Below are 72,089 nucleotides of genomic sequence, written 5' to 3' on the forward strand. Positions count from 1 at the left end.
AAAGTCATGCAGCTACTTGGAGCCAGAGCTGCAACAAGAACCCAGGTCTTTTGTCGTCTGCTCTAGAGCTCCCCATACTTACTGCAGAATGATGTTGATGGCAATATCATGCTGGCACATAAGAACGCGCCCAGGGAATACTGTTCTCTTTTTTAATTCTCACTCGAGGATATATATTTTTTCCTATTGCCTTCCAGAGAGTGGGAGGGAGAGAGAATATCGATGTGAGAGAGACACATAGACCGGCTGCCTCTCGCACGAGCCCCACGGGGCTGGGGATCAAGCCTGCAGCGGAGGTACACGCCCTTGATCAGAACTGAACCCGAGACCCTCTGGGCCATGGGCCGGGGCTCTAACCACTGAGCAACCGGCTGGGCAGGAAAGGCTGTTCTGAAGCTGCACGTCTCACTCGGGTTTTCAGTCCTGCACGTCAGGGTTTTCATGTTTCAGGACCACATATTTTCAAGAGGACTGAGTGTACCAAAACCATGTTTTTAGTCCGACCATTTTTACCGCAGGCTGCTTTGTGCAGAGTGGATAAGGTCCTAAAGGGTAAAGGGCAGAACATGTGAGTCACACCACTGTGAAGTGAGTCACTCTGTGGAAGGTTTTACCCTAGAAGGAAAAGAAAGAAAAACTGAGAACAACGAAGTTCAATGTTGGCCACTTCAGGCAGCCGATTTCCAGCTCCCACCTCCCACGAAGGCTGTGGAGAGAGGGTCGCCCGGCCCCCGCCTACCGAATGAGACGGCCTGCTGAGGACAGGAAGGGTCTCCTGTCAAACGCCTGCTGCATGGCTCTGATTTACCCAGTAAACACAGAGCTTCCTCTCTCTGAGCAAGAGTTTTGTAGGGAGTAAGCTGTTGGCCAGAAAGATGATGGTAGAGAGTTATTTCTCCCCCATGATCGATATTTTTTCCTTCATTATGTGCAAACAACTCATTGATGTCCAGTGCCATTGAAATTGAGGCAAAAAAAGGCTATTGCTATCTGCTAATTCTTTAATAAAGGTGCACAGGGTTGTGTGACTTTTGGTTCTTGGCAAGATAACAGAAGATGCTGCACTGGTTACCATAACTTGTGGTCATTCCTTGGTGAACTACTGAACCAGAAAATTGGACAAAATTCAAGAGTTCTGCTCCACTTCAGTTTGAAAAATCTAATAGTCTTTTGATGGTCATAAAGTTCCAGTGGGCTATCCTTCCCCTTTTTTGGCTGCTCTGCCATCAAGACACAACAAAAATCAGCTTCACAAACTCAAAGTTGAATATACCACTGGCATCTGAGCTTCAGCTAGAGCATTTTTGCCCCCTTATAGAAAGCAATTTTTTAAAAATATATTTTTATTGATTTCAGAGAGAGGAAGGGAGGGGGAGAGAAAGAGAGAGAGAGAAACATCAATGATGAGTCACTGACTGGCTGCCTCCTGCACGTCCCCAACTGGGGATCAAGCCTGCAACCCAGGCATGTGCCCTGACAGGGAATTGAACCCTGACCTCTGGGTTCATAGGTCGTTGCTCAACCACTGAGCCAGGCCAGCGGGACGAAAGTAATTTTTTAAACTCCTCATTATTAACATATTTTCTTTCTCAACAGTACATTATTTTATTCCCCAAACTTGAGGGAAAATAATTCTATGTAGAACATTTTTATTATCAACTTTAGCTCTGGCCCTGTATCAAGATAGACTTTATGTAAAATAATTAAAATCTGAATAAAATGTGATTTTTTGGCAAATGTTTCTCTCAAGACCACTAAAAATTTGCCAATGTGTGCAGGGGTAATTAAATGCATTCCCAGTCAGAGAAAACCTTGCATTAGTGATTTAACTCAGTCGCTATCCAAAACCATGTCCTGATCAATGCAAATCAGAGGCTTGGCTAATTGGTGCCGAGGGGACACTGACCCATCTCTGTTCCCCAGTGAAATTTCCTGCGGCAGTTCAAGCGTGGACCCTGATTGGCCCCAGGCTCCTCCACATCGATATTAACCAATTACATCAATCACCTTGTTAACTGAGCACCTGCCAGGGTGTTAATGTGGGAGAGTTTGGGGGCAGAATCATAAATCTGTGTACTGGCGAATTCAACTTCCCTTCTGGGCCTTAGTTTCCTCTTCTGTAAAATGGAAGAGTTTCTTGAACTAGATAATATTTAATGAATTCTCCACTCCCACTGACAGCTTAATCTGTAATTCCACACTGTGGACTTTGCGTATGCTTTCATCTTTATACTATTCCAAAAAGTGATGTGTGCTTATTTACGAATTACAGAAAAATGAAAAAAATTAATTGCCCATAATATACACATTCAGATTCTATTAACATTCACGGCAATGTCTTTTCAAACATCTTATTCTGTACTTATACATAATTATGTGTAAATAAGTACTCACACACATTTTTAATAGAGGGGTGGTACTATACACAGATTTTTTTTAAGTATGTTTTTATTTCTTTTAGAGAGAGAAGAAGGGAGAGGGAGAGATAAAGAACATCAGTTGGCTGCCTCCTGCACGCCCCCTACTGGGGATCGAGCCCACAACCTGTGCATGTGCCTTGAGGGGGAATCAAACCTGTGGCCTCTTCTTGGTGCCTGTGTGGACGCTCAACCGCTGAGCCACACCAGCCGGGCATATACCCAGATTTTTTAACTTATCCACTTTTTTATGTAATAAAGCACACACGTTTCTTCATGTCGGAAAGACTTCCACTGCGCGGATGTGCCAGAATATATTTTTCCAGTTCTCTATTGGTGGACATTTAGGTTGTTCCCAACTTTTTCCTGTCGTAAAGCACACTGGAGTGAACAGTCATGTGAATACATCTTTATCTACTTAAGCAAATGTTTCTGTGGGATAAAGACCCATGAGTAGGCTTAACAGATCGGAGAATGTGCACATTTTTAGGCGGTATTCTGCATTTCTATTCTGTTTGCTGTGGATAAAATGTCAGAGGCATGAAAAGTCCATTTTTTTCTCAAGGGGTTTCTAATGTGACTTAGGAACTAAGGGAAATAGACTCAAATCATGTTCATAGTGAAGATTTTAAAATAAGAATGTGCTTTGATTTTTCACCCCAAATCTGGGGTTTACCAGCGATGTCCGTTTATGTAATTCCAGAAAGTGCCAGGTACACTTCAGGCGTTCAGCTCGGCATTGTTGCTGTTCTCACCCCTTTCGTGGGCACAGAGACAGGGAATAGCTCCTGAATCCCACAGGTTCCCACTTTCTTCCCTTGAAGCGCAGATGAGAAGCATTTAACACGAGAGAGGCATTCGGGAGAGCTGGCTCCGGGCCTGACACCCCCTCCTCAGCTGGCAGCGAGGGGGCTGAGGGCTCCGCAGTGGCCCAGTCGGTGAGGGGCCGGTCCCAGCACGCGGCCTTGTCCTCAGGAGATGCGCTTCCCTGCAGCGCCGACGCTGATGGCTGCTCTGTTCTAGCGCCATGGCCCGTGTGGACGGAAGGGCTGCCCTGGACAACTGCAACTTGCATTTGAGCAGGAACCAGACAGTTCCTTCTACTTCTCTGGAGAGCAAAATTAAATATGCATTTTCATTTTATCTTCGTATTAGCGGCCCGACGGAAATTACACCTGGCAGACCCATTAGCATAAGCTAACCTCATTTAGCGGGAGGATTTGCATTTTGTGGAAATAAGAGGCTAACTGATTCATTATCTAAACTCAGGCCGCAGTTGGGGTGGATTCACTGGGAGAGTTCTCACTTCCCTAGTTTCAGATTCTGTCTGCAGCTCTCCATGCCCAGCCCGACTCACCCTGACCTGGCACTCAGTGTGGCAGTGACACACACTGGGTGTTTTAGCCACTGCGCACATCCCTTATTAGTTTCTCCTTTGAAATATTATCGAACTGTTCCTTGCGCATGAAAGGATGAGCAGTGGGAAAGATACTAATGGCAGAGACTCCACCATGGAATAAACAAAGATCTCCCTACCCCCGTGGAGAAAGTGCTTATAGGACAGAAGGGAAAAAAAGCGTGGGTACCCTTGCTCCCAAGCTGACCGACAGAACAGCGAATTATTGTTGTGTGGACAGACTGACTACGGCTGCCTCCACCTCCCGAGCCCCCTCTCAGGCTCCAGTGACTATCATCACACCCCGGAACCTGTTGACTTCGATTACGTCTTAGCATTCCTCGGTGAACAGAACATTTCCATTTAAAATAAGAATAGATTTCTATGTGTCCAGAGAGGCAGACATATGTCAACCTCCAGGAGCTCTTTTATAGGAGTAAGGAAGCGTGACAAAGGCGGGTGGGGTCCATCCCCGTGGCACAGATGCACACCTTTTGCTGAACAGTTGCTGCGCTCTGTGAACGCTCTGGGCCCCGTCAGAGGTTCAGCTTCTCTGAGCCTGCGGCAGCCCCTGGGGGGGACCGTCAATCACTGTCCGTGGGTCAGGGTCCCGCGTGGCTGGAGGGAATGTCTGACTGATGCCCACACGGTGGCCTGGATGACTCGAGGGCCGAAAGGCTCGGTGAAAACGAGGTACAGAAGAATTGTTTGTAATAACCTTGGCCATTGCCCTTCCTGAGGTTACCATGAAGTCTAACTTTATTTTACACTGTTGTAAGCCAGTCAAATATGTTATTACAAAGGAGGTTCTGTATTCTAGAAAAACCATAATGAGGGGATGCTGGCCTAAATCCCTGATACATAGTATGTTTGGGGCTTATGTACTTTTCTTTCCTCTTTCGTAGATTCATACAAAAGTGATTTTATTTGGCCAAAAGATCCATTAATGGTATAGAAAGTACAGAAGTTGATTTTGATGAGATTTCAACAGGCTTCCTCAACTATTTAAGAAATTCTTTTCTAAACAGTCCCAGAATCACAGTGGAACAAGTAGGTCTCTTAGGAGCATTAATGAAAATGTTTACCAACCTAGAAGACTGTTGGAGCTGCTGAATTTTTCTTCAATTGTAATGATTAGAGTGATAATTCTCCTAGGTGGTGGTCTAAACTTCATTTATATATGAATGTACAAATAACAATGAATCTTCGTCTATGAATACTGATGTATTTACTCCCCTGATTCAAAGCATTTGCCTCACTAGTATCGCTCAAGACTATCAAGGTCACAAGAAACAAGGACAGACTGAAACTGGCCTGGACCAAGGGAGCTGGAGACGCCTGACACCAAGTGCAGTGTGGGCCTGGACTGGATCCTAGAACAGGAACAGGGCATTAGTGGAAAACTGGTGAAATCCAAGTAAAGTTTGGACTTTAGTTAGTAGTAATACACCAACGTCCACTTCTCAGTGTTGACAAATTTTCCGAAGTACAGTAATATAAAAGAGTAGCAATAAGGGAATCAGGTGAGGTATATATATGGGCGTTCTCTGTATTACCTTTGCAATTTTTCTGCAAATCTAAAAGTATTCCAAAGTAATAGTTAAAAACAAAAAACAAAAAAACAAAACACCTTACATTCAGTCCCAGTCATTGTTAGAGCTTCCTGTATTCTCAAGGCATTGAGTCTGTCTTTTTTGTGTGTGTCCGCAATAGTTATTAGTCATGTTATCATTGTCTACCCCCACAAAGTCACTTAAAACCAGCAACTGTGTTGTCATATTTAGGGGGCACAGGCAAGAATGGGGGTCCCAGAGCTGAGGTCCAGTCTTCTTAAGCCTGTCTGAGGATGTATGAACTGAGAGCGGGTGTTAGGGCTTTGAGTCTCTGTCAGAAACTATCATGAGTTGACTCCTGACTGCCACCCACTTCCCAGCCTAGGGAAAGAAACACAGCTCCCTCTCTCCCCACCCCTGGTGACCCCTAACGTCCTCTTTTTCATGAGCTCAAGCTTTCGGAAGAGACAGAAAAGGGAGTCTCCTTCCTGAAATTTCTTCCTCGGCCCTGCAAACCTCCTCAGCACAAGTACAAAGGCTCTGGCTACTTGGCTGGAATGGGTACCGGGAAAACTGTAGCAAAAATAGATTTTTAAGGAAACTACAATCCATTTCCGCGAACATCACCGGTGAGCCCAGTGTGCGTGCCCTCTTGCTGCCTTCCCCAGACCAAACGAGGTCTCTGTCCCTTTCCAAAACCCTCTTTTCCCCCCTAATTTTTCACTCTTCCTCTGCCTTGGCCTCCTCTCATCAGCCTTCCCCTGCTCTGCTCCCACTCCTGCTGGGAGAGCCCTCAGCCTGGCACCGAGGCCCCCTGTGCTGAGTGACTGGTCCCATGGGAAGGGGCAAGGCAAGAGCAGCTGGGCGAGCTTGTCGCCGCTGATGACCAGAAAGACGCCAGCAAAGCCGGACTCAAGGCAGAGGGAGCCCCAAGGCCAGAGAGGAGCCGCAGGTACCAGTTTCTCTTGTTGCCAGATGACGCCTGGGGCTGAGGGCCAGGTGTGGGGAACCCCGACTATGTGCACTTTCTTAAGATAAGTACGTTCCTGGGGTCACAATAATAAAGCAGTTTTTAATTACATATGTGGCGAGTATTATATTTGCTCTTTTTCATGGCAAGAGATGTAATAGGGCCGGTCACTCAGGGCACAGGGGGCCTCGGTGCCAGGCTGAGGGCTCGCCCAGCAGGAGTGGGAGCAGAGCAGGGGAAGGCTGATGAGAGGAGGCCAAGGCAGAGGAAGAGCGAAAAATTAGGGGGGAGGGGGTTTGAAAAGGGACAGAGACCTCGTTTGGTCTGGGGAAGGCAGCAAGGGGGCACGCACACTGGACTCAGCGGTGATGTTCGCGGAAATGAATTGTAGTTTCCTTAACTCAGAAATTCTTTACGTTTGTCAAGGTTAAATGAAGAGTAAATCAATGTCCACAACTTTCAGGCTGTAAAAATGAGGCTCTCGTGTTAAGTTAAAAGTTTTTGGCTGAGGGCAAGTCTGGGGACAGCACTGCAAATAACCCCATCAGAAGCTCGTTATAGTCACTTCTCAAGAGACATGTGTCACAGACTGTGACTTTGAAAAGAATTTTTGTTTCCCTCACTCATGACCTGACATTGGTGGGTTCTGGGCAAGAGTAAATGGAAGCCTGCATACAATAGCTCTAAATGCTTAAAAGTTATAAATCGGTCTAACAAGCTATTAAATAAAGTATAACCTAGCCTCTTACCTTGACAGACAAATGTTCATTATACAAAATCAAAACTAAAACTTTTTTATACATTTGATAGTTTGCAGAAGACCAAAGACAATTGAATTTAATTATTATTGAGTACTGTTCTGGGTGATCTGTTATTAAGATAGCTATGTTTGCATAAAATAAAGATATAATTTTTAAATGACTTATTGCACAAATTATCTTCCTGGCCTTCATTTAAGCAAAATTACTAATTACTTGTTATAATCATAATTTTCACTTATTTTATATTCTGGTGACAGTAATAATCTAAAGGATTAAAAATGAAATGTTATAGTATTTTATCCACTTGCATTTTAATATGTTTCATCAGAAATACAAATTAATTTAAATGTAAAAAATTCAACCCAAAATTATTTTCAAAGGCATTAAAAAAATATTTTTCTAAACTGTGAAGAGGTATTTGCTACAGTGGAGGGACCTAGAGAGTATTATGCTGAGTGAAATAAGCCAGGCAGAGAAAGACGAACATCACGTGATCTCACTCATATGTGTAATCTAAGGAACAAAATAAACTGACGAACAAGATAGGACCACAGACATGGAAGCATGGAACAGACGGACAGATCTCAGAGGGAAGGTGGGAAGAGGGCAGGAAGAGATTGACCGAAGAACTTACAAGCACATATGCACAGCCCATGGACTCAGACAATAGACAGGTGAAGGCCTGGGGTGTGAGGGAGGTGGGGGGACAAGAGGGAAAATGGGGGACATCTGTAATACTCTCAACTATAAAATAAATTTTATAAAAAATTTAAAAAATTAATGATAATTATAAATTATAACTCAAAATTATTTTTTAAAACTAAAGTTTTATAATGTTTTATTTCAATTAAAGTATCCTGTCTCTAGTTAAAAAGTAATACTATTTGCAGTGCTAGGCTTCAATTTCCACCTGGTGGCCTATATAAAGTATGAGTGACACAGTTCATACATGATAGATTGAGTAGAAAGCAACATACATAGACATTTAGGAATAATACTGATAATTCAATATTGCGAAATATTCCTCACCTGCCACATACAATTTCTGTGACCACCATGCTAATTTGCATATATTCCCCAGAACCATAAATTGGAAAGCCAAGAGTATCCAGAAAATAGACATTCAACACTAATGGAAAATGATATTTCTTTGTTTTGTTTTGTTTTGTTTTGTTTTTAAACTTCAGTTCTCTCTTTTATTTATTTTTTTATTAAGGTATACTTGACATTTGACATATTAGTTTCAGGTATACAACATAATGATTTAATATTTATATGTATTGCAAAATGATCACCACAACAGGTCTAGTTAACATCCATCACCACACATGGTTACAAAATATATTTTTCTTGTGATGAGCGTTGGGGTTTTGGCCAGTGACATGGGGCTGTGAGAGATTTCACAACTGAGAGGATAGATGCAAAGAAGGAGTTTAGTTTACTTTCCCCACGAAGAGGACAGGGCCGACGCATTGCTATTCAATACGAGGGCAAGAAACAAATGGCCAGCCTGGAGTTTCAAGCAGGTGCTCTTGCTAGACAACAAGGAAGAGAGGGGTTGGATTGTGTGTTGAAGCTGAGCAGATACAGGGCCTGTCTTGAAAAGTTACACTTTGCTTTCCAGCAGACAGTGCAGATGTCCTAGGGAGGTCTCTTATCAGTGTTTTTCCCAGACCTGTAAAACATGCTCAGAGCAAAAGTCATGACGAGTTCAGAAGAGGCCTGTTTGGGCGGGGGGTGGGGGGGGGGGCTTTCTACTAACTAGAGACTCCTTGGTGAGAATTATTCCTGAGTTGTGTAAATAGCACGGGGGGGGGGGGGGGGGGAATGCAAGTATGCAGCCTTGAAAGTAGCTCATCTCCTCTCTCAGTTTGAACAGAGAGGCAGTTTGAGCTAAAGGAGCCAGCAACCTTGGGGTTTAATTACCAGGTGCTTCTCATAAATTGTGTATGGCCACCGCAGAGAAAAAGAGAGGCCTTTCCCTGTCCTTACAATGAGGACTTGTAAGATCTACTCTTAGCAACTTTCAAACCCACACTACAGTATTATTTACTGTAGTCACCATGCTATACATCATATATCCATGACTTATTTGTTTTATAACAGAAAGTTTGTACCTTTTGACTATCTTTTAATCGATTTTGCCAACCCAACAACTCCTGCCTCTGGAAACCATCAACCTTTCTCTGTAGCTGTGAGTTTGGTTTTTTGATTGTTTTTGTTTTAGATTCCACATGTAAGATCGGACAGTACTTGTCTTCCTCAGTCTGACTTATCTCACTTAGCATAATGCCCTCAAGGTCCACCCATGTTGTCACAAATGGCAAGATTTTCTTCCTTTTATGGCCAAATAATATTCCATTGTGTATTTATATCATTTTTTTTCCCCATGCATCCAATGATGGACACTTAGGTTGGTTCAGATCTTGGCTTTTGTGAATAATGCTGCAATAAACATAGGGGTGCATGTATCTTTTCCACTTAGAGTTTTCATTTCCTTCAGATAAATACCTAGAACTGGAATTGCTAGGTTATATGGTAGGTCTGTTTTTAATTTTTTGAGGAGCCTTCACACTGTTTTCCACAGTGGCTGCACCAATTTTCATTCCCACCAACAGTGTGCAAGGGTTCCCTTTTTTCCACATTTTCACCAACACTTGCTATTTCTTTCTCTTTTTTAAAAATATATCGTTATTGATTTCAGAGAGAGGAAAGGAGAGGGAGAGAGAGAGAGATAGAAACATCAATGATGAGAGTCATTGATCGAGCCCACAGCCCGGGCATGTGCCCTGACCAGGAATAGAACCCCAATCGCCTGGGTCCTAGGTCGACACTCAACCACTGAGCCACGCCCGGCCGGGCAACACTTGTTATTTCTTGTCTTTTTTATAATAACCTTTCTAACAGATGTGAGGTGATATCTCAACGTGGTTTTGAGCTTCATTTTCCTGATTAGTACTATTGAGCACTTTTTCATGTTCCTGTTAAATGATCTTTTTGTAAGAACCTGATTGCATTCTCACAATCTGAGACGATTTGTGGGAGTTAATTTGTCTTATCTTTTACCTAAATTCTTCCTCCTCTAAAACCCTCTCTACCTCCTTTAGTAACAGCCCACAGATATATGCAATGTTTAGAAGCTATCACTTTTGTTTTTAATTCACAGGAGGTGTGAAGAAGCCTTTTCCGAGACCTGAGCAGGGTCAGCACCAGAGTGAATGGTTGAGTGGTCATGCTGCCCTGGTTCAGAGGGCTCCCCCGAGTGACAGGAGACCGTATGCTCTTTAATATATTTATTTTTGTTAGTATTTTAATAGGAAAGGTTTATAACATGAAAGTCCAAGTCCAGAGGCCTTACTAGTTTATCTTGTTGATCTTAGTCACCAATCATGATTACTCAAATCCCAAACATGTATCATTCATTTATTAAAAACAAATCTCATTGTTATGACAGGAGGGATTGTATCAGCGTCACAGCAGCCCAATAGACAAAATTAACTTGGGGCCTATAGACAGTCTTATGGGGCTAAGAAGAGCAGAACAAACGTCATCACGTGTACTTCTCCTCCTCCTTGCCCACTGAGTTAGAAAGTGAGGTGGTTCGTTATAATAGGTGCTGGCACTCATCCTAAGTTATCTATAGATACTATTTCCTCTCTTTGCTGGGAACTTTGGTCAAATCCTACTTCAGTGTATAGTGCTGGGGATAGAATGTTCTAGAATAAAGATACTGGCTTCTCAGCAGCAAAACTGCCCATATTGACAGCTGTGCCAAATGGCACAGCTTTTCTCTTTTCCCACAAAGTCCCTACATCAGCCAAGCCACCTTGAGGGCCACCTCATCAGCTGGCATCACAAGCAGTGTTTCACTGGTGAGATCTGAATTGGGATATCACTGAGTGGAGTGGCAGACAGTCCAAAGGAGAGAAATGGGATCCCAGCATCCCTCCCCTTCTTTCTTGTAGGATATTCTATGCTCTGTCCAGAAGCAAGTCTGGGCCCTGGTATCTGTGTTCCAAAATCCAAGACTTCCCCAAGGCCAGCTCCAGAAAAGTAGCTGTCACAGCTTCATAACTCCAACGGCTGGGATCTCTGCCTTATTTGCCTCAAGGTACTCAGTATTGGGACACTTCAGCTTCTGCTGAAGTGACATCCAGACATCATGGTCCAAGGGGCCTCTAGGACTACTGAGCTGCACTCAGAGAAACCTCCTCTTTAACGATGATACCTCAGGCATCTCCTCTAAGAGTGCCATGCCAACAAAAACCATGGCCTGTTTAACTTAGGCTCACAAATCTTCAAGAACCACGTCTTGTTGTGACTTCAGAAAGGCAACTCTACAAGTGAGCCTTACTGTGCAACTGTCACTTATTTTGAGGCCTAAGTTCTCCAGAAGGCTCAGCAGCCAGCCCTAAATGCCTAGCTAGACCAGAAGTTGCACGATCTGCAGGCCCATGGCCAAGCTTCTGGAGAAACACAGAAACATGAACTCCATATGCATCCCCTACCTTTTCCTACTCACCCCCAGGAAAAGAGAGGTCTGAAGAGTCTTGGCCAACATGGAGAACCCAAAGCTGAGACCTTGAAGCATTGCGCCTCAGTGGCCATCTCCTCCTCTGAGTGAATGAGATCCTTTCAGACCAGGTGGAACCAAGAGAACCACTGCTTCTTGAGAGTCACTAGGGAGAAAAAACAAAGAGACTGGAGTTTGTGAAGAAGGAAGAGAGGCAGCTTTGGGCAAAGTGGGAAGCTCCAGCTTGCTTAGGAGCATTCTAGCGCAGCATTTAAGAGTGTTCTGCCATTTAGTAACCATATGGACTTGTACAGGATATTTAGATTCTCTGTCCTGGAAGTAAGAGTCATAACAAATAATAGGATCTACTTCGTAGGGTTATTATCAGGATTAAATGAATTAGTACCTGTAAAGCTCTTAGATCAGAGCTTGGTCTTTACCAAATCTTCAATTAGTGTTATTTATCATCATCATCTTTATTGTCCATCATAATCATCAGGAGCTCTTAGAGCTAGGCCATGGCAGTGCCTGGCCCCAGGCCTAGTTCTCCATGGAGTATGATCACCACTGAGCTGGTTCCTGGTCCTTGGAGGACTGATAGGCAGCTTCTCTGTAGAAGACACACCCCATTCTTTGGATCCTCAGCTGTTGTAAAGACACAGCTGGCTGGTGGAGTCCCTCACTTTTCAATTAGCCGTTCCTGAAAGGCATTAGGCAGAGGTGGGGTAGAAATGGACTCCTGAAATGTTATTGAAATCTGAGCTCAGTCTCAGCCCAGGGCTGTTCAAGGACAAGGAGACCCAAAAGGGGACGAACTGGGCTTCCTGATGGAGGCCTGCTCCCCAGAACCCCATCCCAGACTTTGGCCAAGGTTTCCAGCCCAGGGGTATGTGTAAACAATCTCTGCAGCCGAGACTCCACTGCCTGCTTCAACAGGGTCCACCTCACCTGATGCCGACACGGGGACTGAGGTTCTTCAGAGGAGCAGCCAAAGGTGAACCAAGTTGCCCCATGTCTTTTGCGACAACATTTAAGTCTTTCTGTCAAGAAGAAGGAAAAAGGTACAGGATGAAAGTGTGGACCTGCACAAAGAAATGAAGAGCACGAAAAAGGTAAATATGTGGGTAAACATAACAGATATTTTCTCAGTTTAAAGAGTTTTTAAAAGGAATTTGACTACTTAAAGCAGAAATAATAACATGGGAATTATAGACTAAACAGAAGTAAAATACATCATAACAGCACAAAAGACAGGAGGGAGGAACGGATGTTTTCTGATGCGTACAATTATTTGAAGGTTTTGATTAATTAAGTATATATTGTTAATTCTAGAGCCAAGAGGGAGAGACAATAAGCTAATCGTGGGGATAAAATAAAGTAATAAACAGCAGTCAGTTCAAAAGAAGACAAGAAAACCTGGCCGGGCGTGGCTCAGTGGTTGAGAGTCAACCTGGGATCCAGGCAATCACGGTTCCATTCTCGGTCAGGGCACATGCCCGTTTGTGAGCTTGATCAATGACTCTCTCATCATTGATGTTTCTATCTCTCTCTCTCCCTCTCTTTTCCTCTCTCGGAAATCAATAAAGATATATTGAAAGGAAAAAACAAACAAAAGAAGCCAAGAAAATAAAAGAAAACACCAAAGAACAGATGAAATAGAAGATACACTGTAAAGCAGAAAGATGCGGGTGGGAGAATGGTGAGGGAGGCGCAATGCGGAAAGGAGTTGCCCACCACTGCCGGCGTGAAGCTGGAGGAAGGCAGCCACACACCAAGGACTCTAGGTGCTGAGAGCAAACTCCCAGCTGGTAGACAGCAAGGAAATAATGGCCTTGGTTCTACAGCCACAGGAAGCTGATTTCTGCCAACAACCCAAATAACAAGAAAGTGATTCTCCCCGAGAGTCTTCAGAAAGAATTGTATCCTGGCTAACACCTTGATTCAGCCTAATGAGACCTGTGTCAGATTCCTGACCCACAGAAATAGGAAAGAAATCCATTTTTGCTGATGATATCTCATTAGGTCATGTAACATGAGGCAGACACCAATCTCCTCCTTCTCTGTAGCCTCTACTGTGTCTTCTAAGACACCAAGTGTGCAAAACAAGCTCCACCACCAGGCCCTTGTCATCCTCCTGGGAGACGATGACCCACTCTCTGGTCTGTAGCAGCAGCATCCCTCTGGGATAATCCTGCCGCCATCCTGAAGATTCTCCTCTAAAGCACGCTAGACTCTGAGAGTCTGGCCACAGCTCTGTGCTGCATGTGGCTCAAGTGTAGAAGTCAGTACTGAGTCACTGAGTACTGCTGGCTGATCATTCAGCCTCTACATTTTAATTGGTGCTTGTGAATTTAGGGATTCTGGAATGTCTCAACATCTTTCCTTTGCAAATGTCAAGGGTCTACCATACATGTAGAACCCAGGTTTCCAGGAAAAGTTTCATGTGTCAGCTAGAAACAGATGTATCTTAACCGAACGCAGTGTGAGGGTCCTGTTTGCGATTTCCTCAAGTGAGTTGTAGAACCACCCTTTGAGACACCTCTCAAATGCCACCTCTTTTGTGATGTCCTCCCTGACTTCTCTCAAGTAGTGCTTGCTATGAATTTGTCTTTGCTTCCACAGCATTGTACGCATAACCCATTATAACAGCATTTTACTGTTGGTCTCCTTTACAAGGAATACTTACTTAAAACAGAGACTCTTCTCTTTGTCTTTGTATCCCTAATACTTACCTATTACAGTTTCTGACATGTCGTTATCTTTCAGTAATTTTTTCCCATAGCAATGAGCCAGGGAAGGCTCGTTTGTATGGTCTATACCTCAGCATCCATGGGTGGGGTGGCACCAGCCCCTCCCCTGGCATAGTCAGGAGATTGAGGTTGAAGTTTACCTGATGTGGTGGGTAGGTGGCATTTTCCACCACTTCTCCCCTCTGTCAGGATCCACGACCCGAATCACTCAGCTACAGCTGCTTCATGTAGCTTTGCAGGAGGAAAGGCCGTAGTCAGTAAGTACTGGACAAGCTAGAGCTTGATCTTTCAGTAGACTTAATCCTTGCATGGTCCCAACGCATTAGCATCTAATGGGCATAAGTAAAATTGATGCATCAAATTCAACCAGATTGAATTATGTCTTACAGACAAAGTCACTAACGCCTCTCTCTCTAAAGTAAAAGTGCTCATTAAGCCCAGGAGGGCAGGAGCTCCGTCTAACACTCAGTCCTTCCTGGTGCTTGTACAGCTGCTTTTTTTGAGTGAGTGAAAGACTGAAACTTCAATCATGGAAATTCAACCTCATTCCTGTTTGACTTTGACACTGAAGAGGGTTCAATGTGTTTATTCTTTCCTGAGAGCATGATCCCAACATAACTATAATGAGAGCAGGCATTTAAAAGGTTCATTGTTTGTGTCTCATACCTCTCTATTTACCCCGCTCTGACATAATATCCTGACACCTACTTTCTGCCACATGCTAAGTTCCTTTAGAAAACATGGTCTTAGACTTGGTGAAAATTTAGGAAAGGACAGGAGTAAGAAGGCCCTGCTTCATCAAACATTCCACCACCAAACACTGAGGGCTTGTTTAGGGACAGAAGCCCACCACGGTCCCCTTTCAGATGACACACTGAAGCAACTGCACCTACATAAAGCCGCATGTTAGAGTCACCTGCAGAGCTTGTTTAAAAACAAGAGAGAGATTTAGTTCTCACACCCTAAACCTTCTGACTGGATTGGCAGCAGGGGGGCCTGGTATGACTGTAAGCTGAGGGCATGGTGGGAGCTGCTGACAGCAACCTGCTCAAAGCCAGTGTGTGAACTGAGTTTTATTGCTGTTTGTTTGCACATTAAGATAAATACAGAAATCAAGACTGTTCAGAGATGCTTATTTCAAGTCCACAGAATAATTTATGTTTCTTGAATCTAATAATAATAAATACATCAAAGTTTTAAAAAATAGCAAAATAGTAGATTTCTCATATTGATAATCACATTAAATGCAAATGATCTAAACACTCTAATTAAAATTCAGAGATTGCTAAATTGGACAACATATGAGACTCAATTACAAGAAAACCACTGTAAATATAAAGACATAAACCAGTTAAAATTAAGAATGGGAAAAAGACACACGATGCAAACATTCATCAAAAAGCAGTAAGAAAGCCCTGGTGAGTGGCTCAGGTGGCTGGAGCATTGTTCAGTACACCAGAAGGCTTTGGGTTCGATTCCTGGTCAGGGCACATACCCAGGTTGGGGGGTTCAATCCCCAGTAGGGGTGTGTGCATATGGGAGCCAGCCCATTGATGTTTCTCTCTTAAATGGATGTTTCTCTCTCTCCCTTCCACTGTCTCTAAAATCTGTAAGACATGTCTTCAGGTGAGGATTTTAAAAATGTAGTAAGAAAGAGCATGGGCTGAGATTGGGGGTGAGTCTTAGCTCTGTGCCTCTCAGTGGTGAACTAGGCAGGTCACTCAACTTCTTTGAACTCTGTTTTTGTCCATTTGTTTAAAATGAGGGTAAAATATGTATCTCATAAGGTTGTAGTAAAATTTAAATGAGTCAATATAGAGTATATGATGTAGTTCCTAGAATATATTAAATGCCTAATAAGCATTAACAGTTGTTAAATTATTAACTGTTTCCAGGTTTATTGTAGAAACTCTAGATGAGAACCTCTGAGATAAGTGGCCAAACTGTCATGATCTCCAAGAAACTTCCGATTCAGTCTGGGCCGCGGGCCTGCAGCCAACATGCAGAGGACATGTGAATTCTGGTGGCTGAGAAACAAAATTAGGTCTGCAGCGTAGGCTGCTCAGGCAACCAGAATGGCTGTGGAGCTCATGGAAAAGATCCGCTGGCCTTCTCTTTAAGTGGGGCTGGGACCGTCTGTGGCCCCTGAGCTGACTTCCCTCCACCGCCAAGGGGAAGGGATGCGCCCGCTTCACAGAGAGACGGCTGGGTGAGCGGCTGAAGGATGGCAGGAAGGCCACCTGTGAGCCGCAGGCCGCCGGCGTCGGTGGGAGCGAGGGGCACCCGCACGGCTCTGCCGCTCTGCTGTGCCATTACGCGGAGATAATGGAACACAGATGCTCAGGATAAATAATTCAGGGAAAACAAGAGGCATAAAACCCGGCACCCTGAACGGCAGCCAAGATATCTGCGGAAGCAGCTCCGATGCCCCTCGCTCAGACAGGCCTGCGCCCGAACTTTATATCCAGATGTGAATCTTTCATGGGAGGAAGCGCACGGCAGCTCCGGGCCCGCAAGCTGTGCGGGGCTCGGCTGCGCCTGCGGCCTCGAGCTGCCGTCTCCAGGTACTCGGCCCGTTCCTTTTCTCTTTGCTACAAACTGCCACCTCCCCGGTGTCCTCTCCGCAGCCTTCGCCCAGCGAATCCTTAATTACAGATGCTGTGATGTCTTCTTAGAAGCTGCCTGCTGAATCCTCTTATTGAAGAAGCGTCCTCGGGGGTCAGCCACGTTGCTGGGGCGCCTGGGGCTTGGCACTGCCCTGAGTCCATGGTCTGTTTAATGCTCACCAACATCCTGGGAAGGAGAGTCTATTATTTTCCCTGTTTTGGAGCAGGAGGAGAATGAGTTCAGAGGGGTGAGGTAACTTGGCCAAGGCCACGTGCACAGCGAGCGGTAGAGTGAGAATTGAAAGCTGGGCAGCCTGACCGCAGAGCCTGTCCTGCCCACTGTCCCACTAGTGCAGGGGCCGTGCAGTAGTGAGGGACACTATTCCCACGCAGGATGAGCACCCAGTGGTGCTTGCACAGCTGTGAGCTAGAAAACTTGCAGCAGAGTGACTGACAGCTCGGGCTTCAGGGCCAGGACCTCTGCTTCCTATCGCACTTCCTCCAGGTCCTGCTGGGCTTCCGTAGGCAAGTCTCTTAACCTCTCTGAGCCTCATTCCCCATCAGAATAACAGGGTCATAAAACTATCTATCTCAACAGGTCCTATTGGCATTAAATAGAATCATCCATGTGAAGGACATAGACCAGTGCCTGGAACATACTAAGTACCCGCCCACAAATAGTTTAGCGATAGAGACCAGCTGACCGCTGCTTAGGCTTCGGACATAGTCTCTCACCGAGAACAGCAGCAGCCAGAACTCCACAGTCTTTCCCTCGACATGGGGAATCAGCTCCCTAGTCACTCTGGAGAAGGCTAAGTTAGTAGAGCATGTGGACACATTAAAGAGAGGATCTGTTCGGAACAAAATTAGTAATTGTGATATTTAAAGAAAATTACTTCTGTTATTTTAAGGGGAGGGAGGTAGAGGTTATCAAGTGATGCAGTCACATCTCCACGGGATGGCAGATGAAATCTTGTGACAACAGAGCATCTGAAACAAACGTCACCGCCACACTTCTTGGAAAAACCAGGCTCCCAGGAGTAAAGGTTCACTGAGGCAGTGGTCCAGCGGGTTGCCCGTTGAGACCCGTGGAAAGCGTATCAGAACTGAGACACCTTTTAGCTTTGGAGGATGAGGGGCTGTGGAGGATGCCCCTGGCCTCTTCTGTATCCTTGGGCTGGACTGACCAAGAGCCCTGAGCTGGGTATGTCAGTGGGATGTGTACAGGGACAATGAGAGCACTTAGCACTACACATGTGCATAAGCCAAGCCGCAACGTATGGTGGAGTCAAATCCAGATGCTCTCTTTCTATCGTCAAAATTATAAAGTGTATAGAAAGGGCATAAAACCAATGAACATTCATAACCAAGACCACTGGTTGGGGAGGAAATAATACCATCTTAGTATTTTCACACAATAGTGAACATCTCTGCTGCTGTAGAGACCAACCATCTCAGAACACTTGTTTTTATTAATCACTGATAATCCCACAAACAGATCAGTCTTCCCTGACAAAAGCCCCCAACTGACAGATTTTATAAATGATGACACATGATGTAATTTATAACAGGTTTTAATCACCCAACTTCTATCTTTTCATGACAACATGCTTTTTTAGGAGAGGAGTCTGCTTGGAACACACTCAGGAGAGCTCCTTCGTTACACATCAGGGGACTGTTTTACACGCCAGTCTGTCCAACAGAGTCAAGTCAGTACTTCTACAATTAACCTCTTTTAAACAAAGTCCAAACTTGGTATAATCTATACCCTTCTGAAGCCAGGACAGCAACATTAGGTGCCTTTTGTATGTACCCATTTGCAGCAAACGGCCATCTTCCCTCTAACTCAGTACTTTACACCTTCACTCTGTTTTTATATCTGCGTGTTTACTTACCCTTTTCACTATTTTGTGGGCGTTTATTCTACATGCTTGTGTCTCCATGGTAATAGCACCAGCAGAGTGTAATTTTCAAATTAAGGGCAGTGTAACTGCTTATTGAATGAATAAGTGCCCTTCTCCACCTGTGCGCGTATATATACACACAGCCCTCCAGGAGTGTAAACAGGTAAAGAGACGTGGCAAGTAAATTCTTCAACGTCCTTATTTTATGGAAAGTTATATGAATACTCATCTACCTTAATTACAAAGCAACTATATAAATTTTCTAAACACGAGAAAAACAGTAGATAGCACTTGGCACTTAGATAGGCCCTGTGGTAAGCACCCTACTTACTTTAACTTTGTCCTTAAAACAGCGCTGTGAGGTGAGTGACAGAACCAGCTATTTTACAGAGGAAACGCCCAGTGGGGCTGGTGACCCTCCCGAGCTCCCCAGCTGCTGACACGGGAGAGGAACGGTGCAGCCCCACGCCCACCTCCCCGAAGGCCGTTTGTTACTCACTTTGCTAACCCGTCTGTCTGGCAGATGACCTCAGCGACTCATTCTCGGGGACGGGCCCGGAGAGGTGACAGGCCTGCCCGCCGTTTACTGAAGTTTTGGTCATGCGCCCAGGATGAGAACTGTGCCTTCCAATTCGCAGCCCAGTGCTTTTTCCTGGCTCGTGAAAGTTGTGTGTGTGTGTGATCGTGTTTTTCTCTCCCCAAAGTTCACAAATCTTCTGGCAATGGCAAGGGCTTCAAATACCATCTCCAATTTTTTTTTACTTACAAGAAAATCAGCACCAGGTATGGGGCTGGCCCTGCATTGATAGGCTGTGGGAGACAGCAGTGCCCCCGGGGCATGTTTTGAAGGCGCAGGGAGTTCCCAGGGGGCGCCACTGATGGGCACTGGTGGCCAGTCTTTCCTAAAGTCCCCAGGTCCTGGGGATGCCCAGAGCACGCGGAGGAGCCCAGGCCTGCACGAGTTTCTGCCCGGGCCAGAGGCGGTTCACCTGGAAGCCAACGTGTGTCACTGTGAGGATATTGAGCGTTGCTGACCCATAATGAGAACAGAATATACTGGTCACTTTCCCATAGGCTCCTTAATGAAGGAAGGGAAGGAGGTGAGGAAAGAAAGAAAATGTTTTTCCCTAACAGCATTTAAATTTGTCACTTGTTTTGTCTGTCTGTATGTCTGTTGCACTGGTCGCAATGCCTGTCTCCACTGCCAGGACACAAACTCCGAAGGACAGGACCGTGCCCGACGGGCCCCTCCTGCATCCCCAGGATTCAGTTCTCCCGTCAGTCAGGGCAATGAGCAGTTTTACGGTAAAAGACGAGCTCTGAGGGGACCACAAGAAAAACGCAACATCACAGATTTACTGAAGCCACAAAATGTCCTACTGTCTGCACAGCTTCAGACGGCAACTCCCGCTGACTTCAGGAGTGTGGGTCAGGTGGGTATTTGAAGGTGTGCTGTGCACACAGAGATGAAAACCACTCGGTGTAATTTAAACAGCGAATTCCTTCCTCGTTCGGGGGAAGAGAGGATGAATGAATGAATGAATGATCGGGCAGCAGACTGGAGGCCACTACTCAGAACGGCGTGTCCTTTACAAGAGATTAGAAACGGCTGAGTTTGGCCATCCCACGCACTGAGGGGCAGCTCCGTTTCTGCCGCTGCTCAGCTACTTACACCAAAGCCTAAGTGGCAGTCACGTTGGAATAGAAATGCGTCTTGGGCGGCCTGGACGACTAGCGTCCACTGAGAAGTGGATGGAGGCCTGTATTAATCTCACCTAGGCGCCGGCACAGAGGCCTGCTGCCAGCTGCGGGCGTTCGGGGCGAGCACTGGGAAAATTAGCCTCGTTCAAATTCTCAGGTAAACTCTCAGCCGCTAAAGCCGATTGAATTCCTGCCCATGCAGCCAACGGAGATTCGAGAGTCGGGGTGAGAGCGCCGCCGAATCAGACACTGATGGCGATCACTGGCTGAGCGAGTTCTGCTGGGAATGAAAATAGTGATTAACGGTCTCTTTCTTCTCTTTTCTCTTTTTCCCTCCCTCCCGCCTCCCCTCCCTTGGTACCATCATTAAGTGCATGGTTCTGAGAACAGTATAAGATCTCTACTCTGAAAAGCAATAGCAATAAAAAAAATATTTTAAAGGAAGACACAACAGCGGCCTCCCTCCCCAAAGGGCTTTCTGCGCCCCCCTTTCTGGGTGAAGCCGTGTTTCCTCGGGTGTGATAAAAGGGAACGTGATGGTTTCTCATGACCTTTCACTCAGGGCACTATTTTCCACTAGAAAACTGAGAAATAACGTCTTGAAAGCATGGAATTTTTTTTTCCCAATTTGTCCTCATTTTAGTGGAAAATTTACAGAAAAACTAAGAATTATGTTTTTGACCGTTTCTTCTGGTTAATGGGGATTTTTTTTTTTTTTTAGCCCAAGTCATGTTGGCAAAAGAATCCTCCACTTTGTTGCCGCAGTTCACAGGCATCAGGCTACGGCAGGGATGCGGCTTCACCGTCTCACGCCTGCCGCGCATGTTAATCAAGGAAGGAGCCGGGGAGAGGCCCTGAGGGCCCGGCAGGCTTCTGTCTCCTTCAGACGTTCGGCTTCCTCGCACCTCCGAGGGGATCTCGCTGCCTGAGCAGCTGCGGGCAGACGTCCCCGGCAACCCCGCGCAGCTCTGAGAGTTTAAATAACATTTCCGACGGAAGTCTCATACTTACAGTTAATATTTTGGATCATTTCAAGAAAAATGTAATCGTGAACTCTTTCCACTTTTTTTCTTATATGTTGCCATAACAACTAGAATCAGATCATGTTCCTAAGTAACTCGGCAGAATCACAAGAATTGCCCGACCAGCGAGTAAATCGCTTATAACCTCACCCTTCCTATAAAAAATGTTCTAGCTACTGACTTATTTCCTGTTCCATTCCATCCTTAGCTGAATTTGTTTTAAGGGTTTTGTTTTGATTGTTCTTGGTGGTAATATTTGAGCTGATAGCCGGACACATAAGTCGTCACCTCTTGGAAAGCACAGGGAGCTAGGTGGTCAGGAGGGGATGGGCACAGGAGCGCCTGTGGTCGTACATCGTTTGGAAATTCATCAGTTGGATGGAGCTCAAACCTGTGACTCTGATGTCATTAGCAGCCTGGTCGCCTTAACAAAACTGACTTTCCGTGTTCGGGTGTATAGATGAGCCCTTTTTCAGATATGTAACTTTTGGGGTCTGCATTGACGCCGTGTGTACAGGAAAGAGGTCTTTTACTGGTTAAAAGTGAAAATCCCTACATTAGAACCCTTTCCCCCCAGGCTTCTTTTCATTCATCTGAAGAGAATCAGTGCTCAGTGTGTTTATTGAAATGGCCATATCAGTTACTAGGTTTAATGCCTAAAATCCTATTTATATCTACTTAAAAAACAACTTATTCTCAGAGAGTGGCATAGCCATCAAAAGTACCTGTCCCGTTTTACCTCTAACCTACTGTCAGCCTCTCCCAAGATTATTATACAAAGAAATCGGCATCTTATTCACAATTTAAATGCTGAGGGGAGTGCGGTATCTTGATAATTTGAGTCTTAGAAAGCCCCTGAGAGACGAGACTTTCCCCTCCCCCTCTTCTCTGTTCCTGCCGGCTCCCAGGGACATGAGGTTCTTCAGACTTTCACAAGGTGGTAGGCAAGTTATTTTAACAGCAAAAATCGCAACTGCATCTCAACACAAATGTCTTTCTTTTCTTTTGGAGGACTGTAGACAATCAGGGTGGAATAAGACACTTTCTTTCTCCTCTCTGAGAGCAGAGGGCATGGCTGGGTTTTCAGAAGGATTAAGTTATCTTCCCTCTGTCTCTGTTTCTCACACACGCACACACCAGGCTCAGCACTAACTCACACACCCAGACGTGAAGGACGCGGCCTGTGTTTCGGAGCCTGTGGAGCGTAGCCAGGGTCACTTCAGACTCAGAGGAGACGGGTCCCAGCACCAGAAATTGAAGGGGGAACGGGCCCAAGTGTCCTCACCCTCCAGCAAGTTCCCACATTTGTGAACAACTGCAGACACCTCTGTGCACAGAGGCAGCAGAGATACTCACCTTTGAGTCACCATGAAGGTCGGGACCGTGAGCACTCAGGAGACCACCATGCTGGACCGAGGTCAGAGGTCTTTCTCCAAGTGTTCTAGATGACATTAGCCTCCTGGGAGTGGAAGGAACAAGGACACCCAAATAATGAGTACGGTTGAAAACCAGATTTATTAATAAAAATGTGTTTATTTGTACCCAAGTATAGAATGTAAGTTTATACCAATTACAAAAACAATTGATAGGAAAGTGTAGGAGTACCTTCACTCGAGTGTGAGCATTTGTCTTTGGGACCCCTGGAAGCAGATCGTCAGGAAAGGATTCAAGGGCAGGTGGTTTGGGGAAGTGAATCTAGAAAACCCCAGTAGTAGAGTGAGGGGTGACACAGGAGGGGGGCAGCTAATGAAATGTGTGTTATCACTCTGAGTAATGGAGACTTAATCCTGCTGGGGAACTCTGAGGGTCTCCACCTCAGAGTTATCCTGCCTGGAGAGAAGGGAGCTTGGGCATTTGTATACCAGCCAGCAACAGTCATTGTTGATGACTGCGCTCAAAGAACACGATTATCTGGATTTCTAGCCTATCCAGAGCAGAGGAGATTCTGGCCACCTAGAGAGCCCTTGGGACATTGAATTTAAGAGTGTGCTATGTGGTGCTGCCCAAGGAGACATGGGTGAGAGTTCAACAGGGCCTGCGGCAGATCATGATGCCTCTGGGCTTGTTTAGTGACAGCAAGCCCATAGGTCTCTGTGTATAATTTGCCAATAGCCTGATTTTTTCCCCAAAGTCTTTATTTTATTTTATTTTATTAATTTTTTTATTGTTCAAAATATTACAGATGTCCCTTTTCCTCCCCATTGACCCCCTCTACCCCACCCCACTCCCTCCCCAGTCCCTCTCCACACCATTGTGCATGTCCTTGGGTTGTGCATATATGCATATAAGTTCTTTGGTTAATCTCTCCCCCTCCACCCACCTGCCCCCCTCCATCCCCCTGACATTCGTCAGTCTCATCTATGCTTCCATGTCATTGAATCATTTCTGTTCATCAGTTTATTAAGTTCTTTAGATTCCACATATAAGTGAGATCATGTGATGTTTGTCTTTCTCTGCCTGGCTTATTTCACTTAGCATAATACTCTCCAAGAGTGACCTGTCCCAAAGGGGACGAGATTCTTCTTCTTTACAGCTGCATAGTATCCCATGGTGTGAATGTCCCACAGCTTTTCTATCCGCTCATCTACTGATGGGCACTTGGGCTGTTTCCAGATCTTAGCTATTATAAACTGTGCTGCTATGAGCATAGGGGAGCCTATATTCTTTCTGATTAGTGTTTCAGGATTCTTAGGATATATTCCTAGGAGTGGCATCACTGTGTCAAAAGGCAGTTCCATTTTTAATTTTTTGAGGAACCTCCATACTGTTTTCCATAGTTGCTGCCCCAGTCTGCATTCCCCCCAGCAGTGCACTAGGGTTCCCCTTTCCCCACACCCTCGCCAGCACATGTCCTTTGTTGACTTGTTGATGGAGCCATTCTGACAGGTGTGAAGTGAGACCTCATTGTGGTTTTATTGTGCATCTCTGATGATTAGCGACTCTGAGCATTTTCTCAGGTGTCTCTTGACCATCTGTCTGTCCTCTTTGGAGCAGTGTCTATTCAGGTCCTTTGCCCATTTTTTAATTGGGTTGTTTGTCTTCCTCTTGCTGAGTAGTATGAGTTCTTTGTACACTTTGGAAATTAGCCCCTTATCAGATGCATCCTTGGCAAATATGTTCTCCCAGACAGCGGGGTTCCTTTGTATTTTGAAGCTGATTTCTAGCCTGATTTTTTTTCAGAGTTGGAGTCTCTTCAAAAGGGCAGTGGAGCTCTCAAATGCACTTTAGAAACCGATGGTCTTAGAGTTGAAAGGGACCAGTACCGATCTAGGCTATGCCACTGGTTCAACCAATGAAGTAACTGGAGCCCAGAGAAGAGAAGTGATGTGCTCAGGTTTCCCCTAGTGAGTGGCGCAGCTTGTGTGAGCAGCAATGTTGTGCAAACCAACACTGTTTTGACCAAATGATATGGTCTTTTACTAACTCTTGTCTGTGGCAATTAATCAAAAGTGGAATTCAAGCAAAATCTTACACAACATAGCATCTGAGCTGATACGCTGTTACTACTGATACCATCCCCGGGTTATGGGAGCGTAGCCTCGCCCTCCTTGCCTCATTCTCCGTGTTCCTTGCAGTGTTACGACGTGGATTGTTAACAGCCCTCCCCAAGCCTTACATTTCCCTGACCCTGTGGCTTTGCTGCATCCCCCCCATGTCTCCTCTGGCTGGAATGCAGTTCCACACTGTACCCTCACCAGAGGCCCACGGTTACCCTTTCAAGTCCCATAATGTCGTTTCTTGGGAAACTCTCTGCCACGTCACATCACAGAGTTCTGGATTCTGCTCTACAACACTTTGCTCTTCTATCTCTTATAGCATTTACACTGCAGTTTATTTTTAAAAATTTTTTTTAAATATGTTTTTATTGATTTCAGAGAGAGGAAAGGAGAGGAAGAGAGAGACAGAAGCATCAATGATGAGAGTCATTGATCGGCTGCCTCCTGCAGGCTCCCTATTGGGGACAGAGCCCACGACCTGGGCATGTGCCCTGACCGGGAATCGAACCAGGATCTCCTGGATCCTAGGTTGATGCTCAGTTGCTGAGACACACTGGCCGGGCTGCACTACAGTTTAGAAGGTTGTTCGGCTGTTTTCTCACCTCCTGCCCTACCCCTGGATTCTCTGCGTTGCTTTAAGAACAGCAGCCTTGCCTCACTCAAGGATAGGCCAGGTTTAAGCTGAGGGAGTAAATGACCCTCAGTCCACAGGACTTTTTAACAGTTGATTTCTTGTGCACACTTTATGTCTATCAGGGATCACCTAGAGTCCCCCCTCCACACTGATGTCGTTTTCACTCCGGGACCAGGCTGGCAGGGCAGGTGCAGTCTGTAGCATTGTGCACTGCTTTGGGGAAGAGAAAAATTATAGCAAAGCACACACTCGCTCTTCACCCTTTGGCAAGGCGGGGATGCCTGTCACTGTTCTCATTTCATCGGCCAGAGCAATTTTCACCAGGTGCTGGCATATCTGTGAGCTGTCTTAATGACTGTTTTTTGTATTTACCTTGCTGGTACACAGTAGATGCTTAATAAATGCCTGATGAATAAGTGAGTAACAAACAAGTGAGTGGTTATATATATTTTCTGTATATAAGGTTGTTTGAGATGTATAAACTCTCTACTGAGCACGTGCACAAGGCTCCAAGCCAAAGGCTTCACAGACTCTTTGAGCCATCACAGCGATCCTGTAAGGTGGTTATTTACTGTTATTATTGTTCTGGTTCATAGCTGAGAAAACTGAGGTGCAGAGAGGTTATCACTTACCCAAAGTCACACGGCAGGGTGGTGGTGAAATCAAGTTTAAATCCAGGTCTGCCTGACTCCAAAGCCTATTTAATCATTTTTTTTATACTCCGCCCAGAACTTCCCCTCCCAATCCTTTAACAGCCTAGATAAGTCTAATTCCAAAAAATGCCCTAGAGATGCCATTTACTGCTGTCAGCCAGCAGGTAAATATGAAATCAACTTTAGTACAAGGGCTAGAAGGGGCAGCTTCATGATGGCATTGTCCCAAATCTATCTCCCAATATCTGATATTTTGCACTTTTTCTAGCTCTTTGGCACTTTGACTACCACGTGCAAAACCTGACGTGTCCACTGCACAAATCCTTAGAGATCCGCAGTTAATATCTGGGCAAATATGGGCCCTTGGCCCCCTGGCTGCTCGCTTGGAGGCTGTGGAAATCGAGCCTGCGGCAGAAGCAAGTGCCCAGCGTGTGCCCGGGCTGCCCCCCAGCGGAAGGCATGTCGGCTCTGTCCTTGGTCCTGGAACAGCAGCCGGCTGCTTCCCACCATCGGGGACCCGCCCAGGGGGGTGCCTGGTCTGAGCCATCCAGTGCCTAGAGCTGTTCCTTGTTTCTTCGCCCTGTCTTGATAAACAGTAGAATTGATTTCATGTGGTTTTTATGCCTCTGTCACTTTTCTTACACTTGTTACTTTTTTCAAGGAAGTTGGGAACACACAAGCTTTTTTCTTCATGCATCCTGGTCCTTATGTTTAGGTCTTTGACTGTAGGTTGCTGCAATGTCAAATTATTCCAAAATATAGAATAATTACACTAAACATAGCAGAGAACTACAGCGTAGTAGTTAAAAACACAGGCTTTGGAATCAGTCTGACTATGTTTAAATCCGAGCTCTACAAGCTGGGAGCTTCGGGGGGCTCATCTAACTTCTCTGGCCCTCAGTTTTCTCTTCCTTAAAATGGGACTATAGCAGTACTTAACTCAGAGTCATGGAAAACTTTAAATGAAACAAGCTTATGAAATGTTCAGCACAGATACTGGCTCCCAGCAAGCATGCAGTAGTTATTAGCTGCTACTGTCATTTTCAGGCAGCTTCTATTTTCGTTACTCTTGTTATTATAATTTTTGCCAGTCATGGAGCTCATTTTGATATAGTACCTGCCAAAATGTTGCTTACTATAATTAATAGTTTGAGGAAGAATCCATTGAAATGTTAACTATCCATTTTCCCATTCTTTACCCCGTTATTAAATGAGGTATGCAAAACACAGAATACCTGAGTCATATTATCCCAGCTATTTCTACCCAGAAATACCAACATTATTTGTGCTCTCATTTAATATAGAAGATTGGTAAAAATGATTCTTACCAGTCTGTGCCTTCTACAAAGTGAAAGGTATTCTTCACTGTTACCCATCCTTTAAAAGGGATTTGTTGCAAGAAAAGTTTCTCCCAGGGAAACTTTTTGCCTTCTTTTGTTCAAAAAAATATATATATATTATGTAACCTAGAGTGATTTTCTGTCCTAGTTGCTAGGAAATGTATAGCCAAACTCAGTTTCTAATAGTAGCAATGAGTTCATCTCAAATGCCTGATATTCCCAGCACCCCTGCCCTCTCATATGATCTGTATTCTATTTTTATCAATAATTGATTTCTTTATATTTCTGTGCACAGACAAATAAAATTTTATTTATTTATAATTTATAATTCTTACAGCTAGTCTATTTTGCACCACACATTGTCAGTTGCTATAAATATTGTAGTGTAAGGGGTACATATTCTAGACATATAAATAAAACATGATTTCAATTAACTTAATCTATTCCATGTAACAAGTATAGCTGAGAAGTTATTATTGGAGAATAAGCAGTTACTCTTTACGTTGCCATGGGTGAAACAAACCAGGGCTATAAAATTAGGTTAGCATGGGTCACTCAGTGTTGTCTCCTGTGTGGGCATGTGCAGTGCACAGCAGAGCTACCCAAAGAGAAACATATTTTTGGGGTTAAGAACTTGGGCTAAGACTCAGAATGTCTGTATCTTTTTCTAATTAACTGTGTGATTCGGACAAATTGTATGGTTTTTCTGGTCTTTTTTTTAATCTGTGAGAAAGAGTGGCGATATGATTCAATAAGGTATGAATTAAAGTGGCCTGGTATATAGTAAGCTCTCAACAAATGTTAGCTGCACCAATGCTTATCACGACACAACAGGAAGAACTGCTGTTATTTCCCAGACCACCCTGTTTAAAATCGCAAGACAAGCAAACAAGACAAAGCAGCTCTCCTCCCCTCCCACTTTTACTTTTCTCCATAGAGCTTATCACCATCATAAGTACTATATGTCTGATCATCCATGGTCCACCTCCCCTACCAGAATGCAGACAGATTTTCATCTTTTAAAGCTTTGTTCCCTCCATTGTCTCAGCGTCTAGAATGGTGCCTGGAATGCAGTAGGTGCTGAATCACTGCTGGACGGACAAACAAACAGCTCATCTCGGGTCACTATTTGCAACAGCCTTTGACGGAAGGTAAGAGTATTTAACCCAGAATCTAAAAATTGTAACAAAGAGATTAGAGGGAGCCTGCCCAACTCTACTACGGAATGAGAATGTAGGAAATTCATTAGAGAGCCCATCCGAGCATGATTTGTCACAGCTGCAAACAGCACACAGTGAGTTTTTAAGATCAGTTTCAATGTTCTCCTTTTTAAACAGTTGGTGAAAACTGTAGCCCATGTTACGAAGCGCTCTCCCCACCCCGTGCTTTCTGTTACTAGAGCTGGAGAAGTCCCCAGCTTCAGCTATTGGAGCAGGATGCCTGGGCCTGTTCAAACCCAGGGGCGATAATGCTCACCATGAGCACATCGTGTCTGATCATCTAATTCCTGCTGATCTCCTCTTGCAAGTTTCTTTCTTTCTTTTTTATTGATTTCAGAGAGAGGAAGGGAAAGGAGAGGGAGATAGAACGTCAACGATGAGAGAGGGTCATTGATCGGCTGCCTCCTGCACGCCCGCTACTGGGGATCGAGCCCGCAACCTGGGCCTGGGCCCCGACTGGGACTCAGACAGTGACCTCCTGGTTCATGGGTCGATGCTCAACCACTAAGGCACACCAGCTGGGCTCTTGCAAGTTTCTTACTGTTCTGCCTAGAAATGGCCACTCATTCTATCAGAGTTGTCACCATTCTCTTCACTTGTGGCTTCAAAAAGCTCAGACCATATGAATGTGGAACCCTTATCACCCATCTTGTTCAGGTGGACACCACGTGTGACTGCCAGCTTCACTGTTTATTATCTGGGTGGCCTTTTCCAAGTTACTTCTACTCGTCTGTATATTAATCTATAAAATAGGACTAAGAAACAACCTTTACTCATGAGGCTGTTGTGAAGATGACATGAAAATGCTCGGTAAATATTGGCTATTATTATATATCCCAAATTGGGCACAGCATCATTTTCAGAGGTTCTGGGAGTTTTCGCCTGACTCTTGGCAAAATTGTGACAAATTGTGTCTTTGGTGCCTCTCTTGCCAGTGTTCCCGTTCTTGTGACTGAGGCTATTTCCCCACCACCCACCTCCCCTCAAAAGGTAATAATGGAAAAACATGCCCCTCACGTATTTGTATTTTAATTTCTAAATAAGGACTGCGTTGTTTATAAAAGAAAATCTAGGTCAATGAGAGGGTGCTTTCAATTTTTTCTCAGCCTTTTGTCCAAAGATTAATATTTTGTGACTCAGTATGGGTTTCACTTTGTCATCTCTGGGTCCAGCCTCTGGGAAAGCCTCTCTAGACAGCAAAGATGAACTCACTCCCACATACCCTTCAATGCCACCTGCGCTACGTAAGAGATACTTCAAAGAGGAAGCGCCTAGGACACGAGATGGATGATACAGGCCTGTCCGCATCCCATGACACCGCACTTGCTAAACGTGTTTGGGTGAGTTGCTCCGGGCAGGTAGGAAAAGCCCTGGAGGCGCTGCATGTACAGAAAGCGAAGCCGGGACTTAGGCTTCATACTTAATTTTGGTCTCCTGAGACATGTATCTAAAGACGGTGGCTACAAAGGCAGAGAAAGAAGTGGTAGTTTTTTTTAATTTGGAAATCACAGGCTCATGGAAAACTTTTTGAAAAAGAAATTTTAAATGAACAATCAACTTTGAGACCCAGCACGGCGCTTGTGTTTACTGGAGCCCACACTGCCCCGCTGGGGGCCGCAAGTTCCACTGCCCAGAAGCCGACGTGCCGAACACCAGCCAGGTAATTACAGCTGGAGACTGTACTAGCGGCAAACAAGCTGAACTTAAAGGGAAGTTATTCCTCAAGCGTTGGCAAATTACTCGAAACAAAGCAAAGGCATTCAAGAATTTTATACTTGATGACACTGCCAGCCGGAAAATCTTGTGTCAGATAGAAAAGGCACATTCCTAAAGTTAGCTCTTGATAGTCAAAGGTCAGGGTTTGAATCAAAGAAAGCACTTTGGGAATTTTCTTTGGCTTTGTTTTGTTTTTCAGGGGTGCTGTTTTATTTTATTTTTCTTCTGTGAAATCTAGATAAGAGCAAGATTGAACTCTAGTGGTGAAAAGCCCAAACTACAAGCTATTTAAAAATCCCTCTGCAGATGAAGTAATGGCCCTGGAACGCTGCACCCAAATAAAGAGGGTCAGGAGGCCGCCTGCCCAGCGACAACAGCCGCCTCCGCCCTAAAAGCAGAGTCTGTCTGAAGGCGCCCAGGTTTCCCCCCATATGTGCGACTGTGGGGCTACATCAAGGCAGCGCGGTGTTCCAGGGCAAATGCCAGCGGCGGTATTTTTAGATTTCTCAAAAGCAACCACTGAATATATATGAAACTACAAGGATAGCATTCATGAAGTAATGTGCTGAAAATAAACTTTATTAAGAATTCCTTAAGTCAACCCTGAGGATGAGCGTGTTAATAAGGAACAGGACCAGCCTGAGTTTCATTCAACCCGCAAACATGAATTAGGCCCTTTCTCTGGGCGAGCCGCTGCTGGGGGCGCGGAGAGACGTCAGGCAAGCGTCTCGCCTTCCTGGGTGGAAGACAGCAGAGGTACGGAGGACTCACCCGGCCGGCTGACTCGTCTAGAAAGGCTCCAAAGTCTGCCGTGAACAAACTGCACCCACCCAGCCCTAGGGGCCGGGTGCGACACGCGCCCATGCTTGCCCTGGGCTTTGCGTGAAGCCAGGGGTCCACGCAGATTTCATCCAGGAGCGGGTCTAGGTTGACAAAATCTGTAAATCATTCAGAGACAAGGGTGTCATTTCTTCGGTTGATTGGCTGGGTATTTGCTGTCCTTTAAAATTTGAGTGCGCTGACAAACAGCTCAGGTTTATTACTGAGGTTCCCAAAGCACGTTCAGCAGAAAATGGTTTGGGGTGTGAACTAGTGATAAATGGTGTTTAACATATTTTCAAATGCTTATTTGCCATCTGTGTATCTTTCTTGGTGAGGTGTCTTCAGATCTTTTTCCCGTTTTTTCATTGGGTTGCTTGTTTTGTTATTGTTGAGTTTTAGCATATGTATCTTATATATTGTGGATACAAGTCCAACATTAGATACGCATTTAGTAAATATTGTCCTCCAGTATGCAGACTGTATTTTCATTCTTTTAACAGTGTCTCTTGTAGAATAGAGGTCTTAAATTTTAAGTCAAATAATCATTTTTATTCCACATATTGTGTTTTGGGTGTTATATCTGAAGACTAATCACCAAACCCAAGGTCATGTACATTTTCTCCTATGTTTTCTTCTAAAAGATTTATAGTTTTGCCCTTTATATTTAGGTTTATGATACATTTTGTGATAACCTTTGGGAAATTTATAAGAGATCTAAGTTCATTTTTTTATATAGAGACATTTAGTTGCTCCCACACCACTTGTCTAAAAGACTATCTTTTCTCCATCGAATTACATTTGCACCTCTGTAAAAGATCAATTGGTTATATTTGTGCAGGCCTTTTTCTGGTCCCTTGATCTAGGCATCTATTCAGTTGTCAATAACATGTCTCGATTTCTGTAACTTTACAGTGTCTTAAAGTGAGGTATTTTGAATCCTCCAACTTTGTTCTTCTTCAGGATTGTTTTGCCTGTTCCCTTTCTTTTTTATATAATCTTTAGAATTAGTTTGTTACTATCTACAAAATTTCTTGCTTGGATATTTATTGGAATTATGTTGAATCTATATATGAAGTTGGAAAGAACTGCTCTCACAGTAATTTTGAGTCTTTTAATCCAGGAACATGGAATATTTCTATTTATTTCTATCTACTTTGATTTATTTTATCATAATTTTGTAGTATTTTGCATATAGATCTTGTAAATATTTTGTTAAATTATACCTAAATATTTTTCTTTTTTTGGTACAACTATGAATGGTATTTATTTATTTATTTATTTATTCATTTATTTATGTGTGTGTGTGTGTGTGTGAGAGAGAGAGAGGGGGGGGGAGAGAGAGAGGGAGAGATTTGTTGGTCCACCCATCTATGCATTCACTGACTGGTTCCTGTATGTGCCCTGATCTGGGATCGAACCTGCAACCCTGGCGCATCAGAACGACACTCCAACCAAATAAGCCACCCAATCAGGGAAATGATATCTTTTTAAAATTTCAAATTCTGAAAGTTCATTGCAGGTATATAAGACAGCAATTGGCCTTGTATCTCGACCTTTCTTCCTACAACCTTGCTATGCTTGCTTATTAGTTCCATTAATTTTTTGTTGATCCTTTCAGATTTTCTAAGTAGATAATCATGCCATCTATGAACAAAGAAAATATTATTTCTTTTTTTCCCAATCAGTATACATTTGAATTTTTTTCCTGTCTCACTGAACTTGCTAGGACTTCCAGTATTATGTTGAATAGGAAGGGTGAGAGAGGACATCCTTCCTTTGTTTCCAATCTTAGAGAGAAAGTATCCAATTTCTCATCATTAAGTATGTTAGCTGTAGCTTGTTTGTAGATGTTCTTGGTTAGGTTAAAGAAGTTCCTTTCTATTCTTTGTTTGCTGAGATTTGTTTTGATAATAACTGGATGTTAAATTTTGTCAAGTGCTTTTAAAGTATCAGTTGATATGGTTGATAGCATGGGTTAGATTGATTGATTTTCTAATGTTGAACTAGCCTTGCATTTCTGGAATAAATCCAACTTGACCATGTTGTGCACTTTTTATGCACATGCATTCATATGTATGTATGTATAAATATGTATTTGATTTGCTAATATTTAACAGAGGATTTTTGCATCTATGTTCTTGAGAGATATTGCTCTGTAGTTTTCCTTTCTTGGTTAATGTCTTTATCTAGTTTTGGTGTTAGGGCAACGCTATACTCAGAATATTTCAGAAGTGTTCCCTCTGCTTCTATTTTCTGGGAGATATTGTGGAGAATTGGTATAATTTTTACCTTAAATGTCTGATATAATTCACTAGTGAGCTTTGGGTCTACTTTTCACTTTTTAGAAAGCTATTTATTAATGATTCAAGTTAATTAATAGATATAAGGCTATCTATTTATCCATGTGCATTTTGGTAATTTGAGTCTTTTGAGAAATTGGTAATCCACATTTATTATACCAGAGTTCTGTTAGTGTATGTCCTGGTAGCATGGTGTAGGAAAGAAGGAGTATTCTATACTTTTCAATTAAATCTCAGTGTTTTAGTGGTCCTGTGGCAGGATAGTAAGAGGCTAGATAAATTCCTGGGCAAGTGGAATGGGGAAACTGAGACAAGAAAATTAAACAAGGCCAAACAGTTTGGGCAGCTTGTGGCCAACTTGTGAATCACAAGACCTTATCTTCCCAACCAAGGACACTTGAGAACAAATGATTTATACCCTCTTCCCTAACCAGAGAATACATAGCTTAAGTTACCTTGGCCTGGGAAATAGAGAACAGAGACCCAATTAATGCCATTTGTGCCAGTTAAACCCAACGACAGATGAAGTCTGGAGGACAAATAACAAAACCCCCAAAGCATTTGGATGGCATCACATGAGGTGGGAAGAATGTTAGGCAGAAAAGGTAGCTGCTGAGGCAGAAGGAGGGGAAAGAAAAAAAAGAAGAAAGGGAGTTTATCTCACCCTCTATACAAAGAAGTTTACAGTCTTGGGACTTGAAGAGATAAAATTGCCAGATGTTCTCATAAATTCTGAGGAAAGCTGCAACAATGTAAAAGGGAGCCTAAAAACCTACAGTGGGGCCCAGGGTGGGCGGTGGAGTATAAAGCTCTTGAACTCCCACCAAGCCGGGTGCTTGGACTAGCTGAGATGCCCACTTGTGCTTTATGCCAAATGTATTAATAAATTTGCTTGCTTTGCTTCCACACTGCTTTCTGTCACTCATCTGAATTCTTTCTCAGGAGCATGACAAGAGCCAAGGAGGGGAGACCCAGCCCCTTTTGACTTGGGCGGCTCTCCAGTAACAGTCTTGTGACTAGTGCTTCCCCTCTGATCTAGCATTTTGCCTCCCTGCCTCCTACTCTCTTCCCTGGCTGAAATATTCCAAGTTCAGCTTCTGTTGACTATTAGATTCCCCTTGGGTGAGACAGGAAGGCTAGAAGGGGCTGAGAGTAATGCCCTTATCTCAACTGAAATAAGAGACTTTATCTTTTAGAGATAAAGTCTTTTCTCCTGGGCTGTAGACCTTTGTTATGAAGAGGCTCTGGTTATCTTTTCTTTGTCCATTCCAGAATCACAAGAATACCTTTTTTGGATCCTCACTGTGAGAACCTGGTAGATCTTATATGTAAAAGTCATAGAAGGGTTTGAGCATCCCTAGGACTGGTGCCAGGAGTTTGTCACTCTCACACTAGTCTACATTCAGTCTCCAGCAAGTCATCCCACTTTTGATTTTAATTGTTCCCAATTTGTGGCTCTAGCAGCATCCACTCCATGTAAGCAGTCCCTGTCTCTCCATAATTTGGAGTGTGAGTTTGCCTTGCAACTTTGGTACTATGATGGGTACAACGTAAGTCATTGATTTTGAGCTTGTCCATATTTTTCTTGCCATGAGTGTTAACTCCCAAGTTCTTTACATGTGTAAGCTGAAACAAGAAGTGATGATCTAGATTTAAATGAAATCTCCATAGCTGTTACAGAGCTGGGACAAATTTCACACAATAAGAGACAACTCAGGAACCTCAGCTCTCCTGTGGCCTCTATCCAATTTGAAATAAGCAATTGGAAGCCGAAACAAAAAGCTGTTTCATCCATTCTTTGAGGCTCCTGTCAACAATCAGCAACTCAGGAAAGGGGCCCTATTACCTTTCTCTCCACTATGAAGGTTGTAATCCCAAGGTTACACAGATGGTTGTTTGTTTACCTGAGTCCCCAGCAAATGGCTTCTGTGACCCATTTTCTGCTCTCTATACTTTCCCACACAGAAGATTGAGTGAATTTATGTTTATATGATGTTCTGAGACTCTCCTGTTGTTTAACAAGGTAGTTAGCCCCCAGCAGTGTTCTCTTTCATTCCTAATAGATTCTGGAGAAACCTTGGCCTTGGCCTTGACTCTGACAGTGACAGACACCTAATTCAAATCTGTTCTAAATATCCCTTGTCCTCAGCAGCTGTTTCTATGGAGCAGAGATACATTTTGGGACTCGCTTCACATTAGCATGTTCCTCACATACTCAAAAGTTACAAGGTCATTAGCACAGAAGGTGGAATCACAGGCTGTACCCTCATCTATAAAAGCCGCTTCCACAGAACACAGGCACATGGGGCTCCAATGTGTGTGTGAGCTGAGGAGGGGCATTTGTTACTTGCACAAAGCTCAGGGACTGCGTAAGGGAGCACAGACACAAACCCCAGACTCTCGGTGCTCTGCGTAAAATAGAAAGCGAGCCACGGGAGAAACACAGGACTCATCACTTACGCTGTGCTCCAAGTTGTCTGGGTGGTTTATGGTCATTCATTAGTTATTCCTTGCAGCACACTGCTGCAAACAGGCCCCGGATCCGCAGAGGGGGGGAGCGAGCATTGGAGGCTGGCTGCCCCCTTCCCCCCCCCCCACCCGGCCAGAATCTGCACAGGTGGGACCCTCGGTGACGGGAGAGCTGGGATTAAAAGCAAGCCAGGAATGTTCTGCTCCTAACTTGCATCTGGTAACAGAAGTTCTCCTTTAAAGCAAAGCAGGAAACATCCGCCTGGCTGGTTTGCGTTGCGGATTTTTGCTGAGGCCTTCAGCAGCGTGCTCCTGGGTTTGGGCGCTGACGTTTCTTTTCAGAGCCATGTTGCTCCTGGGTTGTTTACAGTTGTTCCCAGTGGTCATACTCTCTGTGGATTCAATTAAAAAATAAAAATGTGTCAAGGCCCGGAAGGGTCAAGAGTTGGACAATTTCGTGGCTAATGAGAACATTGATCATGTATCTGAAGTTTTGCCTCAGCTGTTTCTGGAAAGCGCTTCAACTCTTCCCTTACTCTTCCCGGTCAGACACTGTTCAGGCGTCGGGGCAGGAGGCCTGCGCCGTGTCATTGCCGCGAGGGTGCAGGCGTGCTCCGGGGGGAGGGTGACCTCGGGGTAGCCATCGGGCGCTCGGCTGCCTGCTGCAAGGAGGTCAGCTCCGAGGGGGGAAGTAACTGCTTCTTGGAAGAGGGCCAGGGGCCGAGCAACTCTATGAGCTCTGGACTGAATCAAGGGCTTTATGAGCGGTTTGGAATTTTTTAGGAGAGCAAAGGCCTGCCTATCTGAGGAACACCCTCCGTCCAATTTGGGGTCTGTTCTGACTCAAAGGCAAATTAACTCCCATTAACTGTGGGCCTTTGCAATTTCCTCTTAACACCAAGATCGGTCAACCCAAGCTCCCTGAACAGGACACACAGCCCGGGGCAGGGAGGCCTTGGCTTTTGGGTGCAGCATACAGTTCTTCATGCAAAGCACCAAGTTAGTTGGATGAATCGCCTGGTGAACATATCTACTGCCTCATGCTAGGTTGGGGGAAACTAGCCAGTTCCGATCCTGGACAAAACTGAGAAGTTGGCATTTTGATCACGTTTCCTACGTCCTTTACTGGAGGTCTTTCCCTTTTATCCTTGGTTTTCTCTCTCAGAAAGGAGAGCCACCCTAATAAATTGCCTATCCCATATTGTAAATTTTTTTAAGTAAATATCCTCCCAGAAATATTGCATTTGGAAAGAGAAGACTGATTTTAGAGAGGCTCCTCTCTCTCCCCTTACACACACACATATATTCACAGAGTGAAAATTCAGACACAAACATAGTCATCAGAGAGTAGGAACATGTTCTCAGAGATCCTCAGCTCCCAGCAGGCAGCCACACACAAGTGGCACACACCTGTGGGACAAGTTCTGAAGAGCATCACATTGGCCGTTGCTCTACTGCTTATTTGTAGGAAACAGGTTCAAAATTAAAATTGTGTTGAAGGTCCATGGGGTCATTAACATCTATATCCTTGATATTGGTTTAAATAAAACCACATTCCTACCAAAAGTGGCCTTTATCAACACCACACCCATAAAATAAAATTCCCCCAAGTAAGAAAAATTTTGGCTAAGGACCACATATTAAATATAAGCATAGCTTGGAATTCAGCTCTTATGTGGAAATTGACCTATATTTGATCCTGTGTACCTCTCTCGCTTGAAGTCTTCAACGTTAGAAGCACTCCGAGGCAACCGCCTGCCAGCCTAATGTGGAAGCAAAGTTATCTCACAATTGAATTAACTCGAATGAGGAAACAATGAGCATAGTAGGAAACGCACGTGCTGCTGAGACTTTGAAAATATTGCTTTGATGATTTGAAAAGGAAAGAATGCTTTGGAAGTTGTTCCCAATTGGATAGACATTCTTCTAATTTAATTCATAGTGGAATAATTTTAAATAGCTCTGGATGCTTCTCAAGTTGGGAAGTTCCTGTTTTGTTGCTGAGATACACACATCTTCACAAAGCATGTGCTAAATAAACTTGGGCTACTCTGGAAGGAGTGAGCTGGGGTTGTTGATATTTAAAATATATCTCAGGACACTTTTCAATGTGAGAATATCTAAATTTTTAGTTTAGGGCTATGTATTTTCTGATACAACTCCCCATATAAACATATTGGTTACTACATTGACATCATTTACCCTGAATTACAAATTAGTTCTTTCAAATCATTTATTCCTCCATAAAGTTGAAATTCCTATAACAAGAAATTGAGAGTTCATCAAGCTGTTTTCCCGATTAATTACTCTTTGGGGCATTGAGGACTCACTGCCAGACTCCTGCCTTGGCTTCAGTGGGATCAAGGTCCAGTTTTATAGATAAGTAAAATATCTCCTCTTGGACACTTGGGGCAAAGTCTCCTTTGGATGCTGAAAACATGACAAATTCAAACTCTTTTCCTTAAAGCACAAAAATTGATTAGATTAGACAGTAAAGGATGCAATTCAATATGGCTCCAAACCAGGGCATGACTCATGTTCTAATGATCTGTTCTCCACGGTCCCTGGACTGAATTGTCCACATGATGCCCCAGGATTTAGAGTGTCTCTTTCCAGAAGCGTTTTTGAGCCAAAGATCTATTATTTAGGTTGCCTTCAGTTTTTATGGCTTATTTGCACAAGGGGATTTTGAAGTCATCAGAAACATGAAACAGTCCATTATTGGTTACTGGTTATTGTTTTCTGGTTCTCGGCTGGTAGCACAGGTGGGAAGAGTGACAGGCATGTGGGAAAAGTAGGTGGAGCCATCTATTCCCTTCCCATGGTGTGCCAAAGCATGAGGCTGAAAGCTGCTTTGAGAGCCCCACGGGGCCTCATCCATTTCCCCCACACACTGTATCAGGAATTCTCATGTTTGACGTGTCTCCTTATGTAAAAGAATTAGGAAAGATTACTCTCAACCCGTGGTTCTCAACATTTAGCATTCATCAAGGTCACTTGCAGGGCTTGATGAAATACAGATTTCTGTTCTTCCCCTAGAACTTCAGATTCAGTAATTGTGGGGCCTGAGAATTTGCATTTCTATTAAGTGTCCAAGTGATGCTACTGCTGCTGCTCTAGGCAACACACTTTGAGAACCACTGCTCTAGGTGTTCAAGGGGGCAATGGGGGAGGGGAGGGGTGGGGACATCTGTAATGCTTTCAACAATAAATTTTTTAAAAATCTAGTGGGATGGGAGCAATGCCCTTGTAATAACCTGGTTATGTTTAACAGGAAAGGAGCAAGGGGAGACCAAATAGTGTAGGCACGCCATTCACACAGCTTTGCCCAAAAGCTGCATTTAACATTCTCCAAGTCTGTTCCTCGCCGATTGATGGAAGGGACTGGACAAGGCAGTTTAGACTCATGCTCCGTAGGGTCTGAGTGACGTGGGACGGTGCCCACCTGTCTGTCCATCATTCACGCCTGAAAGTGAGTCAGCGGCCAGGACAGGCATGGCCACTGCAAGTCTGTGAAACCTAAATATTTAAACTTTGAAACAAAGGAAGTTTGCCCTCTTTCTCCCTCACGCACCAGGCCCTCTGGGGCCTCCTGTGGCAGAGGGATGCACTCCCTGTGCCCACTGGGGCACGGCCATGTTGGACCCCACCCATGGACTAACGGCCTTTAGTTAGCTTAGATACGAACTTCACCTGCCGCAGCAGGGAACGGAAGCTCTGCACACTGGCCTCGTCTCTGGCTCTGCTGGAACCCCAGCTGCATCTTTTCCAGGACTGGCTTAAGGGGCAGGGGCCTTTGGAACCCAAGAAATGTAACTCCCTGCCAATAAAACCTTTCCACACCCCACCGTCCCATGCGAATCTTAGAAAATTCATTTTCTGAAGATGCCACAAGGACCTCGTTCCCACTTGTGTCTGGGAAATCTGGCCCATTACTTCCTCCGGCAGCAGGAGAACAGACAAGAGGGTCAAAGAATCTAAGTCATGCCTTGCCTTATACTGGATCGCTGGCTGGGTATTAAACGAGAGGTAACTCTTTTTCAGATAATCCTCACCCAAGGATATGCTTTCACTGATTGTAGAGAGAGAGGAAGGGGAGGAGAAAAGAGAAACATTGATGTGAGAGAGAAACATCGATTGGTTGCCTCCCGTTCGTGCCCAGACTGGGGATCCAACCCACAGCCTAGGTATGCGCTCTGAGCGGGAATTGAACCCACAACCCTTTGGTGCACAGGATGACGCTCCAATCCACTGAGCCACCTGAAGGCGAGGGGTAACTCTCAAATGATTTCTTCAAACCTCCAGTTCTGGGAATTTTGTGTAGCTTGTGATCTCTCCAATTCCTGTATTTCTCCAGTCAATTTTTCCTGTTCCGTATCCTAGAAATCTACTTTTCATTCTTAAGGATACAGCCCAGGACTTGCCCTGGCTCAATTCCATGTTACACCATTCATCATTTTTCAAAACTGAATCAGTTTAAACTGAAATCTTCGGTAGGATGACCAGTCAGCCCAGTTTGCCCAGAACACAGGAGTTTCTCAGGACACAGGAATTTCAGTGCTACAACCAGGAAACTGCTGGCCAAGCCAGGAGGACTTGATTACCTTACTTAGCAGCCTGGCCAAATTTGGCCGCCTCTAAACATACCCTTGTCATCTAAAGTACGTAAGCAATACCCACACTGGGAATGTAAAATATTCTCTTTATTCTCAAGATGCAACTGAATAGTGTCCTTTTTCTAACATTAATTACCTTTGTATTGTTTTCATGTTAAAAAACAAAACAAAACTTATTATCTCCTGCCCTTACCAGTCATAGGGCCCTTTGAGAAGGAAAGTGTGTGTTATGAGGCAGACCTCCTGTGTATGTGGTGGGAAGAGGAAGATCTTAACTTTAAACAGTTTTCTAAATGATAAACTTGAAACACTAAATTAACCTTGTCCTAGAGCCAAAATCGGCTCTTAAAACTCATATGTTTAGTAGTAAACAAAATAATTTATTTTTGAAGGCTTTCCATCTCATATCTCTTTGGGGAGATTAATTCCATAAACTTTTTCTAAAATAGTCTGATTTGCCTGCAGCAGGAAAAGTGTAACAAATTAATTATAGATGTATGTTAAATTACTTTCATTACCATCCTGGTTTAGCAACAGGCTCACGTGAAAGGACTGATCAAAGAGCCTCTTGATCCACCCCCCTGGCAGTAGCTCCTTTTGTTCTGCCTGTAATGCTGTTTCCAGGTACGGAAGAGGCCAAGCTCTGACGGGAGGGGCTGTTTGCCGATTCCGAGGAAGGAATTTGGTCCACTGGGAGGTATTCAAGTGTAAATGTAGATGCAACCTTCATCCTCAGGGGCTCCTCTAGCTGGGGTTTTAGAGGTCACCTAAATACCAAGACTTCAGCCAACTTCAAGCAACCCCTAAGTTTTCAGTTCTCACTGCCCCTTCTGAAGTCTCAATTTATGGATGGCCTGGGGATTTCTCACGTGTGTTTACAAGCCGCCCTTCAGCCCTTCTGCCAAGTTCTCCTGTGTCGCTACTTGGAGGTAGTGGGTCTGAGCCCTGGGGATTTGTGTCACTTCCTAACCAAGGGAAATTTATTCTTTACCATTGAGCTAAGGCTGGAATTCATGAGGGATGTGGAGTCTTCCCTTAGTCCTTAGGTGTGGGACCTCAAGCAACTTCACATAAATAAGCTTCAGTTTTGAGAGACTGAATAAACACATGGACCGTGGCCAGACCATATGTAAAAACAAAACTCTGATCCACATCTGCAGCAACCAGTCAGCCAAACCACAGAACCATCGGTACGTAATAACTGACAGCCCCTCTACTCTCTGCCCCACTTCCAACCGAGGACCAAAGAGAGAAAACCAAGTATGTCCCGAACCAATCCCATAGGATGCGGGCTTCTAGTCAGCCCCCTGCCACCTCCCCGTGCCAACAGCCTCCAGCGGGCACACCGGCGGCCTTCCCTTTTACTCCCTCTCCCGACAGCCTTTGAGTCCTAACAGACGCAGGTGATGGCTGCTGACTTCTCTCTGCTGCGGGCACTTGCGGCCTGGTCAGGAGGATGGCTGGACCCGGAGACGGTGCTCAGCAGTGACAGAGAAGCGTGGACGTGGAGAGCAGCACCCCCAGCCCAGCTTCCTCCCTGAAGTGGGGCGTTTCTAAGGTGAGCTCCGCAGTCTCTCCAAGGGGCGCCAACAAGAATGAGCTCTGCTTGTTCTCAGAGGCGGCCGATCACCGACACCCGCTTCCTCCGCATTCCTCCCTGCCCTGTCCTTTCCCCACCCCTCGCCATGGGTCCCGGGGTTGCCTCCCAAAAAGGTACTTGCACCCAAGTCCTGGGCTCACGGTTTGCTTTAGGAGGACCCAAACCCAGACAGAAAGGAAGCGTGGTTTTAGAGATAATTCAGCAGCCCAGCTCTACTAATAAAAACATCCATCATCTATAATGATTTGAATGAAATGCAAACATTATACTCAGATAGGAAAATGACAGATGTTGCAGAAAACACAGCTTGTCAGGAAAGATTCTTTTTAATAAATCATTTGTCATCAAATTACGCAGCCATCCTTATGAGGGCTTTGGAGCCAAAATTACAAGTCTGTGTATGTGTCCAAATCCTTTAATTTTTTGTAAATATTCAGAATATTCAGATTTCCAGATTGGATAAATTTAATTAACCTTTGATTACTGCACATGTTATTCACATTTTGAAAGCAAATACTTTAAAATTTAAAATACAAAAGATAGTAAAATTAAAATTTCAAAGGAGATATGAAATATCTTGTGAATATTTTAATACATGAGGCTTCAGAATTAGACATAATCCTAAGATCATAAAGGGAGGAAGTAAAAAGTAGAGATGGAAAAACATTTAGCTACTGAAATTAAACAACACATTGTCAGAAGTATATCTTTAAATAAAATATTGATAGTGAGGAGTAGTGCGGATGTATGTGTATGCATGTGTGTGCATCCTAATTACAAAATATAACCATTCTAGAAAGCACATAAAAATACAAAGAGGAAAAGACCAATGACTCCATGAATAAACTCTTCAAAAGTAGTTATTAATATTTTAGCATATATTACCCAAATTTATTATATACTTAAATAAAACACACCTCCATATGTAAACGCACATATATATTAACAGACTTTGGATCAAAATGTATTAACTATTTGCTGTCCTGAGTTTTTCACTTATTATACTGTGAGTGTTTTTCCATGTCATAAAATATTTATTGAAAGCAATCTATAGTTGACTTCTTAATATCTCATCGTATTTATATCCCACCATTTATTTAATCTTCTATCATTGGACATTTGTGGTGTTTTCAAATATTTGCCATTATAAATAATGCTGCAGTTAACATCTTTATTTATTTTCTTTTCATCTCTTGATTCATTTCTTATGATAAATCACTATAGGTAGAATTTTCTGAGACATAATTATGAACACTTTAAAACTCTTCAGACAGAAGCTGGAGGCCCTGTGAGAAGCAGCAGAGGCCCCCGCTCCCAGGCACGGACTCGATTTCCTCCTAAAATCCTCCGTAGCCAGCTTGGAAACCCAGAGAAACACACCTGAGGGGACGGAGCGCGAGTGGGAGCACTGAAGACACATCACGGAGTCCGGTAAGAGAGGGGGGCGCAGGAAGGGGGAGCCCCCTGAAGCCTGTGCTGGGCTCTGAGCCCGAGGCCTGGAGGCTGCAAAGCCCCTCCCCTCGGGAGTGCAGGCGGCATCCAAAAGCGGGGACCCCCACCTGGAGCAGAGAGGGGAAGGAGCGCCCCGCGGAGGGCAGAGGGGCCCAGGGGAGCAGTGAGTCCACGAGGAAGGGACGGCGCCTCCCTAGGAAACAGCCTCTAATGACGGAGGCGACTGGCATCTAATGCTCAGGGTGCCGCCATAGGGAAGGCTGTCCCAAGGCCTGTGGCACCCAAGTGGTGAGGGACCAGAGGACTGCGCTGAGCAGCGCACACGGGGACCCTCTGCCTCCCTGTGGGGCACTGTGCTGAGCCCCAGAAAGCGCTGAATCTGCGGGGCGCGGGGGAGGGGAGGAGCCCTCCCCGCCCTGAGCTCCCGGTGGGAGAGGCTGGGATCTGAGACCAGCCCCGAGGGTGTCCTCCCGCCCTGAGCTCCTGGTGCTGGGAGGCTGGGATCTGAGACCAGCCCTGAGGGTGTCCTCCCGCCCTGAGCTCCTGGTGCTGGGAGGCTGGGATCTGAGACCAGCCCTGAGGGTGTCCTCCCGCCCTGAGCTCCCGGTGGGAGAGGCTGGGATCTGCGACCAGCCCTGAGGGTGTCCTCCCGCCCTGAGCTCCTGGTGCTGGGAGGCTGGGATCTGCGACCAGCCCTGAGGGTGTCCTCCCGCCCTGAGCTCCCGGTGGGAGAGGCTGGGATCTGCGACCAGCCCTGAGGGTGTCCTCCCGCCCTGAGCTCCTGGTGCTGGGAGGCTGGGATCTGAGACCAGCCCTGAGGGTGTCCCCCTGCCCTGAGCTCCCGGTGGGAGAGGCTGGGATCTGTGACCAGCCCCGAGGGTGTCCTCCCGCCCTGAGCTCCCGGTGGGAGAGGCTGGGATCTGCGACCAGCCCTGAGGGTGTCCTCCCGCCCTGAGCTCCTGGTGCTGGGAGGCTGGGATCTGTGACCAGCCCTGAGGGTGTCCTCCCGCCCTGAGCTCCCGGTGGGAGAGGCTGGGATCTGAGACCAGCCCTGAGGGTGCCCTCCCGCCCTGAGCTCCCCGTGCTGAGAGGCTGGGATCTGAGACCAGCCCTGAGGGTGTCCTCCCGCCCTGAGCTCCCGGTGCCGGGAGGCTGGGATCTGTGACCGGCCCTGAGGGGCCCCATGGTGGCGCGTGAAGCCGCCTCAGCTTTGTTGAGACCAGCGGTGCGGGGAGCTGCCTGGGGCTGACTTTGGGTCCCCTCCCGCTGGGGGCCTTGGCACGCGGGTGGTGGGACCTTGAGGGGAGGACTCTCTGCCTGTGTGTTGCTTTGTGCCTTTGCGAGTTGTTGGTGGAACTGGCTACCACCTTCCCGGGTGCACTGGGGGACAGACCCGCGGAGGCTGGGACTGGGGTCTGCACCATAGAGGGTCTGAGGGGCGGGCCTGGTGCGACCAGCCAACCAGAGCTGAGCAGGGAGGGGCGGAGCCCGCGGGCCTCTCCCACAGCCGGGAACACCGCCCCCCACAGGACAGGGGCGGGTCCGCTCACTGAGGCCCCGGACACCCCGCAGGGCACTGTCCTGGGGAGAAGGGAGAGCAGCTCACAGGAGGACATTACAGGAATAAGACTCTCAGGGACTGTCCTTTGGGAGCTGGAGGAAATGCTGAAACCCCTCCTGGGGGCTGGGCAGGCAAGGGGTTCACGGGAATATTCTTAAATCAAACCCACTGAGCCCAGGCTGCCGAAAGGGCCCATAAAGAAAAGGCAACAGGCTGAAATCAACCTGAAGCTGCAGCAGGACAGAGCCTGGGGAACTAGAATCAGAGGACAGGGTAAGGACTGAGGAGCTGGCGGTGGAGCAGAGACTAACTTCCCCACAGTGAGCGCCTGACAGAGAAACCTCTAAGGGGAGTGACACCTGGGCTACACTAGCCACCCTGCACCCTAAAGACTCGATGGAAGACTCTGGAGCAAGACCAGGCAACTACAAGGTTGCAAAACAGCTGACAAGGGGAGGTGGTCCACAGAGAGCCTCAGAGCAACCAGCTACCTGAGGACACCAGAGCCAAACTCAGACGGCTCCTCACATTGGGTGATATGCAAGCACCTCCCAGGAGAATGGAAATCAGCCCACAAAACAGTGACCCGCAGACAACACAAGCTGCCCAGAAGAAACCCACCTGGTTGACTGTCTTTTGTTTGTTTGTTTTTTGTTTGTTTTTTCTCTTTTTCTCTTAGGAAGAAGAGAAAGGGGGGGAATCATTTGTTTTTTCTTCTTTTTAAATTTTATAATAATTTTTTAAAAAATTTTTTAATTTTTAATTAATTTTTTTTCTTTTATTTTTTTAAAGAATTTCTTTTTGCTTAGCTTGTTTTTGTTTTGTTTCTCTCTTTTGTTTTGTTTCTGTGCTTTGTTTTATCCTTGCTTCTAATATCAAGACTTTCTTGACATTCCTGCTTAACAACTGGGACTTTATAACCAACAAGTTTACTGCTTTCCTCTATAGTTTCCCCCAAATCTCTTATTGGACTCCCTCCCTGCCTGGGCTTTATCTCTCTCTCTTCTCTCGATCCATTAGCATAACTTTTTTTTCCTTTTTCTTTTTTCTTCTTCTTTTCCTTCTTTCTTTTGTTTTGCTCCCTTCTATCTTCCTGTCTTTTTATTCGATTGTTAGTTTCTCTTATTCTCTTTAATGTATTTTTAGTTTTTCATTTTCAACTATTATCCTATTCCTATTCTCTCTCTTAATTGTTTGCTGGACCTTCTTTCAGAATCTTTTCTCTGCCTCTATTACCTCCCAGTAGCTTCTCTATTTTTTACATTTTAGTTTATTATTATTTTCTAAATTTTAGTCACTATTAACAACAATATAATAGTTGTTATATCTCTCTCTAAACTTTACTTTTTCTCTTTCTTTTTTTTAAGTTATTTTTTTTTCTGCTCTAGAACTTGTGTTCTCCCTTCACTCTCCCACTTTTATTTTCACTTGGGTTGTCTTCATTGTGACTGTCAAGATATTTTGTAAGGTACCCCTTGTTTCCTGGAAGTTTAGTTGTGTATTGTCCTGCCTTGCCAGCACCCGTACAACAGCTTACATGACAAGGTTGGGGCTGAGACACACAGCCAACCTGAGAGGAGAGTCCTCCCCCTTGGGAGGACTGATCAACAACACTCTAGACCCAACCACAACAGGAGAACCCAAAGAACCCACAAAAGGGACACACACAAAAGGGACACACCTAGAGCAAAAAGCTCAGAAATATAAGGAAAACACACCTCTGGGCTCCCTGGTCTCACAATACAAAATTCCTCCCCACAAGACTGGGAGACAGCAAATATACCTAATATATAAATACAAACATTAAGACCTACCAAAATGGGGAGACAAAAAAATAACCCCCAAATTAAAGAAAAGGAAAAATTGCCAGAAAAAGACTTTGATGAGATGTAGTTAAGCAAGTTATCAGATATAGAGTTCAGAGTATGGATGATGAAGATGTTCAAGGAACTTAAGAAGACTCTAGATGATAAGATCGAGAACCTTAATGAAAACATAAAAAAAGAGACACATACCATAAATAAAACTCAGAGATAAAGAATGCTGTATCTGATATCAAGAATGCACTGGAAGGAATTAAAAGCAGGCTCAATGAAGCAGAGGATAGAATAAGTAACTTAGAAGACAAGGTAGAAAAAAATCACTCAATCAGAGAAGCAAAAAGAAAAAACACTTAAAAAGCATGAGGACAGTCTAAGGGAGTTTGGGACAACATGAAGTGAAAAACAACATTTGCATCATAGGGGTGCCAGAGGGGGAGGAAAGAGAGCAAGAGATAGAGAACTTGGTGAAGGAAATAATGACAGAAAACTTCCCTATGTGGGTGAGGGAGAGAGCCACACAAGTTCAGGAAGCACAGAGGGTTCCAAACAAGAGGGACCCAAAGAGACCCACTCCAAGACACATCATAATTAAAATGGCAAATGTCAAGGACAAAGAGAAAATATTAAGGGCTGCAAGAGAGAGACAAGCAGTGACCTACAAGGGAACCCCCATAAGGCTGACATCTGATTTCTCAACAGAAACTCTTCAGGCCAGAAGGGAGTGGCATGAAGTTCTCCAAGTAGTGAAAAGCAAGAACATGCAACCAAGATTGCTTTATCCAGCAAGGCTATCATTTAAATTTGAAGGTGAAATAAAAAGCTTCCCCGACAAAAAAAAAAAAGGCTAAAGGAATTCAGTACCACCAAACCAGCATTACAAGAAATGCTAAAAGGACTGCTCTAAGAAAAAGAAAGAATAGTGAGAGAAAGGTACATCAGCATAAAGAGGAAAAATGGTACTAAATAAGTTTATATCAATAGTAACCTTAAATGTAAACGGAATAAACAGTCCAATCAAGAGTCATAGAGTAGCTGAATGGATACGAAAACAGGACCCAAATATATGCTGTCTAAAAGAGACCCACTTGAGAGCAAAAGATTCACACAGGCTAAAAGTGAAGGGATGGAATAAAATATTCCATGCAAATGGGGAAAAAAAGAAATCTGGAGTAGCAATTCTTGTTTCTGACAAAATAGACTTCAAAATAAAGACCATAACAAGAGACAAAGATGGTCTCTACATAATACTAAAGGGATCAATCCAACAGGAGGAAATAACCCTTATAAACATTTATGCACCCAATATAGGAGCACCTAAATATATAAAAAATTATTGGTGGACTTTAAGGGGGAGATTGACAACAACACAATCATAGTGGGGGACTTTAACACCCCACTGTCAGCACTGGACAGATCATCAAGACAAAAAATCAACAGGGAAACACAGACCTTAAATGACTCACTAAGCCTAATGGATTTAATTGACATTTACAGAACATTTCATCCCAAAGCAGCAGAATACACATTCTTCTCAAGTGCACATGGAACATTCTCAAAAATAGACCACATGTTAGGGCACAAGGCAGGTCTCTACAAATACAAGAAGACTGAAATCGTATCAAGCATCTTCTCAGATCACAATGCCATGAAACTAGAAATCAACCATTATAAAAAACCAAAAATATTCAAACACATGGAAGCTAAATAGCATGTTATTAAACAATGAATGGGTTACCAATGAGATCAAGGAAGAAATCAAACACTTCATGGAATAAAATGAAAATGACCAGACAACAACCCCAAATCTATGGGACACGGCAAAAACAGTCCTGAAAGGAAAATTCATAGTAGTACACGCCTATCCCAAGAAACAAGAAAAGATCTAATGAACCATCTAACACAATAACTAAAAGAACTGGAACGAGAATAGCAAGAAAAGCCCCGAGGAAGTAGAAGGAAGGAAATAATAAAGATCAGAGCAGAAATTAATGACATAGAAACTAAAAAAACAATACAAAAAAATCAGTGAAACCAAGAGCTGGTTCTTTGAAAAGATAAATAGGATTGATGGACCTTTAGCCAGACTCATCAAGAAACAAAGAGAGAGGACCCAAATAAATAAAATCAGAAATGAAAGAGGTGATAGAACAACCTACTCAACAGAAATACACAGGATTGTAAGAAAATACTATGAGCAACTATATGCCAACAAACTGGACAACATGGGGGAAATGGACAAAGTCCTAGGAGCATACAACCTTCCAAAGCCGAATCAAGAAGAGGCAGAAAACCTGAATAGTCCGATAACAACTAATGAAATTGAAGCAGTAATCAAAAAATTTCCAGCAAACAAAAGTCCTGGACCAGATGCATTTACAGGCGAGTTTTACCAAACATTCAAAGAAGAATTAACACCTATTCTACTCAAACTATTCTAGAAAATTCAAGAGGAGGGAAAACTCCCACTCTTTTTATGAGGCCAGCATCATCCCAACCCCAAAACCAGATAAAGACACTATAAAGAAAGAAAAATTACAGGCCAATATCCCTAATGAACATAGATGCTAAAATCGTCACTAAAATACTAGCAAACCGGATACATTAAAAACATCATACATCATGACCAAGTGGGATTTATTCCAGGGATGCAAGGCTGGTATAACATCCGCAAATCAATGAATGTGATACATCACATAAACAAAATGAAGGACAAAAATCATATGATCATATCAATAGATGCAGAAAAAGCATTTGACAAAATCCAGCACCCATTTCTGATAAAAACTCTCAGCAAAGTGGGAATAGAGGGATCATACCTCAACATAATAAAGGCCATATATAACAGACCTACAGCCAACATCATACTCAATGGTTAAAAACTAAAACCATTTCCATTAAAAACAGGAACAAGACAGGGATGTCCACTTTCACCACTCTTATTCAACATAGTTCTGGAAGTCCTCGCCATAGCCATCAGACAGGAAGAAAACATAAAATGTATCCAAATTGGAATGGAGGAAGTAAAACTGTCATTATTTGCAGATGACATGATGTTGTACAGAGAAAACCCTAAAGCCTCCATCAAAGTACTACTAGATTTGATAAACGAATTTGGCAAGGTAGCTGGATACAAAATCAACATCTGGAAATCAATGGCATTCTTATACACCAACAGTGAACTTTCAGAGAGAGAAACTAAAAAAGCAATACCATTTACCATTGCAACTAAAAAAAATAAGATACCTAGGAATAAACTTAACCAAGGATGTAATCTTAAGAAAAAAGAACAGAGTGGGAGGGATCACATTACTGGACTTCAAAGTGTATTACAAAGCCACTGTAATCAAAACGACCTGGAATTGGTACAACAACAGGCATATAGATCAAACAGAGACCCCAGAAATAGACCCACGCCACTATGGTCAGTTAATATTTGACAAAGGAGGCAAGAGTTTCCAATGGAGTAAAGACAGTCTCTTCAATAAGTGGTGCTGGGAAAATTGGACAGATACATGCAAAAAAACGAAACCAGACCACCAACTTTCACCATACACAAGAATAAACTCAAAATGGATAAAAGACTTAAACGTTAAGTCATGAAACCATAAAAATCCTGGAAGAAAACATAGGCAGTAAAATTACAGACATCTTGTGTACTGAAATTTTCACCAGTATATCTCCTAGGTCAAGAGAAACAAAGGAGAAAATAAACAAATGGGACTACATCAAACTAAAAAGCTTCTGCCCAGCAAAAGAAACTATCCTCAAAATGCAAAGGGAATCCATGGTTTAGGAGGGCATATTTGCCAATGATACATCTGATAAGGGGTTAATTTCCAAAATATAAAAAGAACTCATACAATTGAACAAGAGGAAGACAGACAATCCAATTAAAAAATGGGCAAGGGACCTGAGTAGACACTTCTCCAAAGTGGACAGATGGCCAACAGACATATGAAAAAGTGCTCAAAGTCACCAATCATCAGAGAATGCAAATTAAAACAACAATGAGATATTACCTCACATGTGTCAGAATGGCTCCATCGACAAATCAACAAACAACCTGTGCTGGCGAGGGTGTGGTGTAAAGAGAACCCTGGTGAACTGCTGGTAGGAATGCAGACTGGTGCAGCCGCTGTGGAAAACAGCATGGAGTTTCCTCAAAAGATTAAAAATGGAACTGCCATGTGACCCAGTGATCCCACTTCTAGGACTAAATCCTAAGAATACCAATCAGAAAGAATATCTGCACCCCTATGTTCATAGCAGCACAGTTTACAATAGCTAAGATCTGGAAACAGCCCAACTGCCCATCAGGAGATGAGTGGATAAAAAGCTGTGGGACATTCACACCATGGAATACTATGCAGCTGTAAAGAAGAAGGATCTCTTACCCTTTGAGACAGCTCAGAGGGAACTGGAGAATATTATGCTAAGCGAACTAAGCCAGGTAGAAAAAGACAATATCACTTGATCTCACTCATATGTGGAATCTAAAGAACAAAATAAACTGATGAACAAAATAAGACCAGAGACACGGAAGCATGGAACAGGCTGATAGATCTCAGAGGGAAGGTGGGAAGAGGGCGGGAAGAGATTGACTGAGGAACTTATAAGCACATATGCACAGCCCATGAACTAAGACCATAGACAGGTGAAGACCTGAGGAGGGGGGAGATGAAGGGAGGCGGGTAAAGGGGAGAAAATATGGGACATCTGTAATACTCTCGACAATAAAATAAAAAATAAAATAAAATAAAAAAATAAAATAAAATAATAAAATAATAAAATAATAAAAAATAAAATAAAATTATAAAATATAAAATAAAATAATAATAAAATAAAATAATAAAATAAAATAAAAAGGAGTCTGCAAGGGAAACCAGAGCAGGTCACAGTGTGAAACAAAGAACTGAATTCCTGGGGGAGAAGGGAGAGAATTGGAAGCAAAGGAGGTTGTGACCTGAGAGTAGATGTCTCAATTGACAGTGTCTGGCATGGAAAATGTCACTAACAAGTGTAAGTGTGGTTACGAGGAGGGGCTGGAGTGCTGTAAAGCCAATAACTCTAAAAGCTAGTGAAAGATATAAAACGAAACTAGTAAAGCAAAAATTAAAAAACTAGAACTAAACCTTTAGCACATTTTGTTGATCTTACCACTTTTCATACTTTAACTAGGCTGCTTATTTGGAGCTAAATCTTGACTGCTTTTCCTCATGTTATCATATGTGCTCACCTGAGTTGAGAACAAAAGTATATTTAATAAATAGAAGGTGACATGTCCGGGAGATGGGATGGGACACCCTTGTTCCCAGGGTGGGGAAGGCAGGTAAAAGCTGAGTCACTCACCTTATCTAGGTCTTACTTTCCTCCTATGTAAAGTGAAAATAGTGGTACTTAGCTCCTTAAATTGTTTTGAAGATTAAATTAAGCAAATGAAATTAAGGATGTAATGCTTGACATAGAGAACTTATATAAGTCCTCAAATGCACATGGGTTTACACCAAGTTTATTAGTATTGTCTTATATAAGTGTAAATTTTTTTATTTTTATTTTTTATTGACTTCAGAGAGAGGATCAGAGAGGGAGTGAGAGCTAGAAACATCAGGGATGAGGGAGAGTCATTGTTCGGCTGCCTCCTGCCCGCCCCCTGCTACCCAGGGCGTGCGCCCGGACCTGCAATCGAACCCTGACCTCCTGGTTCATGTTGTGACTCTCAGCCGCCGAGTCATGCCAGCTGGGCATGAGTGTAAATTTTCAATGATAGATTGTAAATGGTATTGCTGAGGCACACACAAAAATTTTTTTTAATATAATAATTACAGAAACTATGCTTTCTGGAGGACAGTAGTGAGATGTGTCAGATTTAGCTATTAAAAATTTCTTAACACTCTTTTATTTGGTCACCCCTGCCTGCAGGTAACATCAACCAGTTTGAACTTCATGCTTTTCAGTAGGTGTGGTAGGTAATTAATCCCTGGAGATTTTCTGCCTGGAGATTCTTGGAAACAAAAGAATGTACGCTAAAATGTAAATTATTTTATTTAAGTGAAAAGGTCACACATTAAAGCTTCCGTTTCCAGTGAAGATGGAATAAGTGATCCACAGACCCAGGAAGGGGCCGTGCGGAGCAGAACCAGGATGGCCAGGCCTGCTGGCGGAGGGGAGCTGCGGTCACCTCTCCTTCCCGCCTTCACTCCCACCTGCTTGGAAGGTCTTGAGTGGGGCCCTGTGATGCTGAACCTAATTTCTCCACCTCAAAATACACCTACTCTTTGCTACCTACCTCCAAGATTTTGTACATGTCCAAGTGAAATCATGTACAGTTTGAATTTTATAAGTACTCCACGAAAAAATGATGTATCATTCATGGGGCAAGTTGGCCAGCTGGCTGTATCTTTCAGTTACATTTGGACTTTGGGCTGTTGCTTGGCAGGAACCATCTCCCCTGCTATTTTTTTTTTAATCACTCTGTAAAACATTCTCATTTACCAGATGGTTTACTTTACATTGAAAAGTCCATTGTTTGCTGTCACTGGAGTCACTGTTTTTCCTAAAGTAAGGAAATAGTACATATTGAATATAAAAAAGGAGATTCCTTCATAGGGTAGGAAGTTGATTTAATAGAAAATGAGCATCTAACCTGGCATATTTCATTGCAGTATTGAAAATTCAGGGATTTACTTGAAAATGAGCCAAGTGCATTTAAAATGTTCATTACCCAGCAGTGAATGGGCAGTTCTGGGTCACATGCATATTAATCAACAGGGACTGCTGGGAACCCAGATGTGCAGGTGTTTTCCTGCATAAATGTGTGTGTGAAAATGATCTGCATATTCAATTTCTCATGGCAACTCAGTGGATCAGCCAGTAATTCAGTGCTTTCCTGAAAATCTCAACTGAGAGGTTTCATTTATTTAGGTGCCTAGAGAAAGGAAAGCAGCTCAAACTATAAAGAAATCCTTGGTTTCTTTGAAAGAAAATGGGCCATGCTAATTATACCATAGGCTTGTGGCATGTAGCATAATAAAAATAATCATGATGGTATGACTATAAAATATGGAAAACTTAAGCAGATAAGCAAGTTTAATAAACTATGAATAAGATATGCATATGAAACTCAAGGTAAAAATAGTGGCAAATGACGTTTCCTTAAACAGTTTGAAATCCTCATTGAACATGGATGGACCAAGAAATCATGAGCAGGATTCTCACTGAGGACCTTTTACAATGCACATCACCCTCAAAAGCGGTAAGGCCGACTAGCCTGAAAGATGGTAGTTAATGGGCGCTTGCTGCACGTCGATTGTTGGGGGCTCTGGAAAACATTCCTCCTACTCTGTTCCAGCATGTGTGTGTGTGTGTGTGTGTGTGTAATGGCCAATACAATCATAAATTTATTTTTCAAAACAGTGAAAAAAAGAACTAATTTGTGGAGAAGAGTTAGACTCTTAGACTCCTGATCAAGACATCTGTTCCACAGTACGATTTTCTCAATAAATCCTGGTGTTTGGGCTGGGAAGTGATGCTTTTTGGTATTGAAGATAAAAATATCCTACTGAGATTCCACTCTTGAGCATATCACATGAAATAAATAAAAATAAACCCTACTGCCTTTTTCAAGTACTGTTTTATCTTACTCTTCAGCCCCAAATCCACATGTAATTAAGAAGCAGCAAGGCACCAAGAGTGAAACTATATGACATTCTGGAAAAAGCAAAACTAGGGTCAAAGAGAGATCAGCGTTTGTCAGGAACTGGGGGTGAGAGGGCACAGGGCACGTTGGGGAGTGGGGGGTGTCCTGTCAGGGTTGCAGCGGCAGTGACAGGATGGGGTGCAAACTATACCGCAACAAACGTAACAAAAAAATTCACCAAAGCGCTATTTGCCACGGGGGCCAGAGGGATTTATGCGGAAAACAGCCCTGAGCTCGTTCCCATTTCCTGCCCTACTGAACACGGATCCACTCAGCGGCCATGGTCCAGTCAGATTCACAGTTGTTATCAGGTCAGTGGCTCTGACCCACTTATGTCCACAGCAGTCATTAGAGCCGTCGGTGCCGAGTCAAGGTCAGGAGGCGCCCCCCCCCGAATGTCAGCTCCTGCCCTCGGGTGAGCGTGTGCGCTGGGTGCCCTGCTGCCCGGGCAGCGCTCCTCTGGCCCTCGCAGCCGCTGCTGGCCATCGGGGTGGCCACAGGGGACCTTTTCCTGTTCCCACACGGCAAGAAAAGTGAGTATTGGCTAAGTGACAAATGTCTTCCTCGCTGACCTGGGTGACAGGTGGACAGCAGAATGCAAAGCCATGGAGCCGTCCTCCACAGCGCCCGCCGTCGGGTCCCCCCGCCGGGCACAGGCCGGCACACAGCGCCCTGCACAGGCGCGGCGCTGGGAGTGCCCGGCGCTGTCATGAAGGAATCGCGGGGCCTTTCTCCTTTCCCCCCAGATGGCACATGCCATTAATGTTGTGTTCACAACCCTTCCAGTAGTGAGAACAGCAACCAACACTAAGGCATATCTTCAAAGTTTCTTATCGGAATACATGGTGAAAACTAAGAAAATATTTAGATTGGCTTTTTAGTTTGTATTCACAGTCCTGTGGCCTGAACAAAGTCCTTAGATGAAGACTCACTTGTCCTGCGTTAATCAGGTTCAGATTCTGCCTTTACCCCACCATAAGTCCTAATTATTCCACCCACGCGATTATCCTGAAGTAGCACTTACGTAGCTGTTACACTGGCATCGTACGCTTCAGTGAACCACTTATGAGCCATTGGACAATTTTTATAAATTTTGATTATAATATAATTGCAACAAACAAAAAAATGAGAAATTAACAAATATAAATGGTAAGAAGTAAATGACGTGAAAACACATTAGAAAAACTATCTGTGCCCTGTTGACTACAAGGTAGCTGAGATGAACTAATTGACCTTGTTCACAGCCCAGGCCTCCTAGCACAGAGGCAGCGATGTTGAACCACCGTTCTGCAGCATTCATAGTTTACGTTTCAAAATCCTCAGATGTATTTAAGCAAAATACATTTTGCCTGTTATTTTTACTATGTGTGCTATTATTTTTATCTCTGAAATAATTACACTGCAGACAGGACCCTCAGTAAACCACCTGGACCACTATAAACCACACTTTGAGAACTTTTGCTTTAAATAACTTACAGACTTTTCTCTGAGGCTAAGCAAACTAGAGCCCGTCAGCTGGCCAAGTCCCTTCCCCAAGGTCACACCGTTAATTAATTGCAGCTGGCAAAAGAGATCCAGCCTCTTCACGTCCCTTGATTGATTACTGGCGATCTGCCTGGATGGGGGGTTGTCCAGCATCAGTGAGAAGCAGCGTCACCTGGAAGGCGTGTTAGACTACAGATTACTGGGCCCACCCCCGGACTTTCCGATTCAGAAATTCTGAGTAGGGCTAAGGATTTGCATTTCTAACAAGTTCCCAAATGGTGTAGATGATTCCGGTTCAGGGACCACACTTTGAGAAGCACTACTGCCTTGCTCTTCTCTCACTGTCCCCTAAAACAGTCCCTGCCTCCCGAACGTTAACATCCATACACATCACCTAGTGACCTTGTTAAAATGCGCATCTTGCATTTCTAATGAATCCTAGATAACGCCGGTGCCGCCTGCCCTTGGATTGGCCACGCTTTGAGGAAATTCTGAAACATGCTCAGCCACCAGATAAACACCAAGAGGAAAAACTAGAAACATGCAAGTTGGTTCAGAAAAATACAGAATTCCTCAGATACAGCATCTCTTACAAGGGGCTGTGCCTGGACACATACCTGAGGCAATCGCCACCCATCTTAAGAGGCAGAGCATGCCATACATTTCCAGTCCTATGTCATCACAACCACCACTTCCCAAGGGTCTCTACGGTTTGCTGGTTTGGTCTCTTTCTCTTTCCCCTTTCCTTTGAGTAGGGTGCAGTCTTCCATGTCTCCCAGGGGGATGGAGCCCAAGTGCTCTGTGAAGAGAGGGTGTAGGGGGTGCTCAAATGCTTGGAATTTGACCTGGTACTGAGCTGCCTGTCTTGTACCACAGATTACACCCACCTCATTACATGGCCTTTTAAGCTCAGAGATCCAAAACAGAAGGCGAAAACAAGGCAGATTGGTGGGGCTTCATTCCTCGGCTCTAACCCAGCCTTAGGATCAAAGGTTCTTGCAGTAGTGCACACCTGTGACTCAGCAGCACCCAGCCTCCCCTTTCCCCCCTCTCTATGCTTTCCCAGGTGCAATTTTTTTTTATTAATCTTCAGCCAGGGATATTTTTTCCATTGCTCTTCAGAGAGAGTAGAAGGGAGAGAGAGAAAAACGCAGATGTGACAGAGACACACTGATTGGTTGCCTCCCGCACACGTCCCCACCAGGGCCGGGGATCGAGCCTGCAACCAAGGTACATGGCCTTGGCTGGAATTGAACCTGGGACCTTTCAGTCCCCAGGCTGATGCTCTAACTACTGAGCCAAACCAGCTAGGGCCCCAGTTGCAATTCTGACCTTGGTTTCGAAGCCTCCCTAGTTTTTTGTCCTAAAATGCTCAGACTTTAATCTGCCTCTTGCAGATCAAATTTAAGTGAACACTTTATGCCTTGGTGTACCCCCTCTCATTCATTTTTAATTTTTTTCCAGTAATGCTTAGTGTCATGTATCCATTGATCCTTTGTATCATTTATTTAAGCAGCAACACTTCTTTGTGTCCTTCTTATAGAAATGTCTACTCCATGTCATGCCCTGTACTGGACACTGGGGATTTCTTGGAGCACAGTGCAGATCACAGTCCTGCCTTTGTAGAGATTCACGTCAGTCTAGAGGGCCTGCGGAGGGGAGAAGCCCAGGCTGGTAAACTGATGGTATCACTCCAGCTCCCCGTTTGCTATCTTGTGGAAAGCGCAGAGAGAGACAGACAGGGCAGGGGTAGGAAAAGCTTGAAGAAGCGACCTTCAGACTGTCATGGGTGGAAAGCAGGCTCTTCCAGGAGACTGCTAGCACAGCATTTCAAGGACCCACACACGGGAGACTGTGACGTGGATGTGGCGAGATGATTTATTTGTGATGGTGCCCCTGAGATTCCAATGTCCCATCTCCCTCCAAAGGCCATGGACAAAGTCCAACTGTGTCTTCAGCAGGATCCAAATAAGAGCCAGTGCCCAGAATTTCTGCTTCTATTTAAGCTCGGTCTTTTCAGAGAGAAGAAGGGAGAGGGAGAGAGATAGAAACATCAGTGATGAGAGAGTCACGGATCAGCTGCCTCCTGCACGCCCCCTACTGGGGACTGAGCCCTCAACCCCGGCATGAGCCCTGACTGGGAATCAAGCCATGACCTCCTGGATACTAGGTGGCGGCTCAGCCGCTGAGCCACCCCCAGCCGGGCCCAGAAGCTTTTTTAAAATAACCAACCAGCTTCATTTGGGTCCACTCCTTAGCCAAGGGTCTGTTCCCCGGGTTAGACTGGCAGGCCTCTGTGGTTAAGCCCTCCCCCTGCCCCATTTTCACTTTATGACGCAGTCCTCACCTCCTCCTGCCCCCTGCTCTCACACAGAGGGGGGTGTTAATCCTCTTGGGGGGACAGTGCTGTGACCCCCTGGGGTGTGAAGCTGCAGCTTCCCGTGGCAGCATGCAGGCCTCTGCCCCCGGCTGAATATGCCCAGCAGCCTCTCACTCTTCCTTTGCGTAACTAGCTAAGGACGGGACAGAACTGCCCTATCCTGAGGGTGACCTGGAGCAGTCAAAGGGTTTTAACCAGTGTGGTGACCTGATCTGCACTGTTTGGCTACTGTTTGGCAAAACTGGAGAGAGAAAGAAAAACGGGGAAATCAGGACAAAAGAGGTTCAGGTAAGAGGAAGGTGGCCCGAGCTACTGTGGGGATTAGAAGAAACAGCTGCTCGAGCCGGAGCCACGAGGCCGAGTGGGCGAGGCGGGAGCCAGCAGGGCGGCAGTGGGGAGGGAGGGGGCGCATGGAGAATGCTCAGGAATAAAGAGGGTTCCACCCGTCAGGCGCCGCGCAGGACAGAGGCGAGGAGAGGACGCTCCCGGAAGGGCAGCCATGTGCCCAGAGTCCAAGAATGACCGGTAGAGGCAGAACTCAGGCGCCCTCACACTCCCGCCACGGCCCTGATCAGGATGCGCTTGTTGCAGCTTCCTCGGGATCTAAAGGCAGATGCCTGAATCTGAACCCAAGGTTCACCATAGGCTAGTGGTGTGACCCCAAGTGAGTTGCTTAATCCTTTCAATCTACACGTTTCTCAAGTATGAGATGGAGACAAAAATAGTCCCAACTGCCTGCCTTTGTTTAGGGTAATTCCTGTCACCCAGCAGCACCCAGCAAAGGCGAGCTACTGTCATCATTTATCAGGGAGCGGCTTCCCTTTCCAGGTATCCCAGGGTGGACATGTCAGGTGCAGGGACCCAGCAGTGCACGGAGGCCCCAGAATGTGGCTCTCAGTCTGTTTACCACCCTCTCAGCGTCTCACCTGTTCCTCTTCATCTCTCGGGTCTCGGAAGGAGGAGTCCTCCAGGACCCAATCCTTGGATCTCTTCTCTTTTCCATCTACGCCCCCTCTCTATGTGATCACATCCATTTTCATGACTTTAAGTTCCATCTATACTCTGATGACACTCACATTTCTATTTCCAGTCCTCTGCCTTATAATCTTATACATCCCAGTGCTTCTTTACACCTCCACATGGATGTCCAAGAGTCCAGACTGAGCTCCTGACTTTCCTTCCAAAGCCCACTCTTCCTGTAGCTACCTTTTTTCAGTTAATGGAAATTTCTTTCTTCTGTTTGCTTAGGCTAAAAACAATGGTGTTACACTTGACTATTTTTTCTTGTACCCCACAGCTAGTAAGTAGCAAATTCTGTCAGCTAAGTCTTCAAAATATATACAGTCATCCCCCTTCCCATCACCTCTACTACTAGCACCCTCACTGAGCCAGAGTCATCACTCACCTGGATTAGTGCAACCACCTCCTAATTCACCTCCCTGAACCTCTCCTTCCCAGCTGCAGAACATGTTCAACAAGGCGGCCACAGTGGTCCTTTAACACGTAAGTCAGATCATGTCATTTCCCTGCTCTAAACCCTCCAAAGGTGCCTGGAGATCTAAACACACTCCACAGTCTGCACCCCTGTCATCTTTTTTTTTATTAAAGATTTTTTTATTGATTTTTAGAGAGAGGGGAAGGGGGGAGAGAGAGAGAGAAACATTGATGTAAGAGAAGCATGCACTGGTTGCTTCCTGCATGACCCCCACTGGGGACCCAGCCCAGCTCGGGGCACGAGACAACTCCCAGCCAACTGAGCCACACCAGCTAGGGCTCACTGGTTGATTCTTGTACGTGTCCTGACCAGGGATTGAACCCACAACCTTGCAGTACCGGGACGACATTCTCACCAACTGACTACCCAGCCAGGGCAACAATTAATTTTTTAAAAATAAGTGAAAGTAACTTTTAAAAATTTCTAAGGTATAAAGTTTTGACATCTACTAGAAATATGCATCTTGTATATTCTGCAAAATAACAACAAACAAACAAAAATCCACCCTTATTCCTCAAATAGTTATATATCTCTGAATTTCTTTAGACTGAAAATATAGGCATAATAGCTTTTGAATCAACAGAGTAGAAAAATCAAAATTTTAGAAATATGATTTTTAAAAATGTGCTCACGTCAAGTAGCATTCTACCCTTTATTAGCAAATTCAGCTAGGCTCTGGCTCTCAGGCCTGCAATTCCAGGGCCAGGCCCTTTATGAATCATCTCAGGTTGTTTCTCTGAGACTGGGCCACCCAAGCAACCATCTCCCTCCTCAGAGACACCTTTCAAGACTCAGATTCTGTATGTGTATCAGGCAATCATCTAACATTAACTTGGTTTTTCAACCAAAAGCTGATGGCTGAGCTTCCAGACATCATGATCCCTAGACCAAGCCTCGAAGTATAGACAATTACCTTAGTAGTCGTCAGGGAGGTGTAGACACAGCCTGGCCTTGGATATCAGACTATGGGGCTTCAAATCCCAGTTCTCTTCCTTTCTAACTACATGGCCACGGGCAAGTTAATTAAGTTGTTTCTGTCTTTCCACGTGTTTAAAATGGAGATAATAATTGTAATTATAGAGGGTATGGAGATTGGATGAGTTAATTCATTTAAAGCACTGATAACAGTGGGTGCTCAATAAATGTTAGCCATTGTTGTTATTATTGAGGCATTCTTTGGTTTTCAGCCTGAAGTTGCCTTCTTTCATTAATAAACTATCTAAGATGTTTGGGCCATGAGAATCTGACTTGGCCGTCCTTTGACCTACCACAGACACCTGCGAAAGAGAGAATCAAATGTATCTACTTCAGTGACAGAGGTACTTTTGGAAGCAATGTTTTTCTTTCCATATAAAAGGAACAAGTCCTGAGGGTTTTCCATTCTATCATTTAGCCCCAAATATTCCTACTTTATTTGCTGAATAAATGTAAGCACTGGATGCTTGAGGGGCAAACTCTGAACTTTATGCCGAGGCCTTGATTGGTCTGGACTCTGCTCTTTCCCAACTTTATCACAGTCCACTTGCCCTGCTCACTCTCCCTACTGCCAGCGTCTGACCAGCACCATCGACTTTTTCCAGTTCACGGGGACTCCAGGTTCTCTCGAGCCTTGGGGTTTTGTTCATGCTCTTGTCACCCAGCCTTCTCATCCCCCCCCAGGTTCAATGTCAGAGAAGTCTCCTGGGCTGCACTGTTCACCGTGGGTACTCCTCGCTCTTCTCACGCCTAATCTTTTACACACACACACACACACACACACACACACACACACACAATCAGCCTCTTTTGGTTCCTTTGTAACACTTATCTCAAGTTGTATCCACTTGATTTCTGCTGACCTTAGGAAGGCTGGAATGGAGGTGATTTCTATCTCTTCACTCTCATATTACAAGTGTCAGGCACATAGTTGGCATTGAATGATGTTTATTGAATTGGATGAATGACCAAATAAATACCTCGATAAAAGTTATTAAAGCATTTCTAAGGGGGACATTTTTCTGGTCTGCTTAACAGATAAACAATAACAATGTAAATTTGTATGTTAAAGATTTATATGTTCTTACATTTTATAGTTTGTTCCTGAGAATTTACTTATTCAATTAACTAGCTCTACAAACACTTTTTTTTTTTTTTAAATATAAAAAGAGTAAAGAAAAACTTTGGCTCATCCGAAGATAGTTTAAATTGAATAATGTGAGAATAACGACATTCTAAATTACAATGATCTGAATTTAGTTGTTCTATAAAATTAATTTAGACAATTATATCACCTCCCTTTGCTCCAGTTTACAAATAGAGATTATTTTATGTAATGATAACTAATATGATATAAAGTATCCACAATCTCCAAACTTTGCCTACAGACTGGCTATCTCAAATCACTGGAAATACTACAGTAATCTTTCTATTAAAACATTGCTAAATTATTAGTAGTACATTTTTCAAATTTTGTTATTATTGGGGTTTTTTTTAGAGAGGGAGGAAGGGAGAGGGATGGAGAGATAGAAACATCAGTGATGAGAGAGAAACATCCACTGGCTGCCACCTGTATGCCCCCCCTACTGGGGATGGAGCCCGAAACCTGGGCATGTGCCCTCACTGGGAATTGAACCAGTGACTTCTTGGTTCCTAGGCTGATGCTCGACCACTGAGCCACACCACCCAGGCTTATTAGCACATTTAATGTAATTAATTTCCTTGTGTCCAGCCTGGTTTAAAAAAAATTTTTTTTTGGTTTAATTGTATTATATAAGTGAGCATCAGGCCTGAAGTCAGAATCTTAATGTTTTGCTCTTTTAAGAAAAAATAAAAGTAGTGAATGTTTTAAGAACAAGGGGAAAGCAAAAGCAATTCCTTTGCCCTTACCCTGACTCTTCTGGTCTTTCAGTGATTTCTACTTTTAAAAGTAGCATGTATTTCACTTTAAATGCTTTTTGAAGAAAAATGTATCCACCTGCAATGGTAACAATCAAATATTTTCATTTTTTGCATCTGACAAGCTGATCACTTCCATGCTTAGAGTTTCTAGCTAACTAGAAATAAATGAAAGGAGTAGAATCCATTCTCATATCCTGGTGAAACTGCTTTCATTTATTCTTATTTGAAGCTATATATAAGAAAAAAATACATGAGAAGTTGAACATCAAGTAATGACAGCAAAACACTGCCACCAAGATGACCGCCAGCAGTGTTTGTATATCGTCAGGTAGGTCTCACTTGGATGGAAAGAGTTTCAAATGGTAGGGAATCAGCAACACCACACATAGGCCACTAACCCACGCAGGTGAAGCACTTCTGGGTGGCAATGTAAGGACCTCCAAAAATGTGCTCTCTCTTAAAGCAACGAGGCACTGGCAAAAAATCTTGAAAATCAACATTTTCAGAACTCTGGATAGTAACCAAAGGCGTGCACAATCCTTTAGTTATTTACACATTTATACAAGAAAAACAGATGAATCTTGGTAAGAACTGCAAGCTTCATGGCTTTCTCTCTCCCTGTTCCCAGCCCTGTACCCTCAGCTGTACTGTAGCCACAAAGAACAACAGCCTCATAACCATAGTAACTATGAAAACCAGCAGCCTGGCAGCCACTGGTGGAGGCAGAGTAGGTGGAGTCCCTTAAAAAACACCATCCCCAGAGAATTGTCACAATCTGACTTGTTTGAAAATTCCCTGGAGAAGCTTCATTTTCAAGGCTTATCTTTATTTGAACTGATTCAGAGCTCACTCTGTAGAAACAGCCCCATCACTAGGGCAATGGTCAAAAAATAAAAAGTCTGTAGCAACTGTTTAACGTCACTTTTGCCTGAGGCAGCGATATCAGTTGAGGCTAACAAGAGACTGACAAAAACACTTAAAGAGAAAAACTGGAGACTTGAGTGGCCACAGGGGCTTTGAAATCTCAGACATGCTCCTGGGAATCTAGAGGACAGGCAGTGTGCTCAGGAGAGACATAGAAGGCCCTTTTCTCTCACCCTTGGCTGACCAGGAGGCTTTTTCAAGCAAGAGCTGTAAGTTAAGGCCAGGTATTAAACTGCCAGCCTGAGCATTGAAGGTGTGTTCCAGTTCACACAAAAACCCTTGTGACAAAAGCAGAAAGATTTACTATCAAGGAAATCTCCATTTAATAGTTAACTAACTAACCAAGCTTTAGTCACTATACATGACAAGGAATATAGACTTCACATAATTTGACCAGGAAAGTCACAAAACAAGCAAAGAGCAGTAACAACAAAAATGAAAACAAACAACAACAAAACAAACCCTGAAAGTTTGCTCTGGAAAGACAGGTGGACACAGAGAATCACAACAAACTGGGCCAGAAACCCATGAGCAGAAGCCTCCATGAGCAGAAATCTCCACAGGAACCAGTGCTGGGATAAAAAAAACTGGAATTGTAATTGATGAATTGTTGAAAGTTCACTGTGATCAAGTCTCAGAGTTGCAAACTCTAGGAGAATCCAGTCTTAGGGAGGCCCCCACACTTCTGTGAGTTTTACCTCCAGGAGCTCTACCATGTTGTGACAGTGAAGATCTGTAAGAGGGAGGAAGAAAGCAGCCATTCTGAAATTGTCAGAGCATTCTGTTCTTAACAAGGCCCGACCTCAAGAGAAGCTATTTGAATACAGCCTAACTTCTAAGGTTCCATGAGAGCCTAAGTGACCTTGGGGAAGGGAAACACCCATCTCCATCCCTCTCTAGCCATTTTGTCTCTCCTAAGGGGGACAAAACACCAAGAAGCACTTATAAAACTCAGGAGCTGAAGAGCACAAGCTCACTGAGGGACTGAGACCTAATTACAGAACATTTTCCCTCTCCCCACACCTTACCACCACATCATTCCACAGTATTAAAGACCTATTTACTCAATTCCTTTTACTCAGTACATCACATCAGGCTTTCAAAAAAAAATTACAAAGAAACAAACAAACAAAAAACCCTCACACAGTTTGAAGAGATAGAGCAAGCATCAGAATCAGACTAGCTATGGCAGAGACAGTAGAATTATCAGACCATGAATTAAAGCAATTATAATTAATATGCTAAGGGCTCTAATGGAAAAGGTAGGCAACATGCAACAACAGATGGGTAATCAATAGATGAGTTGATAAAAACCTGTGGTACATATATACAATGAAATATTACCCAGCCATAAAAAAGAATGAAATCTTACCATTTGTGAGAACATGATGGACCTAGAGGATATTATATTACATGAAATAAGCCAGACAGGAAAAGACAAATACCTTCTGATTTCACTTATATATGGAATCCAAAAAGCAAAATAAACAAACAAACAAAATAGAAAGAGACTCATAGATACAGAGAATAGACTGGTAGTTGTCAGAGGGGAGACAGTTGGGCCTGGGGGTGGGAGGAGCTGGGTGAAAAGTTGAAGGGATTAAGAAGTAGAAATTGGTAGTCACAAAGTAGTCATGGGGATGCAAGGTACAGCACAGGGAATATAGTCAATAATGTTGTAATAACTATGTACAGTGTCAGGTGGGTACTTGAAATATTGGGGAGACAACTTTGTAAAGTATATGATTGTTTAACCACTATGCTGTACACCTGAAATTATTACAAAATAATATTGAATGTAAACTGTAATTGAAAAGTAAAATTAAAAAAAGAATTATGATGAGCTCATACTAGACTCTGGAAAAAAAGAAAACAACGGATGATTAATGTAAACAAAGAGATGGAAATTCTAAAAAAAGAATTAAAGCTCTGGCCAGTTTGACTCAGTGGCTAGAGTGTCATCCCAAGCACGGGTGTGTGTGTGTGTGTGTGTGTGTGTGTGTGTGTGTGTCGGGCTTGATTCCCAGTCAAGGGCACATACCTGGGTTGCAGGTTCGTTCCCCAGGCCCAGCTGGGGCATGTGTGGAAGGCAACCAACTGATGTGTCTCTCACATTGCAGTTTCTCTCTCTCCTTTCCATTCTCTCTAAAAAAAAAAATCAATGGAAAAAATATCCTCTGGTGAGGATTAACAACAACAATAAAAAGAATTTAAAAATGCTTTTGATGGGTTCATTAGTAGACTGGACATAGCTGAAGAAAGATTCTCTGAGTTTAAAGGATATGTCAATAAAAACTTGCAAAACTAACGAGCAAAAAGAAAAAAATAAGACTGAAAAAAATAAAAAGAAACATAATATCCAAGAACTGGATATCTACAAAATGTGCAACAACAGGGAATGGGAGCACTAGAAAAGAAGAGAGAAAGGAACAGAAGACATTTTGAAGCAATAATGACTGAGAGTTTTCCCAAATTATGTCAAACACCAAACCACAGATCCGGGAAGCTCAGAGAACACCCAGCATGATAAATGCCCCCCAGCTCCAGAACAAAACAAAACAAAAACTACACCTAAACATATTATATTCAAATACCATAAAGTCAAAAATAAAGAAAAGATCTTAAAAGATGACAAAGGAAAAAAACACCTTCCCTATAGATTTGCAAAATAAGAATTACATTGTTTTCTCCTCAGAAGCCATGCAAGAAGAGAGCAGTGAAATACTCAGTGTTGACAAAAATCCACCAACCTAGAATTCTGCATCCTGTGAAATTATCCTTCACAATTGAAAGAGAAACCATAGACCTGCTTTGCAAGAAATGTTAAAAGAAGTTCTTTAGAGAGAAAAAAAATGATATACCAGTAACTCAGATCTACATAAAGAAAGAAATAACAGAGAAGCAATAAGTGAAGGTGAAATTAAAATTTTTGTTTTTCTTACTCTTCATTTAGCTATAGATGAATGACGGTAAGTAATGATCCAAAGAGAAAGATGGAGGAATTAGGGATGCTTTTGATTATACAGCGCTTAGACCACCCAGGAAATGGTACAGTGTTATTTGAAAGTGGACTTGGATTAGTTGTAAATATATATTGCAACTCTAGGACAACTACTAAAAAAAGCACACACAACCCTACAAAGGGAAGTATAATTGATATACTAAGAAAAGAGACTCAGAGAAGCTGACTTACATATTATCAGAATTTGAGTTTGAAATAAAGTTTCATTCCTTCAATCTAATGCCAGAAAGATATGATTTATGAAAACTACTTAAAGCAATATTCTCTTTATTTTTGATTATTTGTAAAAGAAATAGTTTCCAAGTTGGAGGTCTCCAGGTTTTAGTAAAAATTAACTAATTTGCGATCGATTTGTTATATTTTATATATTAAATGGGTACTTTTTAACTGCAAAAAAATGCTTGATTCTTTTAAGAATGTTTAGAGATGCCCCCCAAAATGATATTTTACATTATGAAGTCAGTTATTTAAGAATGTGTTGATACTTTCATTTAGTTGAACATTTAGTGTTGTTCTTGGGTTGTCGATAATATTGATTTAAAAATGAAGATTGCACATTTATTCACACATTTCTCCTTCCCTGGGTACTTTTGTATTTTAGGGTAAAAATATCAAGTCATCTCACAGATGCTCATGCTTTAAAATAAAAATGCTATTTCCATGCTTTGATCCTAATATTATCAGCCCCCTAAAGAAAAAGAAAAAAGATAAAACTAGAAGGAAATATCCGTGCTTATCTACCACTTGACCAGGTGAGAAGAGAAGACCATCAGCCTCCCTTCCACTGCTGGCTCTCACTCTGTTCCTTTCTCCTTGGTATCTCCCCTCAGAGCCCCTCTCCCTGAGGCAGGGTAGAGTATAGTTACCACTTCCCTCAGGAAACATCCAACCCATGGGGACACGTGCAGAGTCTAGGAATAAGGCTGGAACTACTTGGTCCTTACCAAGGCCAAATGTATGTGAGCTTTAAATCTGGCACTTGAAAGAAATCTCAATGGAAATATCCCTCCTTTCATCTGTAAACCCCCGACCTTCACTTCCTTTTGTCTATATCACTGGAGCCTTTAAAATGTCTTGGGCTCCCAGTGGTGCATTTGAAGCAGTGTGTTTACAGATGGAAGGAAGAGAGAGGTTAGATTAACTTGCACCTGAGGATGGTTGAGTAACTCTAACCAAGTCACTGCTCTAGTAAACCAAGTATGATACCTAAGATTAATGAAGATCATTAAAGGTGACAGTGGCCTAGAAGCCAAGATCGATGATAATTTTTCCTTTCCTGTATCTTATTTGCAGTAGAAAACATGTTGACTATTACTTCACACCGTGGAGTTGTGCAGGGCACAGTCTGTATAACTAAATATGACAACTCTGGTTAGAGACAGAATCATATGGGCGAGGTTCATACAAAGTGCAAGAATACTTAACTTCTGCCAAGTCAATTGGCTTTAAAAACACACACACACACACACACACACACACACACACACACACACACAAAAACCCTTTAGGACTCTCGAGGGAAGCTATTAGAAGTTGTATATTTGAAAAATCTAATTGATATCTCAAACTTCTTCAATCCAGATATATATCCTTTGATTTTAGAGCTACATATTGAAATTATAAATCTCAGTTCAGTGATGCAGTCACCCACGATAACTACTGGCCTGCAACCAAATGTATACACAAAACACTGGCAATAGAACCTAATAAAAAGAATTTTTAAATTCAAATTTTGTGACATAATTGTGCTCAATAACCAAAATGCCATTAAAAGTAATTGCAGAGTCTTTCACTTCTGGAAAGATCGAGTAGATGCAATTTTTACAATTCCTCCTGCTAGAGACATCTGAAAACTCTGGATGTCATATATAAAACATACATAAAAAGAGTTGAAAGTTGGAGAGAATCAGGCAGATGGGCTTGAGGCCCGGACCTAAGGATGGCACAACTTCAATAGAAAATCACTCATCATATGGAGGACAAGTAAACCTCAACTTGACCAGGAAAAGACAATCACCAGGATGACACACATGTTAAATGATCAGGCAGGATTTTAAAGTAGCCACCATCAAAATGTTTCTGAGCAATTACTAACACACTTGAAACAGATGAAATAATAGAAAGCCTTAGCAAAGAAAGGCAAATGTTAGCAAATGAACTATGACCTAAACCTTATAGTTCGTACAAATTCTCAAAATGGATCATGGGTTACAGTGGAAAATGTAAAGCTATAATAGTGTTTTAATATAGGAGAAAATCTTCGTGATCCAGGGGTAGGCAAAGACTTCTTAGATTTGACATCAAAATCGTGACTCATCAAGGAAAATTATCAATAAATTGGACTTCATCAAAATTGAAACGTTTGCCCTGTGAAAGACCTTGTTAGGACTATGAAAGGACAAGCTTCCGACTTAAGAAACAGATCTGACAAAGACTTTTTATCTAGAATATACAAAGAACTCTCATAACTCAAGCCCCCATCAAAAAAAATCCACCATCCTCACCCCCGGAACCTGTGAGTGTGTTAACTTACATTCAAAAGGGACTTTGCAGATGTGATTAAGTTACTAAAGATCTTGAGGTAGGATTGTCTTGGATTCTGCCTCTGGGCCTGATGCAATCACAAGGGTCCTTATACTAGGGGGCCGGGATCCGGATCGGAGAGGAGAGAAGATGCTGTGACCCTGGCTTTGAAAATGGAGGAAAGGGCCAGGAGCCGAGGAAGACAGGCAGCCTCTAGAAGCTGGAAAAAGCAGGGAAAAATATTCTCCCCTAGAGCTTCCAGGGGGAATGCAGCCCTCCTGACCTATTTTCAACGTCAGGCCTCTGGAGCTGTAAAGGTATAAACCTGTTTTGCTTTAAGGCACTAATTTATGATGATTTGTTACGGTGGCAGGAGAACTCAATACAACTAGCCAGGAGAGAAATGCAAATTAAGGCCACAACGAGATCTTATTACACACCAGTTAAAATTCCAAAAATAGCGACCGTACCAAACACAGGTGAAGATGCAGAGAAAAGGATCTCCCATACATTGCTGGTGGAAATGGAAATGGAAAATTTGGGGCAGTTTCTTTTAAAAAAACTAAATATATATTTACCATATGATCCAGCAATTGCACCCCTGGGCATTTATCCCAGCTACGTGAAAACTTACTTCCACCCCAAAACCTGTATGTAAAAGCCAAAAGCTAAAAACAATGGCAATGTCCCTCCACAAGTGAGCGGTTAAGCTGCGCGGCATCCATGCCATGGAACACTACTCAGCAATAAAAAGGAATGAACTTCTGACTCACCGGCAGCTTGGATGGCTCAAGGGCATTATGCCGAGTAAACAAAACCAACTCCATGCTCTCTGGTTCCCTTCGCGCAGCATCCTCAGAGTGACACAGTTAGAGGGATGGAAAGCAGATTAGTGACTGCCCGGGGCTGGGGAAGGTGGGCAGCCAGGGGTGGGCCTGACCACAAAGGGGCCGCACAAGGGGAATCTTTATTGTGAAGGAATTGTTTTGTGTGTTGGTGACGGTGACAGTTACAGAAACACACACCTATGACGGTTCTTACACAAACCTGCACCTGGTCTAAAATGACATAGAACTACACAGGCAATGACCAGCTACTGATTTTACAGGGCACTCTAATTATGTAAGGCATCACCACTGGGGGAAACGAGGTTAAGAATACATAAATCTCTCTGTACTATCTTTGCACCTTTTTGTGAATTTATACTTATTTTCCTAGGTTTAAAAAAAAATGGCAAAAGGTGGGAAGGGGTCAACTGATATATTTCCAAAAGAGACAGCTAAGTTTAATAAATTGTGATGCTTTGATTAGGAAAATCAAGACGTAGGCATTATTGAGAGAAAGGATTTTCACTTCTCAGTTCCGTTTCTCCTTTTTTTTCTATTTTGAGACATCATGTATACAAAAGAATATGGAAAACACTTATTTACAGATCACTCAAGAAGCTGAGTGTAACCGGTGCCTTAGAAGGCCCCTGGTGCAACTGTTACTGCGGCCCCATCTCCACCCCACAGAGAGCCTCTCTCCTGACATCTATGATAGTCATTGATGTTTCTCTCTTTCTCTCTCCCTCTCCCTTCTCTCTCTGAAATCAGTAAAGATATGTTAAGCTCTTTTATTTAATGGGCTAGGCACCCTGCTGCAGGGGCACTTGTTTAATCTTCTAGATCAATTTTAGAATAATTTTGCCAAGTGAAAAAATTTATTGTATTAATGTATTGATTTGGGAATAACAAATATCCTTCCAATATTTATTGCTTTCTCTTAGTATATACAAGTTGATTGTTTTAATCGGTAGGATATTTTCCCCATATATTTCATTAATATTGCCATTTAGGTTTATCACAGGTAGTGTTTTTGTTCTTATTGTTAATGGAATAGACAGATGATAGATAAATAGGTATGTGCGTGTAATGTGTCTTTTACTGATTGATATGCTGAGAAGTTACTAGGATATATAATTTATATATGCATACACATATGTACATATGTATATATTCGGTCTTGATTACACTAATTAATTCTAATAGAGTTTCAATTGACTTTATTACATTTTTAAATAAAAATATATCACCTGCAAATAATATTATGTGTTCTATTTTACTCCACATATACAGCTTTTTTGTTTTTTTTCTTTTCTTTTTTGTCTTTTCCAGAATTTCAAGAACAAAGCTAAGTACAGAATTTAGTACAAATGCCCCTAGCATTTCATCTTTATGTACTACATTGGATATTCGTTTAAAATAAAAATGTGTTGTCTTATTAAGGATATCTAGTTTGAGTATTAGTCTTAAAGAGATATTTAAATAGGCAATAATCATTAAATTTCATCAGAATGCCCATAAAAACCTATTGAAACTGCTTTATGTGTTTTTAAATTTGTTCTATTGA

The sequence above is a fragment of the Miniopterus schreibersii genome (genome assembly GCF_964146895.1).
Source record: "Miniopterus schreibersii genome assembly, chromosome: 15".
In the NCBI taxonomy this organism is placed as follows: domain Eukaryota; kingdom Metazoa; phylum Chordata; class Mammalia; order Chiroptera; family Miniopteridae; genus Miniopterus; species Miniopterus schreibersii.